The 70,462-nt window shown below is 33.7% G+C and overlaps 5 protein-coding genes and 1 pseudogene across 7 annotated transcripts; 3 read left to right on the top strand and 3 right to left on the bottom strand.

Moving 5' to 3' along the window:
* The first annotated feature begins 14,089 nt into the window (after positions 1 to 14,089).
* LOC105797227 (uncharacterized) lies at positions 14,090 to 16,736 on the top strand. Its single transcript, XM_012627175.2, has 4 exons — positions 14,090 to 14,560; positions 14,670 to 14,752; positions 14,832 to 15,031; positions 16,503 to 16,736. The coding sequence occupies exons 1-4, from the start codon at positions 14,322 to 14,324 to the stop codon at positions 16,608 to 16,610; spliced, it is 630 nt and encodes a 209-aa protein (XP_012482629.1). The 5' UTR covers positions 14,090 to 14,321; the 3' UTR covers positions 16,611 to 16,736.
* A 24,431-nt stretch (positions 16,737 to 41,167) lies between these two features.
* LOC105797225 (serine/threonine-protein kinase SAPK2) lies at positions 41,168 to 43,738 on the top strand. 3 transcript variants are annotated; one of them, XM_052628128.1, is made up of 10 exons: positions 41,170 to 41,502; positions 41,666 to 41,852; positions 42,008 to 42,082; positions 42,237 to 42,338; positions 42,457 to 42,510; positions 42,593 to 42,685; positions 42,781 to 42,873; positions 42,982 to 43,086; positions 43,220 to 43,318; positions 43,410 to 43,738. In XM_052628128.1, exons 2-10 carry the CDS (start codon positions 41,733 to 41,735, stop codon positions 43,680 to 43,682), a joined length of 1,014 nt encoding a protein of 337 aa, XP_052484088.1. In that variant the 5' UTR covers positions 41,170 to 41,502; positions 41,666 to 41,732; the 3' UTR covers positions 43,683 to 43,738. The 3 variants fall into 3 exon arrangements, with proteins under 3 accessions (XP_012482626.1, XP_052484088.1, XP_052484086.1); XM_012627172.2 differs by having other exon boundaries at positions 41,168 to 41,852; positions 42,475 to 42,510; XM_052628126.1 differs by having other exon boundaries at positions 41,171 to 41,852.
* A 3-nt stretch (positions 43,739 to 43,741) lies between these two features.
* On the bottom strand, positions 43,742 to 44,712 carry LOC105797226 (protein PHOSPHATE-INDUCED 1). The gene has a single exon (XM_012627174.2). The coding sequence runs from the start codon at positions 44,643 to 44,645 to the stop codon at positions 43,857 to 43,859; it is 789 nt and encodes a 262-aa protein (XP_012482628.1). The 5' UTR covers positions 44,646 to 44,712; the 3' UTR covers positions 43,742 to 43,856.
* Positions 44,713 to 50,034: 5,322 nt separating this feature from the next.
* Positions 50,035 to 51,246, bottom strand: LOC105795698 (uncharacterized). Its single transcript, XM_012625367.2, has one exon. The coding sequence runs from the start codon at positions 51,244 to 51,246 to the stop codon at positions 50,035 to 50,037; it is 1,212 nt and encodes a 403-aa protein (XP_012480821.2).
* A 4,066-nt stretch (positions 51,247 to 55,312) lies between these two features.
* Positions 55,313 to 56,303, top strand: LOC128040012 (protein PHOSPHATE-INDUCED 1-like; annotated as a pseudogene).
* Positions 56,304 to 66,158: 9,855 nt separating this feature from the next.
* Positions 66,159 to 67,260, bottom strand: LOC105797224 (protein PHOSPHATE-INDUCED 1). Its single transcript, XM_012627169.2, has one exon. It carries the CDS (start codon positions 67,198 to 67,200, stop codon positions 66,247 to 66,249), a length of 954 nt encoding a protein of 317 aa, XP_012482623.1. The 5' UTR covers positions 67,201 to 67,260; the 3' UTR covers positions 66,159 to 66,246.
* Positions 67,261 to 70,462: the final 3,202 nt, after the last annotated feature.

Below are 70,462 nucleotides of genomic sequence, written 5' to 3'. Positions count from 1 at the left end.
TTTCGGTTGGTTTAGATTTGGTTTCTTCTGATTTGTTTTTATAAGAGGGCTGAAAATAAAAAAAAATTCAAATCTGCCAAAATTAGTGGCGTTTTTCTAAAAGCGCCGCTAAAAACCATGAGCTTTAGCGGCGTTTTTCACGGTAAGCGCTGCTAAAGGTCATTGTCTTTCGCAGCATTTATTGGGTAAGCGTCGCTAAAGACCATGGCCTATAGCGGCGTTTGTTGGGTAAGGCCGCGAAAGACCATGGTCTATAGCGGCGTTTATTATAAAAAGCGCCGCTAAAGTTACCGACGCAGTCATTAGCGGCATTCTTTGCGGCGCTTCTCTAAGCGCCGCTATAGCCCTAAAAAAGCGCCGCTAAAGGCCTGTTTTGGTGTAGTAACTAATTTACCATTAAATGTTAAAAAAATAAAATTTTACGGAATTAGATTGATTGAATGAAAAATGACGGGAATGGGTCAATTTTTTAAAAACGCTTCCAACTGAAAGCTTTTTTAGGTGATATGTAGAAAAGTGTTTCTAGTTGGAAACTCTTTTCCGCCATTTTTCAGCAAAAGCGCTTCCAGTAGGAAGCTCTTTCCATCAAGTCAACAAAAGCGCTTCTAGCAAGAAGCTCTTTTCCCTTGATTTTTCTAGCACCATTTTGTAAGGGTTAAGGTTTTTTTTATTTAAATTAGGGTTTAGGGGTTTTTTTGAAATTTTTAATTAATTATTTTGTAATAATTTTTTGAGATGTTAAATAATAATTTAATTCAAAATTAAAAAACATCGTATTTTTACACTAATCATATATTTGAATCCTGGAAAATTGAATTAGATTCATAATCGAAACTCCGTCTACTCTGCAAGGATGAAATATTAATTATTAATTTTTTCGCCTTCTTAATATTAGAGTGGTGGCCGATTTTCCAAAAAATTATTTATTGATGAAAATGTGGTTCTTATCATGACGAATTACAGAACTTGCCATTGATAATTTTGAAAAAAAAATGAATACTTTGTATTCGAAAAAATATTTTAGGAAAATATTAAGATAATTTAAATAAATAAAAAATTGAGAGAACAAAAAAATTTTAGAGAATTTGAGAGGGAATTGATAATATGAGAGAGAGAGTTGAGATTGAATTGGAAAAAAATGAAATAGGGGATTTATAGGATAAATTTTTTTACCAGGGGGCAACGGATAATTAAATAGTTGTTGAAAGTAGGTGACCGTTGGGGGGAAAAAAGCTTCATACTAGAAGTGCTTTTGTTGAAAAATGGCAGAAAGAGTTTCCGGCTGGAAGCGTTTTTCAAAAATTGACACATTCCCGTCATTTTTCATTCAATCGGTCTAGTCCCGTAAATATTTTATTTTTTTGGCATTTACTAGTAAATCAGTCTAAATTAAATATAATAGATAAACCCTAAATTCTTTTTCTCAAGTAGTTTGTTTCTTATATTTTTGTTTTGTCCACTCGCCCATTAACCCTCTCTTTCTTTCTTATTCTCATTCAATCTATGTGTCTTCTCCTTTTTTTAGTTTGTAGATCTATTTTATGGGTATCATTATTGTCTTCACAAATTGTGATGGATAGATGACGATGCCTATCTTCACTTAAACACCACTGACCACCGGCAATTTCTTTTAGAAAGTGGGTGACTCTTCATTGACTTCTTAATATGTTTCTATTTTTTAGAGTATTTTAGAATAATAAATGATTTCATGAATCGGTTTGGACCCATGTTATCTTAAGTTTTATATTTTTTTTATTTTTTCATCGTTTAATAAATCTCATTTTTAGAAGTTTTTGTCTACTCTTGTAGTACACTTTTTAGTCTTGCTTTTGAAAGTGATTTTAGGGCTAGTTTTGTTGTTGTCCTTTCTAGTTTGGTGGATGTTCGGTTCTTTTTTCGATTTATGCCCATCTCTTTGGACTATCCGGGACTGATTTTCTTATTGTATTAAGTGCTTGCAATCACTCCAAATATGTTGTGTTTGGGTTGTGACAGAGTCAATTGTCAACGTGCCATAATGTTCTATTGATTCTGAGGCTGAAGTCTTTGTTGTGTTGATGGAGCTTATCATTCACCACCTACAACAAATATTTTTTTATTAATTTCCCTTTGAAAAAATTTAATCAACTTCGCTTTACAGAAGATTTCAGTTTTATAATTAGAATTCCGATTTAACAAATCAAAATTAAAGACAAAAAAAATGGATTTGTGTTAAATCTCAGTAATTGAAAAGATAGGTCAAGAGAACCCTATATGATGACATGATGGTTAAGGGTGTTCACCGCTCCAAGTATGGCCTAAGTTCGAGTCGCGCTAGTCGCATTGATTGTTTGGGCTTTACCCTATTATTATAATCCATAAATAAATAAATAAAAGACTGGTGAAGAATTTGAGGGGATGTCAAATTAGGGAAGGAATTCAATAGATTTGTCACTTTATTTATAAAAATAATATAAATGATTAAATATATTAAAAGTTTTAATTCAAATATAATCTATACTTAAAAAGAATTTGACTGGATTGTAAAATTATAAAATATTTTATTTTTGAGATTTGTGAAAATAATCATGTAACATATTTATAAAGAATTGTAATAAATATTAATTATTATCTTGGTTGAAATAGTAAAATTAAAAAATTGTATGTTTAGTATTTTGGGTTTAAATCTCATCTTTTATAAGTATGTATTTTTTTAAATTTTATATAAAATGATAAAAATACCCTTAAATAAAATTTTATTGCTTTGTTAAAATAATTTTTTAGGTAATTTAACAACTGAGTTATGACCCAGTTATAAGTAATACTAATACCATCAAAATCTTTAAAGCAACAAATATATTTTGAAGGTAATTTTTTTATATTTCTATATAAAATCTAAATACGTTGAATTATATTTGAACCCAAAATATATAATTCTTTTTATGATCTTTAACTTTACTATTTTAACTAATATTATATTTGATTTTCATAAACTTATTACATAAAATATTTCAGGTGTGTATTTAAAATAGATATCAATAATATTTCACTTTGCATTCAAATTATAATAGATGACACAGTTGAATTTCTTAATTTCTAAATATTAATATTAACATTTATATTTTTGGATGGAAAAAAGAAGATGAAAAATACATCAAAACTAGCCTAGAAGTAGCCAGAGCATTGCAGTCTTTTTCCAACGCCCATCCATGGCAAGCAAATGCATGTGTAATACAAGTAATGAGGTTGTAGCAACGAAGAAGGGCATATCATTGGACAGAATGTCTTAACCAACGGAGCCTTAAGACTGTGGTGCCGTGGAGTTAACCCTTTCCAATCTCCAGTGGCTGCCACCTCAAATATTTTCATGGTCCAAATATTATATAAAAATGAAAGTGGGCAGTAGACTAGACTTATATCTGTGGAGTCAAACCAAAGGGCACCGCTTGACTTGTTCTCGTGAATATCCAACCCTTTGCCGCTTTGCGTTTGAAAAATCAAATGATGAGTAGTGTCCTTGCTTATTGGAGCATATTATAGGTTAGTTCAAAAAATCTTAAGAGATCATGGGAAAGACATTTTTGTGTGTGTTTTTTTAAAGAGCTCGTATGGTTGTTACTAACTATATGTATAATAATATGTATGTAAGGCGGAAGTCAAAAGGCAATGACAAACCCATGAATGGGGAGTAGATTTGATTCGTTAATAATTAAGAGACCAGAAAGAGTAGTTGTCGTTTGTGTTGTATTTTGTAGGTTTGACAATGGGTTTTGTTTCCTTCTCTCTTGGTTGGCTAATGTTAGACTTGTCCTCACTTAGATCCGATATGCACTGGAAAATGCCAGATTTATATTGCAGTTGACGAGAATTATGTTTTATATGTGCTAAGCCAATCCGTGAATCTGAACACAAAATTATGTGAATGGTTTTGGGGCCCTTGGGTTATCCTATGAATTCTGTGCAATGAAAATGTAATTTTAAAATCGGATTTCGTATGTACTAGGTCAATTTGCCCGGCCCGTTTTATTAAACCAAATGAAATAATAGTCCAAAAACCATAGTGTCCAGTATTACAAAGCCCAAATGCCTAAAACAAACCCGTATGGCCCAACAATTTTACCCAACCCATATCAGCCTAAAACTAAAAAACAAAAAGAAACCCTAGACAGCAACAGCTTCCAGCGCCGTTCTCCCCACGCCTCCATGCGTCGTGCCACGCCACGTCATCGTATGACCATTCCTGCAACAAACAAAAGACTAACAACGCAGGACCAAACAAAAAAGGACAGATAGCAGTTGTAAAAAATTCAGATTTTGATTATTTGTTTTCATTTTTCAGCAATATAAGGCCAGATATCAGAAATTGTAAAGGGGACGATTATTGAATGAGCAAAAAAAATCAGAAAGCAATAAAAATCAAAGTTTGCTAAAGGTGATTCTGAGAGTTTTTTTTTTCACTTTATTTTTTTCTCGATTTATTATTCACTTTTATATATACACGAAAAAAAAAGAGGAGGAGAAAGGAGGTTCTTACCTTCGCGAAGTCGCGCCGTCGGAGCCCTGTCGATTCCGTCCAAAATGGAGTTGGATGGGGTTCGGGTTGTGCAACGGCGGAGAGAAAAGGAGATCATTTTCTGTTTGTTTTAAATGGCTTAGGGGTTAATTTTTTAGGGTTTGTGGTGACTTTTATATGGGGTTGAAACGGCACCGTTTAGTGCCCGTTCGATGGCTATAAACGGTGGCGTGTTAGCACCGACCGATGACCCGACCCGAGCACGCGGCCGGATCCGCGCGCTTTTGTCTCGGAGGGAATATTTGCGCCATTAATCCTCCTGATTTGTTTCATTGTTTTAATCCAGTTTTCCTTTATTTTCTAAATTTGCCCCGCCTTTTTGATGTTGTCTCAGTTTGGCCCATACTGTTGCGATGCGTTTTGAGGGATAGGGAATATTTCCCATTTAGTCCCCTGTGTAATGCACGTGCTTCATTTGGCCCTTCAACTTTATTTTATTTTCGTTTTTTTTAAATTCAATTTAATCCCTACTTACCCAATCAAATTTTTTAAGCTTTATTCATTAATTTGTTCAGCTATTTGTTATCCTGTAATTTTATTGAATTCTAAATTTTAAATACTGTTTTTCATTTTTTATATATATAATTTAGTTTAAGCCATTTATTTTATATGTTATTTTAAAATTAGTTTATTTTTATTTATTTTATTTAAAATTTCTCTTATATATATATATATTATTGAACTTGTATATGATTATTTTACTTGCTTTATAGATTATTTACATTAAGTTGCTTTGTATATTATTTTATTCTAAGATATTTTATATATTACTTATTTTAAAATTAACTTGCTTTAAATTGATCTATATTAACTATTTAAAACATGTTTACATATATTGTTTACTTAGTTTTATCACTTATTTTAATTGTTCTGCATATCTATTTTTTAAACTTTATTTTATTATATACTTAGTTTATTTCAACTCTTTATATATATATATATATATATGTATGTATGTATTATCATCTTTATTATTATTAATTTTTTTCTCTCATGTATTGCTTATTTAAATTAATATATGTATATGATTTTATGCATTTTGATAAAATATTTATTTTTAAATTTATTGGGATACTATTATTTTATGAAGTATTTGTTTTTAACTATATTTTCATTTATTTCAAACTTTCATGTGTATATATATATTATTTTAAACTTATTTTAATATATAATTTCCTTCTTTCATGTTGCTTAATTTTTGTTATTTAAAAACTTGTTACATTTTATTTAATTAAGCTTGTTACTTTTTAAGATTAAATTTTAATTCATTTTGCTTGCTAATATGGATGTTAGTATTTGCATAATGTAGGATATAAAATTGTTGCTCTTATGTATATGATATTGTTTATTCGTATATATTAAATCTTTGTTACTTATTAGTTTATGCTTTAGTTTACGAATTATCATTTCGCGTTGTACATTATTATTCAATCGTTTTTTTATTCATTCAAAAGATTACAAATGTCAAAGTTATTACATACAAAAGTTTTCAAGATAAACTCGGGATTTGGAATCTTCGAGAAGATTGAACCCTAACGTATTGGGTTCCAATTTTCTTCGTTGAGTTTAAATAATCGAGAATATTCGCTAATCAAAACGTATAAATAAAAAGCTTCCTCCCGGGAATTTGACACGTTGTGCCCTAATGTATTGGACGTGACACGTTGACTTCTCGAGATGAGAATTTTCCAAAAAAATAATAAGGGCAATATTCAATGCTCGGAAATTTGAGAAATTGTGCCCTAACGTATTGGGTTTCGATTTTTCATCTGACTTGAAGCAATTGAATATCCTTTTTTAGACTTCACCGCACGAGTTTTGAAAGTCAAAAGACAAGCTTATTCTCGAGGACTAAAAATGTCGTGTCCTAACGTATTGGGTGTGACATTTTATTACTCTGAGACAAGAAGGTCTTTAGCATCTGCTTCGATTTATCCAAGCCTCTTTTATAAAATTAACATTAGTAAAAAAGGGAGGATCGTATTTTTTAATTCTTCACGGATTTTCGATATTCGGCATTAAGACCTTAATTAATCAATTCGGTACCAATTTTGGGCGTTACGAGGGTGCTAACTCTTCCTCGTGCGTAACCGACTCCCGAACCTATTCTCTTAAAATTTTGCAGACCAAAATCGTTTTTAAGGTGAGCCGATCACACCCCAATAAAGGATCGGTGGCGACTCCAATTTTCGTTTTTAAAGTCGACGACTGTTTTTTGTTTTCAAAAAAAATGGTTTCGACATCGTAAATTAAAATATAGAAATACTTTAATTAATTATGAAACTATAGTAGTGATTTGTCGAGCTATTAAATCGAGAAAATTATTAACAAGTAGTATATAGAGGATGTTAGATGAGAGATTAAACTAGGACTTATAACAGTTTGATGATAGTGAGAATCTATACTATTATTAATATAAGAAAATAGATCAAGAATCGGCTAAGGTAGCGGTGATCTAATTCACTAAGATAAGAGTAGGGTTTTCTTTTATTTTTGTTAAATTATTAGCCTAGTATAGTAGCTTATTATACTCCATCCATTAGAAATTGAAATGATTAAGTTTCATTAATGTAACCATTGATGAAGGTTAGTAACTTAGAGAAAGAAATTATGACAACTATGTTTAAAATAAGTTAAGATTTTGTTATAACCATGGTAGGAGTTGTCGATACATGATTAACTATGTGATATTAATGACTAAATTGTAAAGAATGAAATTTATTGAATATAAATGTTATGGATTGATAATTTGAGGTCCCTAGAGAATAAATACAAGTAAGATCTTATTCGATCAAGTAAATATCAAAATACGCGCATTTTGGATATTAAGATTAAAAAGGACTCAAGCGTAAAGAATGCAATTATATTTGATTGTTGATCATATCATTTTGTAAATAAATTATCGTACGTAACTGATACGAGATTAGAATATTGAGGATCAAAATGAAATCGAGCGTAAGATAGCGAAATCGATTTATACTAGCATAATTAGTTTTCTTTACATATAATTACCAAATAGCTAAAACATAAGAAGGGTAGCTATGCTTTGACGGGATTAAATATGAAAAATTAAATAATAAGGGTTAAATGGTAATAGATCAAATGAAAATATATTATGCTAATTCAATGTGATGGAAATGTATATATAGATAATAAATTGAAACTAAGCATTAAGTAGAACAATAAATTAGATTGATATCATAATTGAAATGGATTGTATATTAGTTCTCCTTTAATACGATTAATTATACAAGTTTATTTGTGTTTCAATTATAAAAATTGCTTATGCTTGAATTTGTTAATTGAAAATTACCTTAATTTATGTTTAATATAATCGAATAATATTATTATCAAACATGATTCGAGGTATATATTTTTAATTATTGATACAATTGCGTACTTGTGGTAATGATGGATATTAAAATACTATCTATGTTATATTGTGCTTGAATGGTAATTGGTAAAGTAAATTTCTCTATTAACGGTGTTGGATAGAATTGCAGGTATAGTTGACATGTCATAGGGTTTGTTTTGATAGGTGAGAGATTTAACACTGGCCAAGTATCATATTATGATAGTTCTTTAATTCTCTGGGAGTCGAGAACATATCACCAACTAAAAGTCCCTGAGGGTACAAGCGTATTCTGGTGTGGTTGGTAAGATCATTGCATTTATGCCCAATTAGCACTTTAGTCCATATAATGGTGTGTTGGTGGATTGATCCGCATATCCATCCTTGAGTCTAAATCAATTAATAGGGGTTGTAATAATGATTAAGAAAATGTGAATTATAAATGGTAAGTTATTATATGATATAAGCATGATACTAAGATTAAATTGAGTTATATGAAACGAGACGCTAATATTCTAAGGGTGCGTTGATATTTTGACAACTAAAAGTGTAAAACGAAAACCTGAGGGTGTTTTAATAATTAGATATTATGAAATCTTATGATATTAATGTGAAGCTTGTGATATAATGATTTTCATCTATGCTATTTAATTTAGTTTCACAATGTATATATTGATTTGAGTATGTTAACATTATTAAGTATTCAATACTCAAATACGATTATATTTGTTTTTGTGCACAAGTTTGAACAGGTTTTTATTAGATCAAAGTCATAAAGCATACAAAGTAACTCAAATAAAATTAATGCCCTTATACATATATGTATATAGTTAATGGCATGTACTTAAGTTGTGTCTTATGGTTTAGTGTTTATTTTGATCGCTTTTGGTATGTTTGATAGTTTAGACTTATTTAGTCTTATTTGACAAATTTCCAATGCTTGAATAGTGGATTAATATGCATGTTTATAAGTGTTAGTTATGTAAATAACATTTAATTATTTTATTTTAATTAGTAATAATATATTTTTTGTTATTTATCTCTTAATTAATTTAAATTAATTAAAGAAATATAATTATGACACAATATGCGATGTCATCATTTTTACTAATAGTAAATTTAGCTTCATTACGATAATTTTGACTTAACATGTGGCACTTTATAGTTGGTCCAAAATTTTCTTTGTTTACAATAACATGCCTCTTTTTATACACATTACACTTACCACTTAACTTCAATAAATTAAAATAACATGCCTCTTTTTATACATACCATTAATTTGTGCATCGCATGAATATACAAATTAGTAAAATTATATAGAAAAATGCTATAAATATTTTAATATTTGACATTTTTATAATAAAAAAATATTTTAAGAAGATGAAATATCCAAAAACTACAACATATTAAAAGTGAAATTATTATTTTTTGCTCATTATAAAATTTATTTTCAAACATATAATCTGTAACACCCCAAACTCGGCTTAGACATTATAGCCAAATTTGGAGGAGTTACATCAACCTGTGGAAGAACTGATATCAATAGGTGTTTAGAAAATACGAGTATGACAACAGTCTTAAAACTATTTGTTCGTTGATAGAAAACACTTGAGAAATTACTTAATTTGTAGCGAAAAATCTTTTCAGAGTTTTAATTTTGAAAATCGAAATTCATTCTGTGATTTAGCAGTTGCACTTTTTAAAATACCAGTTACAGGCAATTTAACAAAAACCCAAAACAAGTCCACAACAAATTACAAATTAAAGACCCAATAGTTCAATAATTACAGAAATCGTCATATTTACATTAAGACGAAACCAATCCGAGCTCCCACACGCCGTCTAGTCCTAAGTCAGAAGGTTACTTGAACAGTCAAAGATAAGATAAAAGGGGTGAGCTAAAAAGCTCAGTGTATAACCAAAATCAAACAGAGATCATACAAAACACAATATACAAATAAGGGTAACGCAGAGAATTTCATAACAATTACACAACCGGAACTGAGCAAATCAGAGTATCACAGAGGATTTCATAACGATCACATAAATAGAACGGAGAATGCATGTTTATGCCAATGCGGTATTTTTCACAAAACCATAATGTAGATTTTTAAGAAACTTCTACCCAACTCTGCTACACACCAAAATAGAATTCCCTAGAACTCGTCCACCAAATCACACCAACAGATAATTGTGGACATTGCCACTAGAATTGCAATTAAAATTGTCAGATCATATATTTGTAGTCAAGCCACTATTATTGCAGACAAGCTGCCAGACAGAATTGTGGATAAACCACTAGATAATGCAGATCATTAAACTGACAGAACTTCCTTTTTTCACATTATCCCGAACCCCATACAATGTGTCATGGCATGCATATTCAAAATCAGAACGTTAAGCATATAGGACATGCTGTAGTACAATAATAGAAACAGAAGTCATGGGAGTCCACGCTTCGCAGGACCGATTTTTCAAACCTCAAAGGACCATATTAGTATTGCCATGAAGTCACATGCATGTTTATAAAACAAAATCAATATTAAACAAATCAACATATTCGGATAACACATGTTCTCATCCAATGTAGTAATATAGAAACATACCATCAAAATTACAGAACACAGGTCATACTTGAATAAATCACATACCTTAACACATCCCACACCAAAACACATTATACGCTAACAGATCATACTTACTTAGCTTATATCATATCAACAATATGTACATATAATAGTTTATACACTAACAGGTCATCAAATATTGAGTTTTATAGCTTAATCCAAATCATAAGGACCCTACGAAAGGCCTACATTCGATCCAAACAACGTTTATGGCCCTAGGGAAAATATTGAAATTTTGGCCCACACAACCGTGTGGCTTCACATAGCCTACATGTCTGGCTCGTGTGGGTCATACGGCCTGGCACACGACCATGTGACTCAAGTCACAAAGTTACATAGTCTGGCACACGGCTTGGCACACAGTCAAATTCCAATCACCAAAGCTGCCAATTTTCAAGCTTGGAAAATCAGCAGACTTGCAACGACTTTTTGGATGGGATCCTGGAATTTCTGTGTTGAGATGTCATCATGGCGTTTGAATATCTATCTCTTAGCTTCAAAATGCATTTTGAATCACTCGATTTTGAGTTCAGGAGCTCAAGTTATGACTCTTTTAGTGAAGACTGCGCAAGCAGAATTTCTGAATGGGATTATGACGGGAATTACGAATTTCAGGCTTTTAATTCGAGTTTAAATCATACAAGTTCTGGTTTTAAGCTTAATTTTTATTATATATGAGTCCAACATTGTATTTATCAGCTCTTATTATTTTATTATTATTTTATTCTGAATTTTTTATAATTATTAAGTATTTTAAGTTATTCAGGAGTTTTATGTTAACAAGAAAGTTTAGTTTAAAACTTTTTCTTGTTTAGATTAAATTAGAGTTCTAGTATACTTAAGAGTTTTATTTAGATTTATTTAGCTAGCCTATATATAAGCTTTTGCGTTGTACACAATGGAGTCAATTCATTATTATTCTATTTCTCTTTTGAGTTAATAAATTCTCTCTACATTTTTCTTTTCAAGAATTTCTCTTGAATTTCTTTTAGAAGAGTTTTAATAATCTTTTTAGATTGTGGGGATCATCTTCAAACTTTTTCTTGCCAAGGTTTCTATTTTGGAGAGGAATTTAGAGTCACTTGCAGGGGGTTGTGGATTCTTCGTGTTTCCAAGGCTTCTTAGGACTTCTACATGCCACATTCTATCTTTCCATTTATTTTTCTTTATTCGTTTCCTTATTATTCTAATCTTTGATTTATTATTTTATTTTAGTTATTTATTTTAATTATTTTATCTCACTTGGATTCGATTTCGTTTCAGGTTGTGTCAAAATCCAAGTTTCTTTCCGAACGTCTAGAGCCCTAAGTCAAATCTGCGACTTTGACAAACTTTACGATCCGCTTTCGTGTTCATCCTTTTCATCCTTTATCATAGCCCCAATTTTGGCTTCTATCATTCGTTGATTTCTCGAGTTTTCGTTACACACCTGGTACAATTTCGACGTAGAAGTAGCATTGACGATTTCAGAGCCTAAAAATAACATAAACGCGTGCAATTAAATGATTATACAGAAACCAAATCCACTTTCCTAACACAAACGTTCATATTCGACTTCCAAAATGACAAACACTTACACAACAAAAATCGTTAGCAAACTAATGTTTAAGAGGCTGGAAAAGCGTCAATTGTTGTCCGATCCTTTCTTAGAATCACATCAAACAATCAAACCAATTACCCAAAATAGAGTTTAACCCTTATGACTCAAATTCGGTATCCAACAGAAAAAAAGGTTATTAACTAACGATAGAAGACATTAAACCCTTACCCAACGGAAATAAAGTGTTCCATAAGGATAACGAATAACAAATTCGCCACACCCGCATCAAGATTTGAATCCAGAAAGCAAAAAAAATGAAATAAAAAGGATAGAAAACGTAGAGAAGCAGAGAACCGAAACAGTTTTGTGGGGAAGGAAGAGAAGAACGCGAGAAAACCAAGAATTTAATTAAAAGCTTTAAAAAAATAAAATTGAGTTATTTTCAAGAAAAAGAAAGAAAATGTAAAATATTTCCTTATTACTTTCACAAAGATTCAAACACAAGACAAATAGGTAAATTAATAAATACCTTACCACCAAACTAACAGGCTCATTCTTGACATTAGTTGATTGGAAATAGAGGTCAAGACAAAAACAATAAAAATTCCACAAAAGGGATTTGAATACAAAACCTTAAACACACATCCAGAGCTCTTAACCATTAAACCAAACTAAATCACTTTACAAAATTTCCAAAATCTTAATTCAAAATGAAGAGGTGACCACTCTTTTCACTAACTTAATTCATTCCGACCCAATTTTTGGGATTATACATAATCAAAATCCTTACAAAATGTATATTGCTAATTGAATAAATTTATAGTATTAGATTATTAATAGTATTGAATTAATTGATAATTTATTATATTAATTGCAATAGTAATTGAATAAATTAATAATGTTAACCATATATGTTATGCCAATCAACTTCAATTTTTCAAATAAGACATATTTTTAAAATTGTCTTCAAAAAAAGTTATTTCATCTTAATGGTAATTTTATTTTAATAAATTTAGAATTTGTAAATTTATTATAAAGGAATAATGTTTTGTATTTAAAATATAAATTTATACATAAAAATTAATAATATAAATATATAATTATGATTCGATGGTCGAATTAATAAGATGATTATTTTTAATTCAATAAGCTATTTAATAGTACCCAAATAATAAATAAATAAATCTTTTATATAATTCAAATCCAAATGATAATTAAAAAACATAATTAATGTAATTCAATTATGTTTGAACAATTAGATTCTTGACTTTAACATATCTCCATTTTGTTAAAAAAAGTAAAATCCAATTATAATTTACAAGATGTAAATCAAAGAAGACATTATATCAGAATATCAGCTAAAGGTGGACAAAAGAATGCTTTACACTACATCAAACAACAAACATTATTTTTTTTTTAAAAATCAAAATAAAAAACAACTTTATTGGGTTTGAACCATTTTAATCTTTAATGGGTTTGAGCAGTTGGGCCAAATTTTTAAAAAAATCCAAAACATGGATCAAACTGGTTGAAGCTTCTTTTGGTTTTTTTATTGGTCAAAACAACATTATTGATTGAATTGATACGAGAATTTTGTTAAAGTAGGCCTAAATCGGAAAACCCATCTATTGAAACTAGTTGGGCTTAGAATATAAAAATGGTGTCAATTTGGTGGGAAATGACTAATTTATAATTATCTCGGGAGTTTTTCACAAGCGGATTGAAGATACAACGAGTGTGTAGTGAAAAAAATTAAATATATAAATAAATGTAAAAAAAAATTGATAGTATAAAAAATCATGTAAAATTGTAAAATCATTTTAGTTCTACACTCGTATCTGAATTTTATTTGTGAATATTGTTTTTAAGAAAAATAAAAAATTCATCCCCGACCGGATCTACAATACAAGTTGATAGGTTGATGATAACTTGTAGTGCATTTAGATATGATATTTGACAAATTCCAATAAATTAAAAGACGTTATTCCTTGAAGAAAATCAAACAAACGAACTAGAAATAGCAATTAGGAGGAAACTTGTAAGGAAATTCAACATATGGCCTTAACCAGGACTAGGGTTCATTGACTTTAATCAAATTTATAATATTTTACCTTTCTTCCTAACCCACCTAAAGCATACTTTTGATCGTTTCTAGCTGCCATTCCTACGCGCGATAATTTATTCAACAAAACCCTCTCTGAATTTTTCTCATTTTCACATACCTTTACTTCATTTCATTCCCAGACATTTATGGCGACTACTTCAGCATCCATCTTTCCATGCAAACTTCAAATGCCATATTCCTGCAAACTCCAGCCTCCCATTATACGTTTTAGCCATTCAATACACAAGGCCAAAAATCATCAGATTCTACGGAACCACAATCTGCAACCGCCGGGCATCGGTCTTAGGTTGCTAAATACAGACAGGGTCAACAACCTGGTCGTGTGTTGCAGTATTGGATCAGGACCTTCAAATCCCGGTTCCTGGTTAGTCTTATCTACCATTATTTTGCCCTTTTTTTTTCTTTTTTCTTTTTTTTTTTTTACAAATAAACAAGGAAAGAAATGATGTATTTGAGAGTGAGTTTTTGAGCAGGAAACTATGGGTTGTGGGACTTGTGATGAGTATAATCCTACCCTTTTGGAGGAGCAAATGGGGGCCATTGTTAAAACTGAAAGGTATGGATCATAAGTTATTCAAAGTGCATTTCCATATCTCATCAACATATTTTTGAGGTTAAGTAGTATATATGTACAGACGAAGTTGAAACAATAATAGATAAAGCAGAAGAGGTGACGGATATTGTGGAAAAAGTGGCGGGACAAGTGGAGGAAGTGGCGGATGATATCGGAAATCATCTGCCGGAAGGCAGACTTAAAAATGCCCTTCAATTTGTTGAAGATATGGCTCAAAATACAGCTGACGGTGCACGCTTAGCTGGGGATCTCATTGACAAGGTATTTTGTTTTCATTGCTATTTACCTAATCCCTTTTTCTTTTCAGCATTTTTAATTAATTATTAACAATTGGATTAAGTTAGTTAATATTTTATCACTAGCATAAATTCTAGATAATACCTCCAAAAAGAAAAAAAAATTTATCACTAGAGATACCTTTTATTTTAGGCACTTAAAAAAAATATTTACCAAATGGATACTCACCTTATGAAATTTGTTTATTTTATTAAAATTACAAACATGGCATTGGTTATTTTGCATTAATAAAACGGATATTAATATCCAAGGTGGAAAAAAATTAGTTATTTTAACCAAAGTGATCAAAATAAATAAATTTTGTAAAGTGAGTGCCCATTTTGATTTTTTTTTCTTTTGAATGTCTAAAATGAAAATTTTTAAAAGTTAGGTGACTATCTATGTAGTTTACCGTTAAAATAATATTTATAGGAGGCGATTGAATTTTAGTTCAGTTTTCAACTCGAGGATTGTGAGGTTTATGGATAGTTTAAGAATTGGTAAGTATTATATTATTAGTTTCAATGACTTGAGGAAAACCCTAGTAACAAAGGAAAAAAGGTGAATGTATCTAGAAATCTCTTAATTATAGAGACCTAATCAAATTAGTCTCTCTATTATTAAATGAATTAATTTAATTCATACCATTAAAAAGAACTAAATAAGGTCAAATTGGAATAAAATTAATATTTAATGTTTAAAAAAGTTAGTAATTTCAAAGTTTTATAGTTCTATAAATTAAATCTTTTGTTTGGGATTGAATTGCAATTGAAGGAAAAATTCAAGACATTTTTATACAATAAATGTTAATTTTGTTACAATTTGGACTTATTTGATTCTTTGTGATAGTATAGGGACTAAATTGATCCACTTAATAATAGAAGGACTAATTTGATTCAATCTCTATAATACAGGACCTCCAAGTACTTCAATAAAAAAATATAAACATAATGAAAATTTTAGCCCCTAGTTGCCCATTTTGTCACTTTGATCATATTCCTTTTTGACCACTTTAACTCTCTACCTTCAAAATTCAATCAAATTACTTATTTTTAGACGAAAAATTGACTAAACTATTAAAATTTTAACAACGTTGATGTTGTAACTCATGTGTACTTCATTATTTACACACATAACTTTCTAAAAGTTTATATATAGTGGCTGTTTGAATCACTTTTCATCCCACAAAATTAAATTTATTAAAATCTAAATGCTTAAAGTCAAAACAATCCAAAAATAAAAATAAAATCAAAGTGAAAAAGAAGTAAATTTATTGTAATTTCAAATATGTAGGTGGACCTTCATGTTCTTTATCTACTAAATGGCAGAAACTGCACATATCTTATTTTTTGGTATTAATCTATTAAATGTGTTGATTATGTTGAAACGAATGATGCGATAGCTTCGTATCTATACCATTAATATTTCTGTGTAATCTTAAAACTTAAAAATGCAGGTAGAGGAAGTGGAAGGAAAAGTGGAATCTTGGATGGGAGAGAATAGCATTGATGAAGAAGCAAAGAGAACAAAGGAAGAAGAAGCAGCAGCCAAGGATCAGGCCTAGCTTAGCCTAACATGCATCTCTTTTTAATTGCAAAAAAGGGTGGTTGATAAAACTTTTATTAGACGAATTTAAATCGTGTAATTCAGTTCTTGTCTTCTAATTTATTAGACATCTTTCTCCTGGCAACCAATTTTCACAATCCTTTTCGTCTTTCTCACCCCCAAAGTGTAATCCATCGAATTAAAAAAATAAATGGCGATTTACAAAAGAAATTTTAATATGTGCACTAAATAAATTAATGAGGTGGGATGTCGGTAAGGGTTAAATGGCTTTTGTGAATAAATCATATTTTCAATGCTTCAATTTTGAGATGTATTATAAATACTTCTTTTGGGGCACCAACTTAGACTTTTATACAAACATCACCCCTAAAACCTTTTTTTTTCTTTTTTATGGTTTATGTTGAGGTTGATGGTCGCCCTTTTCAATAATGTCGTCTTCATGATTCAAACTTACATCTTCTCTTGAAAATACAGTGTACCCTGCTATTACACCCAACAATTGTTAGTTAAAATATGTGTTCTTTTTAATATTAAATGATTTTGATATTGTCACACATACGCATGCAACGAGGTTAGGTTAAACATTTTATCGGACAACAAACCTCATAATTCTCTATTTCCCTCTTCTAGATATATTCTCTTCACTTCAATCTTTCCAAACCAAATCTACTAAGAAAACAAAGTCATTATGAGTTCACCTATTTCATGTATAACATTGTTTTTAATGATAATTTGAGTACTAATGCATTTAGGTATGTATAACATTGCCCCTAAGGATAATTAACCTACAAAGCATCCTTTAGGATTCAACAAGCACTTTTCTATGACAATTAGGGGTGTAACTGAGTCAAGTTAAACCTAAATATTGTCAAGCTTGAGCTCAAGCTCGACTCTAGATATAATCGAGCTGCTTGAGCTTGAGCTCAATTAAGCTCATTTACAAATGTTTGTACTCAAATTTGAACTCGAGCTCAACCTCGGCTCGATAATTAAGCTTAGGGTTGATAATATATATTAAGGGCAATGATTGTAACCTCCCCAACCTGATCTAGACGTTAAGACTGAATTCAGAAGATTACATTGGCACCGAAATAGCCCAGTAAAACTATCAGAGTTTATAAAATAATATTTTTAAATCATTTGTTTATTTTAGTAGAAAAACTTAGTGCGTTTTCAAAAGGTACAGTATCTTTTCAAAAACCGGTTGAGTTTAATGATTGTTTTGCACAAGTTGAATTCTAGTTTTATATATATATTTCAAACCTCATTTACATAGTCATGTAGCATAAAAGTGATATTTAACATAGTTTTAATGAAAATCAGATTTCATGCAAAATTAAATCAGGTTCCATATTTCAGCAGTCCTAAAATCAAAGTACATGTCAAGCATGCCAAATAAATCCAAAACCTAAGTCTCATGCCATAGTTCAAATAAACCATACAATCTCTAAATAACAGAAATTTCAAATAATAAATCTAAATATTTTTTAATAAAAATATTAATCCGAGCCAAGACACTCGGAATATCGAGTCTATGTCCTAACCTTGTTGGTTTATCTGTAAATATGGAAATAAAAATGGGGTGAGCTTAAGAAGCTCAGTGTGAGTCTATACACAAGAAAATCAATGCAAACAGTAGATGAAACATACAAAATAAAAATTTTCAAAACAATCACACTCATATAGCGATTCCGAGTATCAATTCTTTAGATCAACACATCAATATAATATTTTAGAATTCACATTTATGCATGCACATGCTTATGAATGGCGATGCAATTTCAATTTATCAGAGAAAATCCTACCCAACTTCGCTACACACCACAGTAAGAGTTCCCCATAACTCATCCATCCCTACACACTGTGTTGTGGATAAACCATTAGTAATTGCAGATGAACTGCCAGTAATAAAAATTGTGGATGAACCACTAGAATTTTCAAATAAAAAGTTTACAAACAAGCTGCCAATACGTTATGGATAAACCATTAGTCGTTGCAGATGAACTGCCAGTAATAAAAATTATGGATGAACCACCAAAATTTTTAGATAAAAAAAGAAGTTTGCAGACAAGCTGCTAGTACGTTGTGGATGAACCACTAGTCGTTACAGATGAACTGTTAATTCTTCCTCCATTCATATCGTCCTACCCCATGCAATGCAATATGACATGCTTATAACAAATTTATTCATTAACAATAGACATGCTTAACATGTATTCGGTTCATCAGTGATAGTAGGCATGCTAAACATGCAATCAGTAATACAGTGGCAGAATTAACGACACAGTTTATCAGAAATATAGTGACGGTAGATATGAATCATTCACATATCATGCATATAACAATAATAATTCAGTCACTCAGATCATAGATTCCAAAATATACATATTATTAGGGATTTAATTGAGAGAAATAAAACTCTAAAAATAATTCAAGAACTATACAGAGACTAAATTACACAATTCAAAAAATTCTGGGCAAAACTATAAAACTAGGGTCACATGGCCGTGTGGCCAAACCGTGTGAGAGGCTAAAGGTCATATGGAAGGGGTATACAACCGTGTAACAGGTTGTGGCCGTGTGAAAAATGCTAAAGTAACCCTATAGAAGGGACACGACCATGTGGTAGGCCGTGTTGAAGGTTCTTGGTCGTGTGAAGGATGAAGGTGCCCTCACGTAACAATAGCACATGGTTGTATGGTGGTCGTGTGGTCCACATTCTCGTGTAGGAGACTGTGTGGCCGTAAACCAACACACGGCTTGCCCCAATTCACTTGGTGAAGAACACACACCTTTCACTACGGGTTCGATTGGTGTTCCGATTTTTGGAATGTGACAATGACATAATTTAATAATATAAAAATATGAAAAGTTTGATAAGGCTTGCAAGCCATTCAAGTCAACTATTACTAAGTTCAGATTCGACTCGACTGGTAGCTCGAGCTCGAGCTTGACTCGATAATTACATTATCGAATTTGAATTTTTTTGAGTCAAACTTAAGTAGCTTGCGTGTAATTAATGCCCCGAAAATTCAGTTTCATATTTTGCGTTGAATTGATATAAGTTTGATAATTTTTTAAACATAATAAATTATTTTGTAAAATTTGAAAGAAATGTCAAATTTTGTATTTTTAGTAATTTTATGGGTCATGATCTTTTTTGAATTTTTAGTTTAATTTTGAGATTAATTTTAATTTTAATTTGGTTTGCCTTTTCAACTTTTAAAAGGGCTAATTTTGTATTCAACTTGTTTTCAAATTAGTATGATTAAGGGCATGTGTGTGACGTGTATTATTATAATTATTATTATCATTAAGAAACTATTAGGCTTTTGAGATATATATTAGGAAAAGGGTAGAATTCTAATTAAGTTAGAATTCAAGTTTGACTAAAGTCAAAACTCATAATCAAATTCCAGTTACCAAGACTCATAACCAATTAAAACTCTTCTATTTTCACTTTTTCCCCACTTATCTTCACCTAGGGGTGAGTAAATTTCAATTCGACTAAAAAAATTGAAAAAAGTTTGAATTTCGAATTATTCGAATCAAGTTAATCAAATCAACTTGAATTTTTTTTTCGAATTTCGTGTTGGAGTCGAGTTGAGTTTTCAAATTCGAATAACTTGAATAATTCAAATAAACTGAATACCAAACTATATTATTTTAAATTTTAAATTTATATTATTATTTAGTTTTACTCAAACTATGTCGTTTCAACTTATCGTATTATTTTACATTTTGTCCCTCTTAAACCCTTTTACTTTACCGTCTATTTGCTCCACCATTTTCCCCCAAATCAAAATCCCTAAATCAATTATCAAACCTCCCAAATAGAGGTGCTCATGGGCCGGGCCGGGCCGGGTTCGGGCCGGGCCCAGAAAAAAATTTTGGCCCGGGTCCTAGGCCCGGCCCGGCCCGAAATATGGGCTTAGAATTTTGCCCAGGCCCGGCCCGAGAAAAAAATCATAAGCCCGGGCCCGGCCCGTTTTTTAAATAAATACCAAAAATTTATTTTAAAAATTAAAATAAAAATTAAAAAAATTATTTTAAAAATATTTTAAAATTAAAAAAAATTAAAGAAGTATTTTAAAAAAAATTTAAAATTTAAAAAATTTAATAAAAGTATTTTAAAAGTATTTTAAAATTAAAAAAATAAAAAATAATAAAAATATTTATTATATTCGGGCCGGGCCGGGCCAAAAAAGTTGTGCCCGAGGCCCGGCCCATTTTTAAATCGGGCCTCGTTTTTTTGCCCAAGCCCATATTTCGAGCCTATATTTTTACCCAAACCCTCCCATATTTCAGGCGGGCCGTCGGGCCGGGCCGGGCCACCCGGCCCATGAGCACCTCTACCCCCAAATAGGCAAATACTGATAGAATAAACTTCATTGTCCCTTCTTCACCGGGCTTTCTAAGGAATGGGAAGCATTGCAAAAGAATGGATCTGTTTTTGTGGCGACTTAAGCAAATCCTCTTGTTTTATACTTTCATTCACCTCAGCCGTCAACTCCCTTCATCAGGTCTCTCCTGCATGATTTCTTCTCCATCGAGAACCCTCGATTTATTGTCTCCTATCCATTCATAGCTATTGTTCGTCTGTTCCCCCATTTAACATTTTTATTCTCCATTGAACTTTGACTGACCACCCACACAGCGTTATCTCTACCAACTGCCTCTATATTTGTCTTTGGTCTATTCTCCTCTACTGTAAGTATTCAAGACCTAAAACTTATTCATGTCTCAGTTAGATATTAACATTATTAAAATATTTTTTTTAATATTTTTCTGATTAATGTTTATCAAATCAAAATACAAAAATGAATTTGTATTAGGAAGAATTGTGTTTATGTTTCTAGCCTTGAATTTGTATTAATTTAAAGCTGCTTTTATTTTGGACATATTATTCTATCTGTGCATAATCGTTCGGTGCAGCCATCTTCTTAGAAGAGTTGTCGTGAACTTTTTGAAGTTCTAAGGCGTTCTAACAGATAAATTCAATGTGAGAAAACCTGTAATCATAAACCTTATTTTCTTACCATCCATGAAAGTTTGCTTACCCTTCACTTACCCTATAGTTATTCCTAGTTTTAAAACTAAACTAGTATGCTACTAGACTCCTTAGCATTTGGCACAATTGTAGCAATCAAGGCTTCATATAGTGTCTAGATTTGATTGTAAGCTTCAATGATGAACCTTATATATATAACAGTTCCATAGAGAGAATGTTAGGACATTGGATCACGCTAGTGGTTCATCATACAAGTAGGAGATTGGATCTCAATGTTCACTATTAGATTCGACTTAAAAACTTCAAATTTTTTTGTAATTGTTAATCTTGAGTTCAAGCTGTCAAACGAACCTAATTTAAATATTCTAATTACTCAAATAGTTCTCAAACCTAATAAGCTCATTTATTGTACTTTCATATTTATAATTAATATTGATAAATCTCAATTCAAAATTGAACTTAAGATCAAGCATAAAAAGTTGATCTTCTATTGCTTCTTTTTTATTTGCAGTTTGGGGGAAAAACTTAAACAGAATCTCAAGTTCTTTTTTACTTTCTTAGAAAATTTATCTTTAATATAATTTTATTTGTATGGCAAGGTTTTCTCTCCTTTTGAGGTGAAAACGAAAATTCTCTCTTCTTATAAAAACTGATAGAATTGTTATTCCTGAAAAATATATGTAATAGTAGAGAATAGATTCTCTCTATTTTTTCGCAAAATAACAATCTCTTAAAAATTGTGTTAATAGCTCTACCGATGCCATCTATTTATAGAAAGAGAATGTAGAACCCTTGTTGAGTTGCAGTGGTTTATTTCAAATAAAAAAATAACATTCTACTTAGCATAGGACTAGGGTGGACGGCATGCCCTAATGTTCCTACTAGGGTTGTCACCCTCTTTATGTTCATGAGGAGTTTGTGGGTCTGTTTCACATCAGGTCTAATTATAAGTACTTCCTAGGCCTTTTTGACCCAGTACTCTGTAAAGTGATCCAACCCAATTCAATTTTTCTATTTCCCAAAATAAACTTTAATATTTATATATGAAACAATTTTATTATCCCTATTTTACCACAATAAAATTTTGATAATTTTATCCCTAATAACATTTTGACATTTTACCATTGGTAAAATCTCGAAAAAATATGTTCAATATTTCACAGCTCAACATTTCACTATGACTGAATGGTTTATTTTTATTTTTCAGCTTCAAAATAATCCATTAATATAAACTCATTTTTCCTATCATTTTTAAGTAATCCATATAGAATTATAAATGGATCATTTCTATTTTGAAACCTACATTCATTTCCAAATGATTTCATTTTTCCATTTTGAAGAAAACCATAACCATTCTTGAATGTTTCTCATTTCTCTTTTCCAATTCATTTCGGTCATTTATATTCTAACACACAATTCATTTTTGGTTTCAATAAGCTAGTGGAGTGACTGATTGGACATATGTAATTAGGGTTCAAATGATTTATAATTAAGTTTTGGCTTTTCGCCTATTAATTATAAACTCATTTAGTCACGAAATCATTCCATTATAGAGTATCGTGACTAAGCTCTCCCTAATGACATACCATTACGAAAGCAACTACTTAGTGCTTGTCCAATGACATTGTCATAAGTGTGTTACCCTCATAGGAGACAAAGACACCTTTGAGGTGGCAACTCACTCGATGAATAACGATACTTTACTTTCATTGTATCTTTCTTTTAATAAAATTTCTTTCCTCCAAAACTTGTACTTTCAATCAATGTATTTGCTTATATTTTCCTTATGTCCATTTTCCTAGTCGTTTGCTTTTACTCTCGTTTCTGTGCGCCAATTTAGGCAATCATATATGCACTTAGCATATAATAACTTAATAAAATAAAGACTCGAGGGATTTAGTCAAATCGAACGTCATGTAATAAGGGGTACTCTCTCCAATTATTTGGTCCAAAGGATCGACTAAATCGTGCTTTGGTACCACTAAATTTGTAACACCCCTTACTCGACCCATTCGTCGAGTTCTGGTATAGGGCATCATAACTTAATCGAGTTCGTAAAAGTTTTGACCTCCTTATTTTAAAATTAGACTGTATTACTTATTTATTTAAAAATCTTTATAATCGAGATATTAAGTTTAAAATAAATATTCAATATCTCAACTCCGAACTCTAAGGAAACTACATAGATACAATATTTTCACCCCTATGGCGAAGTTTCTAAAGGTACCCCCTTCCTATGTGCATGACATTTCTTTAACGGAGCTCTTTAATCCAACACGGTCTAGTTTGATTCCTCTTGAGTTCATTATCCTACGAATCCTGCAAAACACAGGCCAACACTTTGGTAAGTTCAATGAACTTAGTGAGTCATTTACTACATTACACTAAAATATACCCCATCTTGCAGGGGTTTCAAATAGAAAAGAACCAATGCAATATTCCCTATTTCGTTTTGACGACCTCAGTTTGCCTAGGGTGTCAAACTTCAGTTCAACCTCTATCTGTCTTTTCTCAATTTACCTTTTGTATCATTTCTCCTCTCAACTCTTTCCATGCTTAACCGTTCTGATTTCATCTTAGATTATGAACACACCATAGCTCTGGTGTATACACTGATATTCTGCCCATGAGATCTATCTACTCATAAGGCCTACTAGAAAGGTCCACGAACATTGGTGTTTTTATCTAGGTTCATCTTTACTGTTTCCACCCCACCCTCAGGTTGCAATATTGTTTAGATTACTTCATTGTATTCTGTCCTAATTACGGTATCTTATTTTTTAGGGGAAACATATTTGTTTGCTATAGACTGTTTTGACTTACATTACTCAGCAAACCATCATCTGGGTGACCACTTGAGTTCATGATTCCTTTCACATCTTGGTTTCTTACAAAACTAGCCATTTGGATGATACTTTTACGCTAGTTTTCCTTTAAAGAGAATTAGTCTTCACAGACATATCTGTTACTCAATGTTTTCCTTTTTGGTAATTCTCTCTATTATTGGGTTCTGACTAACCCCTCATTTTTTTTTATGAACTAACCTACGTACTTTCGATCAGCCATTAGCATACAAGGTTTCTTGAACACCCTTTAGAGATTCTTGATGGCGGATTCTTATCTACGATCCTCGGTTAAACCTTATTTAGGTTGCATGTACACCAAATACCACATGTGCGTCACATCTCGTGACTGTTTTTTGTTGGTTTATCACCTATATGCCTTACTGGCTTTCACAACTATTGTTCTAGTAGTATTTTCCCACTTCAATTACATTTCCCATTCATTAGCGGATTCTTTCAACCCGCTGACTATCTATTGCGTGTCCATACTTTCATTTTTATTCTAATCCATTTTTCTTGGTTTGTGAAATTTCTCGTGATTATTGTCCTGATTGTTCAATCGTATTTATTGTCCTGGTGGACTACCCCATGTCTAATGTCCTAGCGAACTCTACAAGCTTCCATAACTGAGCTTTGGTCTTACCCATCAGGTCTCATGTTTAATGTATTGGCAGACTCCATTGGTTGTCATAGCCGAGCTATAGTCTTACACCTCGTAATTCTCATGTTTATTGTCTCGGCGGACTCTATTGGTTTCCATAGCCAAACTGTAGTCTTACACCCTAAACCTCTTTTAAGAGTCATCCCGAAAGACCATACCGTTGCAGTGTCACCCTATATAGCCTGCTGACCGCTGTCGCGGTGTTACTTTATAGAACCTTATAACTGTCAACATTGGTTTATCTCATATCTACCTTGATACTCAAACACCAAAGTGTCTCTCCCACAAGGCCCGGAGCTTCGCACATGACGGTTTCTTCCCAATAATCTCAGATGGTGAAATCAAAATGGAATTTCAATTTCCCTATACCTCTGCCCATTCCTCCATTACGTCATTCCTAACACTTGTGCTCGAACACCGTAGTGTCCCCTCTGCAAGGCCCAGAGCTTCACTCGTCATGGTTTGCACACTGCAAAATCATAAGGCGGTATCTAACAGAAATTTTCATTCCCAATTTCTATCTTTATCTATCCCATCAATTTTTTTTTATGATTATGGAATGCATGCATTTCACTTATAAATTAACATGGAGTACATTATTCCTTTAAATATGGATTTTTAACTATTTCATGTATACAGAACTACGTGGTGGATTCTATACATATCAAACAATCCTATATGTGATTAGCATTCAAAGTAAGCAGAATTTGTGCATCATTACAAGATCATGCCAGCCATACAAAATTCTAGAAATGGAGTGTAGAAACTCATCTGATGCTTCTTCACCTTATCAACTTAGCTCTTTCGAGTGTCATAGCTTTCATCCTTCTAGCAGCTAAGCATAACAACCAAAATCATGAGTTAAGCTTAGAATCTTCAGCTTAAAAACTTAATTTTCCAGAAACATGCAGAACCCCTCAAAGGTCCTCTAATTTCTTAACTTTACTTCTTAAAATTACAAGCACGAATGGACTTAAAGTCTTACCAGTTCACTGGATTTCCTACTTTTTCAACTTAAACCCTCGTGATCATCGCTCCATGCAGAGCTTCCATAGTTATCTCTTCTTCAGAACAACTAAGGAAGATGAAGAAGATGAGAGAAGTAAACAAATTGAGAGGAATCCACCTATGTATTTACTTCACAGCTATTTATAACCCCTCACGCACGATTTTCAACCTTTTAGAGACCATCGGGTTTTTTACCAAAATAATACCCAAAAATTAAAAAAACCTAAATAGTATAATTTTTTTATTTACCAAAATGGTATACAAAATATAACAGTTAAAAAAAGGCTGAAGGGTGAGGTGACAGGACCCTAGTGGAGGGCACGCCACAGTGACACCACCACTTATCTTGGTTCCCCCATTCTACCAAGGAAGAAAGAAAAAAATAAAGAAAAGGAAAGGAGAAGAAGAAGAGGAAGGAAGGAGGCGCAGGAAAAAGAGAAAGAGAAGGAGAATAAGAAGAGGGAGGGAAGGAAAAAGAAAGAAAGAAAGAAAGAAAAAAGATAATTTTTTTGTATTATTTTAATTTTTTGTATAATTTGTGTAAAAAACTCATGTTATGTACATTATATGTTTTATTATTTTAATTAGCATAAATTTTTATGAAATTTATTTAGCATGTAAAAACTCATGTTATGTACATTCTATTTTGATTAGATATATTTTTATGAAATTTATTTAGCATGTTGTAATGAGTTTTTTACAAAAATAGCATTAAAAATAAAATACTGAAAAATATATTTATGAAAAAATAAAATATGAAAAGAAATAAAATATGAAAATAGTATATTTTTGAAAGTAAAAAATCCGGAAAAAAGAAAAATACGAAGGGCCAAAATAAGGGTTTTTACTAAATTTATTTAAAAAACACACTAAATGTATACATTTCAAACATAATGTAGTAAAATAATATAAAATAATAAAATAAAAAATAGAAAATTTTTGAAAGTAATAAAATTGGAAAAAGAAAAATACGAAAAAAAAGCCAAAATAAGGGTTTTTTACTAAATTTATTTAAAAACACACTAAATGTATACATTTCAAACATAATGTAGTAAAATAATATAAAATAATAAAACACAAAAATAGTATATTTTTGAAAGTAATAAAATTCGGAAAAAGAAAAATACGAACAAAGGGCGAAATAAAGGTTTTTTATTAAATTTATTTAAAAACACACTATATGTATACATTTCAAACATAATTTAGTAAAATAATATAAAATAATAAAATACAAAAATAGTATATTTTTGAAAGTAATAAAATTCGGAAAAAGAAAAATACGAACAAAGGGCGAAATAAGGGTTTTTACTAAATTTATTTAAAAAACACACTATATGTATACATTTCAAACATAATGTAATAAAATAATATAAAATAATAAAATACAAAAATAGTTTATTTTTGAAAGTAATAAAATTAGGAAAAAGAAAAATACGAACAAAGGGTTGAAATAAGGGTTTTTACTAAATTTATTTAAAAACACACTATATGTATACATTTCAAACATAATGTAGTAAAATAATATAAATTAATAAAATATGAAAATAATATATTTTTAAAGTAATAAAATTCAGAAAAAAAGAAAATACGAACAAAGGGCCAAAATAAGGGTTTTTACTAAATTTATTTAAAAACACACTAAATGTATACATTTCAAACATAATGTAGTAAAATAATATAAAATATGAAAATATGAAAATAGTATTTTTTAAGTAATAAAATCCGGAAAAAGAAAAATACGAACAAATGGCGAAATAAGAGTTTTTACTAAATTTATTTAAAACACACTAAATGTATACATTTCAAACATAATGTAAAAATAATATAAAATAATAAAATATGAAAATAGTATATTTTTGGAAAGTAATAAAATTCGAGAAAAAAGAAAAATACAAACAAATGGCCAAAATAAGGGTTTTTTACTAAATTTCTTTTGAAGTTGCAGGCATCGCAATGGCTCAATTGATTAACGACGATCTTCAAATATCTGATGCGACTAATAATATGGTAATATATTATTATTTTTTAATCACGGGTTCTATTAAAAAAGGATATACCTAATATATAGAAATAAATCATGTTATCCTAATATTTATTTTCTGTAATTAACACTATCAGGCCTCGTACTGCGTATTAAGGGGTCGGGTGAATGCTATAGGATATCCCCCGGATGAACGATTGATGCCCTACTTGGAGCAAGCTGGATTCGGGTCAGCAGCATTGATCCGGACGTTCGACTTGCGGTACGATTTAATATCTGCACTAGTGGAGCGGTGGTGCCCGGAGACCCACACTATTCATTTTCCGTGTGGGGAGTGCACAATGACATTAGAGGATGTTGCACTGCAGCTTGGGCTCCCAATCGACGGGAGTCCCGTAACGGGAGTAAGTGCATTGCTGAGCTGGCTGCATTATGTTATAGCCTACTAGGAGACTCGCCAATCGATGATGAGTCAAATTTTACGGGCTTGAAATTTACATGGCTGAAAGGCAAATTTGGACACTTATCAGCTAATGTCACTGAAAGAGAGTTGATGTGCGCTGCTCGAGTGTACATCATGCATATTATAGGGGGAGTACTGATGTCCGATTCAAACAACAACAAGGTTCATATCATAGACTTACCTCTATTAGCTGATTTGACCAATGTTCGCTCATATAGTTGGGGCTCCGCAGTTCTGGCAGTGTTGTATCAGGAGCTTTGTCGGACCACAAAGCCTGCTGTCGTACACATGGGCGAATGCCTTACATTGTTGCAGTCCTGGGCACTTTATCGGATGCCATTTTTGGCATCGATTACTCACCAACCATATGTTTATCCACTAGTTAACAGGTGATAAAATATAACTTGTCATTAATTTTGATTGATACTATATTGACTGATGTTACCAACCATACTATATTTGTTTTTGTAGATGGAGTATTTATCCAGGTATCGGGAAGTCGTACACTGTCCCGATATACCGACTGATGATCGAACAACATGCCAGGGAAGGGGTAAGCTATTCTAATATTCGTGACATGTTACTTTCTATATCTTACTCACATCGTGTTAAATTATAACCATGTTATTAATCATGCAGTTTATATGGATGTCATATCGTGGACCGAAAATTGCAACTATGATACCCTCGTCTGCCTACGTTCATTCACATATGTGTTGCATTAACGCACCAATTATAAATTTCAATGTAGTCGATTGGTACCATGGGGATCGAGTGCTACGACAGTTTGGTTGCGTCCAATATATCCCGGATCTGCCATGCAATCTGGGGGTGGTTCATGGCATCAACAAGAGAGGAAAATCGCAATTGAATTTGGGGGTTAAGCACCGGAGATTTGTTGCGCTGCGGAACAATCCGATAGCTTGAATACCTCAGATGGTTATGGCTTTTGATTTGCAATCATCATTCGAGTACATACAATGATACTCTAGTTGTGAAAAGCTATATCTACATGGAGGGCAGTTGACTGTGGTTCCCCCGCACATGAAGCGACCTGGGGCATACGAGCCAGTGGCTGATATGAAGGCGGAGCCTGCAGCAGATCCTGATTCGAAGCCTGATCCCAAATCGGAGCTTGAGCCGAAGCCCGAGCCAGATCCCGAGCAATCACATTCACATGGGGATTCACATTGTTATGCGAATACCATTACGAGTTTGATATATTTGGATTGTACCCACCGCAGTACAGCACTCCCGCCCGTATCCACGGCATTATGGCACTCATTCCGATTCAAGTTTGTCGATGTCGATTGAGCCACATGATTTTTCTTCAATGTTTAGCACACCCCCACCTGTGCCTAATGAGGATGTTGGTCGTCGCGATCACCCACAACGTGAACGTTGACCTCCGCATAGGTATACCCCTATGACCACACCATCGAACTATCAATTTTAGGGGTTTTTTGCACTTTTTTGTATATTATAAAGTTTGTACTTTTTTTATAAATTTAATTTTTCTAATTTTATGTATGCTTACAACTCTTCTTTACTTCCCATTTTTGCATTATATTAAAGTTGAATTTAAGGTTAAATGGATCCATTTTGGATATAATTTTAATTATTCCAAATGAATTATACTTTTTATAACTTAATTTGGAAACCTATAAATAATTGTTATACTTTTTTGCATTATATTAAAGCTGAATTTAAGCATAAGCATAAGCATGAGCTGAATTTAAGTTAAGGGGTCTTACAACAACATTGCAATATTACAACATTACACATAACAATTTTACAGCATAAGCTCAATTCCGACCCGATCCTGACGATTGTCCAATATGATAGTTTCACTGAGGGCATTTATTCCGATTATGACCATTTAACCGACATAATCTACAACGCTTACTGTCAGATTTCTCCCTAATGTTCATTTCATTATGGATTCTAGATGACTGCAGATGACCTTTTGGATTCCTGCGTAGCCCTCTGTCTAGGACAAGCTCGAAAGTCGTCGGAAGCACCTCCTACGTAGACAGGTCAGGCAAGACGGGGAACTCATTTTCCCAAACACGCAATATGCGCTCGAGCGTGTACACATCATCGACAAATTGTTCAACATTAAGGTTCACTTTAGTACAAGTTGCCACAACATGCGCATATGGATAATGAAGTGTTTCGAACCTCCTGCAGTCGCACCGTCTTTTTCGGAGATCAACACCATAGGACCTAGGTGGTATACCGGGTCGACGATCGATGGTCTCAGTAACTCGAAACATTTCCAGACATCGTGAATATATTTCTACATTCATCGACCTCGCCATCCGACGGTTTGCAACCATTGCATCCTTGACATTTTCGACAAACACGTGTCCTGCCTCCATTTGGTCGACTTGTTGTTGACCCATTTTTGACATCAAGGTAGCCAACCTGTAGAATGTAGCCGAGAAGACAGATGCAATCGGAAGATATCGTGTTTTTAACAACACAACGTTGACCCCCTCTACTAAGTTTGTGGTCATTTGACCATAACGAAAGCCCTCGTCAAAACTTTGAGCCTATTACCACGGCTCCATCGTACCCAACCATTGTCAGAAAGATGTGTTTGTTTGACCTTCCATGTCACTCTCAAGTCGAATCATTCTTTGGAGGAAAATATGTGGCTCTAACTCGTACGCTGTATACGTATTAAGAAAAGATAAGTTACAGTAACTCGATAACATAAAACATTACAACTTATATTGAAAAGATAAGGTTATCACTTACCCATTGCCACTACTTGTCTCTTCCAGTCTGCATTCTTATAATCTCGATGGAAGTTAGTCGCACTGTGACGGATGCAGTAAACGGATCTCCATGGCACACCGGAACGCCTAATTGCTGCAATTAAACCTTTCCCTCTATTGGAGATGATACAAATATTATCGTTGCTAATAACATACCTCCACAGGTTGGTAAGAAAGAATTCCCAAAATTCCAAGTTCTCATTATCTACAATGGCAAATGCTATCAGGAGCACGTCTTTATTATCGTCTTGAGCAACCGCAAGAAGTAGGATCTGTGTATATTTTCCATATAGTCAAGTCCCATCCACATGCAGAAATGGCTTGCAGTAGGGAAATGCCCACACACATGGATCAAACGTCCAGAACCTCCGATGAAAAATTCTTTTTCCCGACTGTAATTGGTCGTCCGGGCCATAAAAAGGTCTTGTCTGTAACTCAATCACAGTCCCCGGTACGTACTCTCACATAGCAGCTATCCATCATTGTAGCTCGTTATACGATGAATTATAATCCCCATACAATTGCTCTATTGCCATCTGTTTAGCTATCCATACCTTTCGATATGATACTCGATACTGGAATCGTGCTTGTATTTCGGTAATCAGTACCAAAACTTTAATGGTCGGCATGTCCTTCACCATTGGCATGATACATACAGATAGTTTTCGAATCAAGTTTTCGATGATCTTCTGTCATACGTGTTGATATGCATGTATGAGGCCCAATAATTTTTCGTATCTCCCACATCTGTGAATTTTGAATGAATGCAGCTCGTACCCGCCAATTGCAGCCTTCTGCTGTCGGTTTAGACACCGCGACTTTATAATCCACTGATATGTTCATGCTATACCGTTTAATAGCAAGTACGCACACTTCTTTACTTTCGAATCCCTGGCCTACGAATAACTCCTCATGATCAGAATTTACGGCTAGTCGGTGAGCAAGAACTATTTTAGAGTACTCCAGGAACTCGCTACATGCGTTGCGTCGAGGTCTATGAGCGACATGTGTGGCCCAGGATTATTGTGTATCAAAATACTTCGCATTTGGTTCCCGACCGAAGAAGCGTTAATGTTTCCATCGTTATTCATATCTTCATCGTCAATATCAGCAGGTACATCGTCCACATCAGGATCACTATCACTATCGACCTCTTCATCACAATGATCGCTACCATCGTATCCATTATCACCAACCACATCAATATCGGGTGTAATATTCAGATCGATACCGATCCCACCTATAGTCGATTCACTATCAACGTACGATATTGGAGCCACCATACACGGTTCTTGAGCTCCGTGTTCTTCACCATATTGCATTGACATCTTCATTTTGCTCCATACTGGCTAACTCAACAAATAAGTGAATCAGTGTATTTTTGTCACTCTCATTCCCACAGTAAAGAGCGACCATTGTCTCCACGTCTTCGTCGTCTACAAGTTCCATTTCGGTGAATTTGATCAGATTTGTTGAAACTGGAGACTTGTAGAAAATTTTTGATATTCTTCTCCCACAACGTCTAACAATTGTTGCATTAATTCTTCCCTTCATATCATCCAACGAGACATTTCTATTAAATCTCATTGCTATTTGTTGCCGACATTCAAATATACATCCAACAGTTGTTGTCAAGATGATTCCATCGAAATAAATGCATATAAAAAACTTATCATCCATCTTCAATATTCAATCTGTCAAAAAATAAACAAAATTTCAAAAAACAATCTCGAACAAGAAATAAATTACTTAAATAAAAAATTAAAGTTTCAATATGCAATTTTTCATTCTTAAGCTCAAACTATTTCAGTTATCATTTTGTACATGAACAACGTTTAACCACTAATCCTAATAACCAACACAATAATAATAATAATAGTTTTTTACTAAAATATTACTAACTAACAATAATAATTAGGGTTTTACTAAAATAATAACTAACAATAATATAATGTAAAACTAACAATCATACTAACTAAAATAATAATTAGGGTTTTACTAATCCTAATAACTAACCATAATAATAATATTAGTTTTTACTAACAATAATACTAAGTAACAATAATTATTAACTAACAATAATAACTAAACTTATACAAAAATAACTAACAATAATTATACTAACTAAAATAATTATACAAAAAAGTTATACTATTTTGGTATTTTTTTTATTTTTTTGGTATTGTTTTGGTAAAAAACTCGAGACCATCAATTGACAATCATTTTGTCTCCCACTAACAAAACTAGACTTGGATTTTAACCATGCTCATTTTTGTTTCTAAATTTTCCTGATTTTTCAGTACAGATTGTCAACTTACAGTCTTATTCAATTTAATCCCCAAATTGCTTCCAATTTTTGGGTTTATAAAGAACCGGGTGTGACACTATCAGTGGTTGGGAAGTCCATTAGGACTATCTAATTTAGGAAATGTCCATTCGAACTATTAGATAGGGGGAAAGTCTAATGGGATAATCTTACAAGTATGATTTCACGAGAAAAGAGTGGAGCTTAAACCATCCGCCAAAACTTATATTTTGAAGGCCACATATGAGGATATAAGTAAACGAGATTCCCTCTAGAAGGGTATATGCACAAACGAGTTATAAAATGGTAAACATCAGGATAATACAGTAAGTCAGTGTTGAGTTCAATGTGGAATAAAGGGATTAGCGTAAGAATCTGTGGTTGTGGCGAGATATCTACAAGTCTACCAAAGGTAGTTGCCAATCGGAATATTTGATTACTTGGTTATCTTTTGATGAATCAAACCAGAAAGGTAAAAGAAAAGTCTGAGATAAAGCTAGACAAAATCAATTCTCAGAAACGAGTGTTAAAAAAGGTACAATTACGTCTATATCAGCCCGATATGTCCTCCAATGGTTCGTACAAGAAGAATGTATGGACATCACCTGCGCCAATCAATTGCAGAATCCCTTATGAAACTCAAGAAGTTTAATTTATGTGCATTAGTCTTTTATCACTCAAGACTTCAAAAGTAACTTAGGAATACTATTGTATAGATTCTCACTAAGTTCATCCGAACTTATGAGTATTTACCTTTATTGTAGGGTTAAGGAATGACTCGAGGATTGTGTGAAAGGGACCAAACCAGACACCGCCAAGTCCACGCGAATGGCGTTGTAGCTATATCATACATATAGAACGGCACCCTTAGAGGCTACGCCTCGGGGGTTGAATAAACGTATTTATAACGAATTTAAGTTTCAAGTCATGATAATTGTATAGAGATACATGCTCAGTAAAGCAAAATGTTTGTAAGAACCTTAGTAATTGTAGAAAGTTTATTTGTAATAATATTCTGAAACATGTTGATAACTAAAGATATTAGAGTAAAGTTATGTGGTAATTTTGGACTAATTTTGGCTTTATTAAGTTGTAAATAAATCAAGTTAGAATTGTTGTTAAGTAACTCAGGTTAATTGTGACATTTGGTACCCAGACCCGACGATCGAGTCGAGTATAGGGTGTTATATATACTGATTTGATCGGTCGTCCAAAAGCCCGTTCTTGGGTCAAAAAAGCATGTTATCATTATATTATTATTTTCTTAACTTTTTTCGTCCAAACTGACAAATCTCTTACTTTTTTAGGCTGAAACCGATTTTTTTCTAACTATATCAACATGTATTCTACTTTGGCTACTATGGCGAAAGTTATACTTTGAAAATTTTTAATTATTTAATATTAATAGGGATAAAAAATAGCCCATCCCTCTTAATTCCTGCCATTAAATTTCATGTTATCTATCAAATGTCGTCCACATATTAGCTATTTTATCTCATCATAAAACTAACACTATTAGTGTTTTGAGATAATTTGTATAACATTTGACAATTTTAGATATCAAATTGGATCAAAATAAAGTTTAGGTACCAAATTAAGAAAAGTTTCAAATTCATGTACTAAATTAGAAAGAACTTAAATACTAAATAAGAAGAAATTTTAAATTTAAGTATCAACTGAATAAAAAAAACTTAGATACTAAATTTTAAAAATGTAAATTTCATATATCATATGGTATAATAAAGATAACTTTTTAAATACGTTGAATTAGAAAAATAGTTTGTACTAAATAAGAAGTAATCGAAATCAAATCCAACTTGAATTACAAATATATATAAAAATTTGGACCGGATAAATAACCACTTTTGACCGGGTGTGATACATAACAATTGTCAAACATAAATGAAAATAGCAAATACTTTGCTGACGTGTGAATAAAAAGACTGTCCAATAATTCTATAGAAGTCATTAGAAAACTTTTAATCTTGGAATATTACGTGGCAAAACTATATGGAGTCTACGTAAGATTTTATTTGATATAATTGTCAAAAAAAGATTTTGTTTGGTACAATTTGCTCTTAGTCCCTGTAACTTATAATCCCATGATATTAACCTCTTTATTCTTTTGATTTAATAATTGAAGTTCAACTGATAACAACGTCAAAAAAACTTCTCCTAAATTGATTTATGTGTTATGTTTTAAATACAAATATCGGCTCATGTGGCCAACGTTACATGTGTGGATTAGCAAAAAGAAAATTTCAAATAAGAGGTTGTAAGGTTTACGTATTTAAATTTCGGTTTGTAAGATTCTTCAATATTGTTTTAGAGAAACAGAATGAAGTGTTCCTTTTTTCTTTTTTTGTATTTGGCTTCCACACAAATTTAGATTAATCATGTGAGAAATCTTTTCAAATGCCACATCATCCAATTTAACCTTTTGAGCTTCAATTGTTAGATAAATTTTTAGAAATAAAAATAGAAAGACTAATTTTCAAAAAGGGTAAGGATACAGGGACTGAAAGAAGAATTAGACCCTTTTATTTTCCCAACTTAATACGGCCCAAAATTTCCCACTGTTTTGATCACGCCCACTTCTTTTCGTCTCAAGACTATATCTTCATTTTCTACGCCCGCCATCACATTAAAGCATCGTTTTTTACACAAAAGATCACGACCGTGGATTCTACAATCAAGTGGAACCCATCCAACTTTCACTCAATCAGATCCGTTCATCCAACTTTTCCAACACTTTATAACACATCACAAAATTGAAAAAGAAAAACAGTCAAAAAGCGAGAAATTGAAAAGGAAAATACACCAAGGCCAGAAGGAAACCTCCCATGAAGTCTCTTGGAAATGCACCCCACAAAGCTTTTAAATATCCTTCTTACAGCCCTCAAAGGCGCAACCAACCAAAAATGCTACGAAGCAAAGCTCTAATGGCGAACTTGAGAATGTCATCAAAGAAAGATGTTGTTGTTGTTGCAGGTGGAAGATCTAAGCTAAATGATAAAGCCTGCAAAAAACACCCAAAGCACAGGCAATCCCCAGGCGTTTGTTCACTTTGTTTACGAGAGAAACTATTGCAGTTATCAGCTAGTTCGAGCTCGGGTTCTACCACCACAATTACCACGATTGCCTCTTCTTGTTCTTCTTCCTTGTCATCTTATTCTTCTTCTTCTTCAGCTTCTTCTTACTCCTCTCCCATGCATCGTTACCCTTTTCCTACGGAAGGAAAGGATAGTTTTTCCTTCTTGTTTTTCAGTGGGAAAAATATACTAACAAAGAGCAGATCAGTGGCTTTTTCATCCAGATTGAGAAGCAACAGAACTGGGTTTTTCTCAAAGTTGCTCCTTCCAAGAAATACAAAGAGGAAGGAGGAGAGCTTTTAAAAACTAGGGTTCATTAATGGCGGTGTTTGTTATGCTCCATTTTGACGTAGATTAGAAACCGATTAGTTTTTGATTGATCTAATTTGTAAAACTACAGAAGAGAAAGTTGCAGATATGTACTTGTACTTGGAGAAGCTTTGTATTGTACGAAATTATTTTATTCTTTGAATGGACATGTCATGTGGGTTGATCGTGTTTTTTATATTGTAATAAAAAGGACAAAAGTTCCAGATATACAGCAAAAACCTTAAAACTGATGAATCTGTGGGATGATGTCTGGTCCCATATCCAGGAAGTTTCTTGGTTTAACCAAAATTCAATGCTTCCTTGTATATATACGTTGTTTGATTTATGATTCATAAGGAAGGAGGCATTACTTTTTCAAAATCAAAACAAGGAAAGCCTAATTTGACAGCTACTAACGTACGACATGTTTGGAGTCTTAACTCCCCCAAGTTCTTAGCAACTTCCTATATGAATTGCTACCATTTCAAGGCTTTAAATCCGCCTAAAATTTTTCTCATATATTCCACAGGTTGCAATTTCCATGACCATGACTTCAAACTTCAAATTCGCTTATGCTCACATTCTTCAACTTAACAAATTTGATAGTATTTTAAAATACTTTGCTTCCTGCTCTCCACCACCAATTTACTCTAATTTTTTTTTTTTTGGCACAGAAGTCGTCCCTCTAGGATGATTTTCATTGCAAAACACCGAATAATTCTGATTGCAACTTTAATATATATATATATATGTGGGGGTAAGCTACAAGTTTCAGAATATCAGTTCTGAGATACTATTCGTAGTTTGGACCAAGTATTGGTATGATATCGTTCATTCTATATCATCTTTTGTTTAGGTTTTTCTTTCTAAATATTTTATAAATAAAATGTAATATTAAATAGGAAAAGAGTGGTTAAAGTTTTGTTTTAATTAATTATCAAATAATCTTTTCCATAACCCATATTAAAAAAAAAAAGCAGGAATTGAAGTCATGGAATGAAGTCCTTTGCATGTTTTTAATGTTACTTTTACTTATATGCAATCTTTAAATTAAAAAAAAAACATTTTTGAACAATAATTTCATTATGAGTTCTTATCATATCTTCTTTTTTGATACAATGTCTAGAATTAGATATATTCCTCCCCAACTTTTAAATAGACACTCGAACTCACATACTCTTGCACCGACAACAACACTATAATATCAATTAAACTAAGAATCAATCTAAAAAATAAAAAGAAATATTTAATTATGCTTAAACACATATTCTTTTTTCTTTACTATAATTATGTGGAACTAAAACTTAATTTGCACCTAACAATAAACCAAGATGATAATCTAAATTTTGGGTAGAAAGAGGGACGCCATTTGAGCTGGATGTATTTTAGCAATTTCATTGCAAACGCAAATAGTAATTTGAAAAAAAGAAATTTGACTTGTTCTTGTAAAAGTCGGGTTTTAATTTGTTAATTCAAACAAATATTTATGCATAAACTGCATGACTAACATCAAATATATCTGTCCAACACTCTATTATTTTATTTTATTTTGCAACTTTATAAATAAATTTATTTTAATTTTATTTAATTTTTCGTTTTATTCCTTAAATTAGTATTTTTTATCAAATCACTCTTAAAATGAATGAAAAGTTAAAACACATTTTAACCTTCTTAACATTGCATACACGAATTACACAACAGTTAATTAATTTTTTAAATATCCTTCAACGATGTTTTATTTTCTTTTCCAGACTATCTAGTTTAATTTCAGCTTAAATCAGTTTAGGGTTCAATTTACAATTCAAAAAATATTAAATAAACAAAAATATTTTATATTGATTTACCTGGTTTAACATTTTTTTAATGTGATACTTTTTTAAAATTATACATTTTAGTATCTAAATATAACAGTGTTAATTTTTAGTGTTGAATTCGTGTTTTAAAGTTAGTTTGATGAAACTTCATAATTAGCTAATAATATTAGCAATTAACCTTCATTTAATCAACCCTAAGAATTAATTTATATTATATTTATCGGAATGTATTTGACAAAATGAATACAAAATTAAACAAATTCATGTCTATTAACAAAATCATGACAGATTTAAGCATAATAATAATCAACCCTAAAACATGATTAAACACTAAAAGTTAACATCATTAACTTTGGGATACCAAAATATGTAACTTTTGTCACATTCAAGTACCACATTAGATAAAAATAATAATATAAATACCATATTAAAAGAAATATCGAACTCAAATATTAAATTATATATTAAGTCTTGATTTAAATAAAAAAATTATTAGATTAATTATGAATTTGGATTGGACCTGAACCCAACACATAAAACTTTGCCAGTGCAAACTGGACCTACCTTGGAACAAGCCAACCGTGGTTGTCCACTTGATGGTTGCACTCCCACCGCCAATATTTTTACTAAGTTACAAATAATAAAGGGTAAATTACAAGTTTAGTAACTGAACTTTAACGAACGTGATTAAAATATAACAAATCAAATATCATAATTTTTAAAAATTTTAATTTTTCATTAAAGTTTACACAATAATTAATTAACTAGATGATTCCATTTAACTAACTAATTAACTTGTATATAAATTTTATATGATAAAAAGTATACGCTCAAAATTTACTAATAAGTGATTTGATGCAATGATAAGACACATTACACTCTCAAAGGGAGAACGCAAATTAAAATCTTGGAGACAACATTATTAAAAATGATAGACACAAACCCCAAACATGAATCTTAAAACAAGCATAAAAAATACTAAAGAAAAGAAAAACCTTAAAATCTCTTTTGCTCATAATTCGACAACTCCATTGATGGAGGGGCAACTTTTTGGGATGGAAGAATATCAAAAGAATGGATGCCTCCCTTTTGCTTTCCTTTGATTACTATAAAGAAGGACCCATAAATATAGTATGGAACTTTTGAAAGCTCTCCAGAATTTCTTTCTCTTTCTTCCCATTACTTGTCACGTGGTATTCTTTTTTTCATTTTTATTTATTTTAAATAGAAATTATATATAAAATGCATATATCAAATTCATTATTAGTACTCCACCTACATTCATTATTGAATAAATTTTAAAACAACATATTTTAACATAAACTTTTCACCCACACCGCAAGTGTGACAAAATCCAATATACTCTAAAGCCTTGTCTACATGATCATTGTAAGAAAGCGGTTAAATTGTTATCTTGATCCTTCTACTATGCTCACATTTGGGATTTCTTTAATCTAAAAAAGAATGTCATGGGCATTCCTTATGACATGTGTACCAACCTTTTGTTTTTTAGATTATATAATATTGGTCAAATTTTAGTTTTGGTCCCTATAGTACACTCAAATCTGAGATCTTATTTTTAACATAATTTGACACCTCAAGTTTTACAATATCATTGGTTAATTTAACTACTTTATTCTGATTAAAATTGTAATGTGAGTTTTAATTATTAACACCGTTAAATTTCTTTGTTACATTTAGGTCTTTTACAAATGATTTTTTATTAATTTCAAAATGTTACATTAACAATTTTAATAAAAAAAGTACTAGTGTTAACAACTATACTTGATTGTCTTTTTTTTAATCTAAAGAGTAGAGAGATTCCATTTTAAGAATAAATAAGGACTAAATTTTAAATATACAAAGAGGACATGGACTTGAAGTATATTTTAACCTTCACATATTTACTATATAATTTGACTTAAAACTAATTAACCCAAGGCAACGTGTGTGTCGAGATTGATACTAATATTTTTTTAATATTATAACTAGAGTCACCTATAATTCTTCTCTAATCCTTAAATAAAAAAATTAACAATAATGAAAAAAAAAAACTCTGTTTCGGTCTTAAAGAATTTTAACCCTCAATATGGTATTCTTAGTTTGGTGATAAGGGATGTCAAATCTGATGGCAATTTCAACTCCATCCTACAATCATTGAGCAAATAAACAAATTTGAGGCTATATTTTCCATTGGATTCCCCTTCAATCATATGAAATAAAATAGTAGTATACTACTTTTTTTTTCTATAATTTCAAAATACCTTACAAGATAAACCCAAAGAAAATAAGAACATGACTGATTATTCATTCATCCGATGTCATGAAATACCCACTCCTTCAATGAATGTATCTTCCTTGATTTGACCTAATACTTGTGCTGAAAAACCACCAAAAGCGATTTTCAGCCCACACCCACACCACCTTCCTTGGTCTTTATTGTCCTTATTTATCAGAACTGTAAATTCCATACCTCATTTTAGTTCTAAAGCTATGTGATTCCCTAGTGCACTTTGTCTTTTTTCTTTGAACATTTATGTTCCAATGAATGGAAGCTCCATCATTCTGTACACGTGTTCCCTTTGCAGTGAAAGAAAGGAGGCTTCCAGGTTTTAAACTTGTAAGACTATTTTTTGTCTGGTAATGGTGAGAATTTGATAAATATGATGATGACGATGATGGTTGTCACTTCTCTGCCGCAACTACCTTTGAAATAAAAAGCACACCTAAGTGCTGGACTTCTTGTGCTTCTTTTTTTTCCTTTTACACTGTTGTTTTTCCAGAGACATAATAAAGAGAAGAAGACATCAAAGACTTGCAGTGGGAATACTTTTGACAAAAAGAAAAACTATGGAACGTTACGAGATTGTGAAAGATATAGGATCTGGGAATTTTGGTGTGGCCAAGCTTGTTAGAGATAGATGGACAAAAGAACTCTTTGCTGTTAAGTTCATTGAGAGAGGCCACAAGGTCTTGTCTTATCTATACCCCATTTCTTACATCTTATTAAATCCTTTTTTCCAACTTTTCTTTTCTTGATTTCTAATCCGATTTTCTCTCATTATCCTATTTTTTATATGGGTTTGTTGCTTAAAGGGTTTTTTTTTTTTTCTTTTTGGTTGCAGATTGATGAACATGTGCAAAGGGAAATCATGAATCATAGATCATTAAAACATCCCAATATTGTTAGATTCAAAGAGGTTGGTACTCTTTTATAACCTATGATCCTTTCTTGTCTTGTTCTTGTATGGCTTAGCTTTGCTCCATTATGTTTAATGAAGACAGGTTAGGGCTCTGTGTTTTATCCTGACTTATTTTGGGGTTAACTTTCCTTTTGATGTATTGCTCTTGCAGGTTCTTATTACACCTACACATCTAGCCATAGTCATGGAGTATGCTGCAGGTGGAGAGCTCTTTGAGCGCATATGCAGTGCTGGTAGATTTAGTGAAGACGAGGTAAATATTCTAAAATACCCATAGTCCAAAAAAGCATAGTGAAAAAGTGTATTTTACTCTATTCTATTGCATAATACAGTTTTCTCATATCTAAATCTTCCATGGGAGATGTTAACAGGCAAGGTTTTTCTTTCAGCAATTGATATCAGGAGTCAGTTACTGTCATTCCATGGTATGAAACTTTGGCATTCTAGCCTTTTCTAGTTCTTCAAATGTTGCAGTGCTGATTTTGTTTGTGGGAATTTCTGTTTTAGGAAATATGTCACAGAGATCTTAAGCTTGAAAACACTCTCCTCGATGGCAGCACCGCACCGCGTGTCAAAATATGTGATTTCGGGTACTCAAAGGTGATACGATTGAACTCATCTAATCCACATTTTTGCAGACAAAGTTGAGCTTTTGACAGTTCGATTACTTAACTTTTCCCCCCCTAATTTTGTAGTCATCTGTGTTGCATTCTCAACCAAAATCTACTGTAGGAACACCGGCTTATATAGCCCCCGAGGTTCTCTCCAAGAAAGAATATGATGGCAAGGTAGTATAAATATATACATGTACATACATATACATATACATATACATATACATATACATATACATATACATATTCTTTCTCCAAATAACATCCCACAGTTATCTATAGATTGCAGATGTTTGGTCCTGTGGAGTCACCTTGTTTGTTATGTTAGTTGGGGCATATCCCTTTGAAGATCCTAATGATCCCAAAAACTTCAAAAATACAATTGGGGTCAGTGTTTTATACAAGTTTTCAGCTCCATTTTCTCTTTGAAAATAGACATCATCTGAAATCAATGCGATTATTTGGAGCTTTCCCAAACTCGCAGCGGAGGTTCTAACTAAGTTAATATTGTTTACGACAGCGAATACTCAGTGCTCACTACTCGATTCCGGATTATGTCAGAGTTTCCATGGAGTGCAAACATCTTTTATCTCGGATATTTGTGGCTAATCCTGAAATGGTAATGCATAAGAAAGCTAATTGCTGGCTAATTTGGCCTATCATCCATATTTGTTTTCTTGAATAGTTTATGCTCGTACTTGTTGGTGCAGAGAATAACTATACCAGAAATTAGAAGCCACCCTTGGTTCTTAAAGAACTTGCCAATTGAACTGATGGAAGGTGGAAGTTGGCAAAGCCAAGATGTAAATAACCCTTCACAAACCATTGAAGAGGTACAGTTTATAATACAGGAGGCCATGAAAACGACTGAGGTCCCCAAGGTTGGGGAATTTTCCATGGGAGGAAGCATGGATCTTGATGATTTGGATGCTGATACAGATCTTGATGTAGATACAAGTGGTGATTTTGTGTGCCCACTATGAACTAAAACTAAACAAATGTGATCTCTCATTGTTATACTAAAGAAGTTTCTGTGAAATCCTTTGTCAATGAATAATTGAATCTCTATTCAATCGTAACGTAAAAAGAATAAATTGAATGGTACAATAAAAGAATTTTTACTAGGGACTGGCATGTTGGGATGAATAATATTTGTTTTAAGCTAGAGTGGCACAAGTTGAGGTTGAAGGGTCGAACAGAGCTGGAAGAAGGTACTTTCTTCCATTGACACCATGTGCATTGTAGCTAGCTCCGGTTGTAGCGTCGACTGGAAGGTCCCCAGCATAGCCTGGATAAGCCCCTTTCCCATAAATCCCAGGGCAAGCGGAAGCAGCCTCCATTGGTGCTTCTTTTGGACCTTGATAGTAGCCATTTCCAAATGGGTTGGTGACAGTCCCAGCCAACTTGGAACCAGAATCTGAACCATGGGTTCCACACCTGCTGGAGCAGAACCCTTCAACAGCAACATCAGCTGATGTCAAGACAACATTGATGGGGTTTCTCTGAGAACCCTTTGATGCTAATTGCAGGATTTGTTCATTTGTTAGTGATTTCCCCAAAGAGTAGCTCTCATCGAGGATTTGTGAACCCAAGGAAATGACAAGGGAAGAAGATTTGTTGGTGAGGTGATAGTATTTATCCATGGCTTTCCACCATGTAGCAACCGAGGGTTGAGGTGAAACAAGCTTGGAAGAGGCGAGGGAATTGATGAAATCGGACACAATGGCACGTTGAGAAGGCTTGAAATTTCCATACCAAATGAGATTAACAGAGATGTTGCCAGTTAGAAGAGGGCCATTGTGGTATTGGAACAGCAATGGCTGCTGGGTTTGATCCGACTCAGGGACAGACCCACCAAGCCTCCTCGCTTCTGCATTGAAATGAATCCAAGAGACTAACACAACAAAATACAGAACAACAACATTGGAAGTAGCAAAAGAAGCCATGGATGAATTTGATTAAGTGGTGAGAAAACTCTAAAAGAGAATGTGTTTTTGTGGGATTTGGGATGAAGGGACGTACCTATATAGCAGGGTTTTTTCTTGGGGGTTGAAAGTAGAAAGTGGTAGGAAAGAGGCTTTCTTATAAAACTAACCTACAAATTTTAATTAATTATATAAATGATTTATTTTTTTAATTAAACACATAAATGACCTAAAATTTACAGTGAAAGTTGATAGAGCGAATGAGTTTGGCGCCATATCAACAACCAGGATAAAAAAATCAATTTTGTAGTGGAATCGTGTAAAATGGCGACACCTATATAAATACTAGTAAAATACTATAATTTTAAAAAAAAATAGAGACTTTAAAAGAAGTTTCCATTTTCTAATGGAGTCAAATAAATTGACGCCACCCGTTTTCAAAGTTACCCACCCCTTTTTCCTTTTAAAATTTTAAATGTCTTTACCTAAAATATATATTAAAATTTTAAATTGGTTAATACTTAAAATTTTTAATAGGTTCAAAATTTTAATATATTTTAATATATTAAGTATATTAAAATTTTAAATTTGGTTATACTCAACATTTTCTTTAACATATTTAAAATTTTTACATTAAAAATATTTTTCTCTTTACCTATTAAAAATATATTAAATATATTAAATTTTAAAATATATTTTAAAAACTATATTGAATATATTAAAATTTTAAAATATATTTTAAAAACTATATTGAATATATTAAAATTTTAAAATTGATTATACTTAACAATTTTTAATATATTTAATTTTTAAAATATATCAAATATATTAAAATTTTAAAATTGGTTATATTTAACATTTTTAATATATTAAAATTTTAATATATTTAAGTTTTTAAGTTTTTAAAATTTTAAATATATTAAGAAAATATTTTTGTTTTTACCTATTAAAATATATATTAAGTATATTAAAATTTTAAAATTAATTATACTTAATATTTTTAATATATTTAAAATTTTAGAAAACTTTAAAAAAAATCACATTGAAAACGTGGCTCCACCAGAAAATGGAAAATATTTTTTAAAGTCTCTCTATTTTTTTAGAAATTATAGTATTTCTTTGATACTTATACAAGTGGCGCCATTTTATATAGCTCCACAAAAAAATAATTTTTTTATCTTGATTGCTGACGTGGCATGTTGGTGACTCCAAACTCTATGACTCCACTAACTTTCACTATTGATTTTAGGTCATTTACGTGTTTAATAAAAAAATAGGTCATTTATATAATTAATTAAAATTTTTAAGTTAATTTAGGAAAGAGGCAAAGAATAAAGAGGAAGGTAAAGAAGTGGAGGAGTGAGATTGGATTGGATGCCAGCCAAAATGACGCGTTTCTTGCTCTCAACTTCAACTTCAACCCAACTAATGTAAGGCCAGCTAAGGGTGGTGTAAAGCAAGAGAATTGACTCTCAATTAATTAGGTATAAAAATTGATAAATCAACTTTCAATCCACCTCAAACTCCAATTTAGCTTAGATTTAAAAATCAATATTTGAGTTGTAAATTTCGAAACATATTAAATTCAAATGTTTTAACATTTTTACTATTTTTCCTATCGGTTTGTTGGTTAAATTTGAGGTATTGGGTTTTTATTATTTAAATTCGAGTTATATAAGGTAAAATTGCATTGACAATGGTGTTTTTAGTTTTTATTTCTTATGCTTTATATTGCTCCAACATATATTTACATCTATTGTATTTTTCTTATCCATTTGTTGGTTAATAGCTTATATCTTTATAATTTTAAAAAATTAAATCATTTTTTTTATTTTTGGGCCCGAAATACAATTTTACCATACACTAATTTAAAATTTTATAAATTATAAACAGACTAAAATTGAAAATTTTCAATTTAGGGGTCAAGCCCTGCCAAACCCTTTAGCTCATACTGTTGATATTAGAATTAATTTTGCTAAATAGTTATTATTTTAAATAATGTTACTTTGCATTAATCATTGAATATATTATTCTTTTACTTATGATATGAAAACTTTTCTATTATAATATTTGAATAGAAAATTAATATATTTTAATTATATTCAATAATTCAAATAAGAAGTATTATTTTACATTAAATACTGCAATAAAAATTCAGTATTTAAAAATTGATTAAATATTAACGCATAAAATCATATGCAACACATGTAACATTTCTAGCTAGTAAAATATATAAAACAGAGTTTGAAAAAAACCTTTTATACCAATGAAAATATTATTTATTTTTATCATATTATTAAATTCACTTTTAAAAATAATTATAATATTTAATTTAAAATTATTAATTTAAAATTTTAATGTAAAATGTAATTTTTATAATGACACATTTAAAAATAACTATAATTTAATTAATGTAAAATATAATTTTTTATAATGACACATTTAAAAATAACTATAATTTAATTTACATATATTACTCAAAAAGTATAGTTAAACTAATTATAATTGAAGTAAAAGTTGACGTTTTTACAATTGTTGACATATTGTTTTAGATTTTGGGCCATCTGGGCCTAAGGTTTTTTTGCTATTTGGGATATAATTGTTTGGTTTACTTTTTTGTAATTGGACTGTTGGGCCTAGGTAGATTTTGGGCTTTACAGCTGCCCCTCTTTGCTCATTGTCATGCAACGGGAATGAAGCAAAGACTTTTAAGAAAGGCCAAAATTGCCCGGTCTCATCGAGTCTTGACCTCTTGGTATTGCTCCAATCCACTGCGCCTTGTTGCTTCGATCTACTCTACTGCAACTCCATGGGGATGAGATTGATATTTGTCTACTCCACTACTGCTTAGGGAGATAAGACTGGATGCGATCTATTCTACTGCAACTTTAGAGATATAAGATCTGTGGTTTTAATCCGCTCCATTGCAACTTCAGGGAGATAGGATTGGTTTCTTTCGTCTGTTCCCCTGTAACTTAGGGAGATAAGACTTGATGCGATCTGCTCTACTGCAACTTCAGAGAGATAAGATCTGTGGTTTTAACCCGCTCCACTCCACTCCACCTTCAGGGAGATAGGATTGGTTTCTTTCGTCTGTTCCCTTGTAACTTAGAGAGATAAGACTTGATGCGATCTGCTCTACTGCAACTTCAGAAAGATAAGATCTGTGGTTTTAACCCGCTCCACTGCAACTTCAGGGAGATAGGATTGGTTTCTTTCGTCTGTTCCCCTGCAACTTCAGGGAGATAAGACTGGATACGATCTGCTCTACTACAACTTCAGAGAGATAAGATCTGTGATTTTAATCCGTTCCACTGCAACTTCAAGGAGATAGGATTGGTTTCTTCTGTCTGCTCCACTGCAAATTCAGGGAGATAAGACTGGATGTGATCTGCTCTACTGTAACTTCAGAGAGATAAGATCTGTGGTTTTAATCCGCTCCACTGTAACTTCAGGGAGATAGGATTTGTATCTTCTTTTGTCTGTTCCACTACAACTTCAGGGAGATAAGACTGGATGCGATCTGCTCTACTGCAACTTTAGAGAGATAAGATCTGTGGTTTTAATCCACTCCACTGCAACTTCAGGGAGATAGGATTAGTAGCTTTTGTCTGCTCCACTGGGGAACATGACCTGCAAAATCCATTTCATGGACCTATTTATGCCTAGTGATTAAGATGTCATGATCAAAATGAATCAAATGCTCCTAACTAGAATGCGTATGAATGATATTTGCATGAATGCAGAATGTCACGAGAATGATCCATTTTAATATTTGGACTGTCATTCCTCGTTGCTCATAAATGTTCTACCACTAATATCTTCTGATTCAACTGGTACCTTTATTAAGAAAACCAAAGAAATAGTCGCAATTTAGACTATTATTTTTCAAATGCTTCTGAACCCTAAGTTTGGTTAGTTCTAAATAACGGCCATGTTTCAAGTCCTCGTACCATTTAGAAGCTTTCAGAGTAATATGCAGAACTCCCTCTACTTGCATATTGTCAGTCCATTAATCGTTATTTCAATAAAAAAATGCTTGAAAAAGATTATCATAATAGACAAGATAATATTTTGTCGAGAAATAAGCTCGAAATGAATAAATTAATCAAGATAGCAAATTTTACTGAGATAAGATGAAAAATACTATCACAATGGATAAGAGGAAATTTTATTGAGAGCAAAGCTCGACATGAATGAATCAATCAAGATAGCAAATTTGCTAAGATACAAAATGAATAAGATAAAAACAGGTGCCCCAAATATTGTAGCATGAGCTCCTCTATACCGAACTTTTGAGGACCTTTTGAACTTGATATGTACTTAGAAGTCCTAGAAGACTTTGTTGATGTCCCACCTGCCTCACCTTTGATCAAAATTTGAATTGCCCTTTTTCCGAGTTTTCAATTCAAAACCTTTTTGGTCTTAAAGCGCCCTTCATGGGTTTTCGCTTTAGTCTCTCTTTTTTTAGGAGAAATATTTTTTCACTGAATCCGAATTCACAGGATTAGGTAGGCTTTTCCCGTCCATATCAGTCAAAATTAACGCTCCTCCAGAAAAGACCTTCTTTACCACATAAGGTCCTTCCCAATTAGGCATTCACTTTCCTCTAAAGTCTTTTTATGTAGGAAGTATCTTCTTCAGTACCAAATCCCCTTCATGGAATTCCCTAGGGCGAACTTTCTTATTGCAAGCTCGCATTATTTGCTTTTGGTACATTTGACCATGGCAGATAGCTCTCAGCCTTTTTTTTTCGATTAAGTTTAGCTGATCATATCGGGATTGGATTTATTCTGCTTCATCCAACTTTAATTCTGACAGAACCCGAAGGGAAGGAATTTCAACTTCGATAGGTAAAATTGTCTCCATCCCATAGACTAAAGAGAAAAGGGTTGCCCCAGTAGAAGTTCTGACAGATGTTCTCGAAGCATAAAGGGCAAATGGTAATTTTTCATGCCAATCTGTATAAGTCACAGTCATCTTTCCCACAATCTTCTTGATGTTCTTATTCGCTGCTTCCACCGCGCCATTCATTTTTAGGCGGTATGGCGATGAGTTGTGGTGCTTAATATTGAATTGGTTACAGACCTCCGTTATTGTACTGTTGTTCAAATTCAGCGCATTATCAGATATTATCCTCTCTGGCATTCCATACCGACATATGATTTCCTTCTTTAGAAACTTGCTAACGGCTGCCTTTGTGAAATTGGAGTAAGAAGTAGCTTTTAGCCATTTAGTAAAATAGCCAATGACTACGAAGATGAATCGATACCCATTTGAAGCTTTTGGCGATATTGGTGCAATGACGTCCATGCCCCACATGGAAAAAGGCCATGGAGAAGTCATGACGTGAAGAGGTGAGGGAGGCACATAAATTTTGTCTCCATAAATCTGGAACTTATGACACTTCTTAGCATACTTGATGCAGTCTCCTTCCATGGTAGACCAATAATATCCGAATCTCATGATCTGTCTTGCCATTGGCATGCATTCCACAGACACCATCATGGACTTCCTCCAAGATTTGTCTGGCTTCAACAGCATCTACGCATCTTAGTAGCACCTGATCCTTTCCTCTTTTATACAGGATCTCTCCATCTAAGACATAGTCACTAGTCAGCCTCCTCAATATTCTCTTATCATTCTCCGTTGCTTGGTCTAGGTATTCACGATTCCTCACATATCGCAATATGTCTTGATACCAAGGGTGATCGTTTTTTTCTTCATCCTCATTAATGTTGCAACAATGGGCTGGAGCCTCATAAATGCTTATTTGGATAGGCTTCACATCCTCTTGTGTATTTATTTTAATCATGGAAGCCAATGTAGCCAAAGCGTCGGCCATCTGATTCTCATCTCGCGGTAGATAACAGACAGTGATGTCATCAAATTCCTCAATCAATTCGAGAACCAGCTTTTGATAATTTATCAACTTGGGGTCTCTTGTCTCCCACTCGCCCTTGAGTTGGTAGATTACAAGTGTAGAATCTCCGTACAACTCTAGTACTTTGATTTTACGTTCAATAGCTGCACGGATACCCATAATACGCGCTTCGTACTTCGCCATGTTATTTGTGCAATCAAAATCTAACTTGCTAGTGGATGGATAATAATCTCCGTTTGGGGATACCAAAACCGCTTCGATCCTGTTACCCACAGCATTTGAGGCTCCGTCAAAGTTTAATTTCCAAGCATCGCTTTCTTGTGTTTCTGCTTTAGCAGTTGCCACAAACATTAGATCCTCATTTGGGAAATCGAAGTTCAAAGGTCCATAATCTTCCAGGGCTTTACTAGCTAGAAAATCTGCTATTGCGCTCCCTTTTACGTCCTTTTGATTTACATAGGCTATGTCAAATTTAGATAGTAGAATTTGCCATTGGGTCATCCTTCCGTTTAAAGCGGTTGACTCCATCATGTATTTCAGAGAGTCCAACTTCGAGATTAACCAAGTCGTATGGTATAACATGTATTGTCTCAATCTCCGAGTGGTCCATACCAAGGCGCAACACAAATTTTCAATTGGCGAATATCTCATTTTGCATTCCGTGAACTTCTTGCTGAGATAGTATATCGCACTTTCTTTTCTTCCTGACTCATTATATTGGCCGAGCACGCACCCCATGGAATTCTCTAATACTACCAAGTATAGTATTAATGGTTTATCTGGACACGGTGGCATTAATACCGGGGCATTGGACAAATAACACTTGATCTTGTCAAAAGTTTTCTAACATTCCTCATCCCATATACCCGGATTGTGTTTCTTAAGAAGGCAAAAAATAGGATCACATTTCTCGATTAACTGTGAAATGAACCGAGCAATGTAACTTAATCTTCCTAGAAAACCTCGAACTTCTTTTTGGGTACGTGGCGGAAGTAGTTCTTGTATAGCTTTGACTTTGTCCGGATCAATCTCAATCCCATTTTTACTGACTATGAATCCTAGCAGCTTTCCTGACCTAGCCCCAAAAATGCATTTTGCTGGGTTAAGCTTTAGCTGGAACTTTCTTAACCTTAGGAATAATTTTCTCAAAACTTGCACATGCTCTTTTTTAGTTCTAGACTTCGCAATCATGTCGTCAACGTAGACTTCTATCTCTATGTACATCATGTCATGGAATAGGGTCACCATGGCTCTTTGATATATTTCCCCTACATTTTTCAATCCAAATGGCAGCACCTTATAACAAAACGTTCCCCATATAGTTACAAACGTAGTTTTCTCCATATCTTCAGGATGCATCTTTATCTGGTTGTATCCTAAGAAGCCGTCCATTAAGGAGAAAAGTGAGTATCCAGCTGTGTTGTCTACCAAAGTATCGATATGAGTTAGTGGGAAATTTTCTTTTGGACTAGCTTTGTTCAAATCTCTGTAGTCCACACATATTTTTACCTTCCCGTCTTTCTTTGGCATAGGGACTATATTGGCTACCCACTCTGAGTACTTGACCACCTGTAAGAAACTAGCATCGAACTGCTTCTTGACTTCTTCTTTTGTTTTTAGCAAAACATCAGGCCTCATCCTTCGAAGTTTTTGTTGAATCGGTTTACATTATTCCTTTATTGGTAGTCGATGTACCACGATATCTTGGTAGGACCATGCGAAGATATCTTTGCATTCTTTAAGTAAATCGATGATGTCTTGTTTTGTCTCTGTTGCTATACAAGTACCGATTTTTACCTCTTTTCCCTCCACTAAGCTTACAACTTCTACCGACTCTTTATAGGGCAAAATCTACCTTTCTTCTTGCTCTACCATTCTTAACAAATCGGGAGAGAAGTTACAACTTTGATCATCTTCAAAATCCTGAGAATATTCTATATCCATGTCTTGCTCGAAAGGGAACTCTGAGTTAGTAGCAGAATCATTCACATCATTAATATCTGGACACTTGTTTATTGTGAAGAAGGAAAATTCAAAGAGAGAATCTAAGAATAATTATATGTATAATATGATTATGAATGGAATGAAAAGAATAAAAGAATATTTTCTCAAAGTGAGACTGAACGATGCATCTTTATTGAAATAAAATTTAGGACATATGTCTTTTACAAAAGATTCTTATTGCCCGTAGACTTAATGCAACAAGTGTGTTCTGAGCATTACTCTGAATTGGCTCTAAAAGTTACAGGGATCTCTTCTTCAGTCCAGTTGTTCAGAACACTTCCAGGTTCATAAGGGTAGATGCCCGATAGATTTCCTTCCACATTTTCCTCTTTAGATATGGCATTGATGTCCAAGCTTCTTGTCCTTTCTTTGGTAAATTCATTTCTCCCTTCGGGGTAGACGATTTCCCCTGAAACGAATGTCTTAGATATGTGAGGAAAGGTCATCGGCTCCAATTTGGCTTCTACCCCACTCAGACGCGCTCTTCTTTTCTCGCTTTTTCTCTAATTCTTTCCTCTTTTCCTTTGCATCGGGCTTATACCCCAAACCACAACGATCCTGTTTGTTAACCAAGATCGGTACTTCAACTCGTCCTTGGAGGTTTTTTTCAAGTCCTCTTCCAGGCGATGCTTCATTTCCCATTGTCAGCTGCAAACTCATTGTTGTAGCTTTGGATATTTTAGGCGCTGGAATTTTACTCCCCTCAATGACAAATGTTGCATTAATGAATTCCAATAATCGGAATGAACATTCTATCGCTTCACTATCGGCCTCTACATATGGTGTGTCATTGGTAACTGACGCAATGATGTCTTCTTCTGCACTTATAGTTACCAATCGGCCCTCTGTTACCAATTTTAACTTTTGGTGAAGTGACGATCGTACAGCCATTGCAGAATGGATCCAAGGCCTCCCCAATAGGCAATTGTAAGATGGTTTGATGTCCATTACCAAAAAATCCACCTTGTATGTATTTGGACCAATCAAGAGAGGTATATCGATTCTTCCCATCACTTTCCTCTCGGTGCCATCAAATGCTCTCACTATATTTTGGCATGATTTCATGTGAGAACTGTCCACAGACAGCCTGTTTAACGTGGACAGGGGTAAAACATTCAGTGTCGATCAATTGTCAATGAGTACTCCTGGTAATGTGTACCCCTTGCAACGAGTAGTGATGTGCAGGGCTTTGGTGGATCCCATGCCACCTGGCGAGATCTCATCATCGTTGAAAAAGATGAAATTGTCAACACTAATGTTGCTGACCAAGCGATCTAATTTGTTCACTGAAATGTTATCAATGATGTAGGTCTCGGTTAACACCTTCATAAGTGCATTACGATGTGTTTCTGAACTTAAGAGTAGCTCCAGTATTGATATATGAGCCAGCTGTTTGTGCAGCTATTCCACGACACTGTACTCACTGTGTTTGAGGAGCTTCAAAAATTCCTTGGCTTCCTTCTCCGTTACTGGCTCATTAACCGGTAATTCTCGCTTCTCCTTTCTTTGCTCGACCGCTAAAGGATCATTTCTTGAGTTTGGGGTATCATAACGCTTTCCACTACGTGTATAGAATCCCATATCTTTATTTCCCTCTAATGTACATACCGGGCCTTCTTCTCTTGGGAATGTCACATTGCAGTCATAATTCTAAGGTACCCTTTTGTTATCTTGATAAGGAAAAGCAACAGTTTTTGGATTATGACCTTTGGTGGGCTTGTGTCCCGATTTCATAAGCTTTTGGTCATGAAATAATTACTATCGGGCGATTAGCCCGTAGACCTTTCCTGATAACCCTTCTTCCGAGGTGCAAACATCGTTTCCTTCAGCGTACTCGAAGAACTTTAATTCTTTACTGTCCATTAAACCTTGTACAAAGGCCTTGAATTCGTCGCATTCTTGAATTACGTGCCATTCTTTGTTATGAAATGCACAGTGGTTCATTACTTCCTGGGACCTGTTCTCCAAATCTGTCGTGATTAATCCATTTTCCACCATCTTTTTCCTAACATCTTTCAACAGGGTTTTCACTTCAGCGATATTCCCCTTAATTCTCTTCCCCTCATTCTCAGCTATTGCTTTTACCCATTTATCAACATGATTAGGCAACAGATTTTTTTGTTCTAGACGAATCGTCAAATTTGACAACACCCATATCGATAAGCCTCTCAACCAACTTTTTAAAAGCGGTGTAGTTTGTTCACTGAAATGTTATCAATGATGTAGGTCTCGGTTAACACCTTCATAAGTGCATTACGATGTGTTTCTGAACTTAAGAGTAGCTCCAGTATTGATATATGAGCCAGCTGTTTGTGCAGCTATTCCACGACACTGTACTCACTGTGTTTGAGGAGCTTCAAAAATTCCTTGGCTTCCTTCTCCGTTAGGCGTCACCATTCTACTCAACAGTAGAGTGGCTCTATCTAACCACCAGCTGTAACTCGGCTCAGGCTAGCTTGATCCAGCTAAGCCTAACTAATACTACTACTTCACGAGCCCTTTGTGCCTCCTTTAAGAGCCATAGCGCGTATTCTCACGTGCCTATATCCCACTCTCGAATTCCATTTGGATCACTTCCACTGTCTTGTTTACCCTTTTGTTAATACAAATTACTTCATTTGTCTGCATTTCTCTGAAGGTTCCTTAATTCACCTATTCCAAATCCCTTTTCTTAACAAATTAAATAACCTCAATAAATGAACACTTTGTTTTCTTTGGTCTTTATATATACCCTTTTCCACCCTTCTATTCCCACAACTCAAAGCTCCAACCTTTCTCGACTTAACAACAACAACGAAAAATGGCTTCTTTCATCACTCCAACCATCTTAAAAATATTCCTTATCATCTCTTTGTTTCAAATCTGTTTGGGTGTCGAAAGTGAGTGAAGTGGTTGAGGAGCGACCTCGGCTCTTGAAATACCACAACGGTCCTCTCCTTTCGGGCCCAATCACCGTCAATCTCATTTGGTACAGTAAGTTCAAGCCTTCCGAGAGGGCTATTATCTCGATTTTGTCACCTCCTCTCTTCTAACCCTTCTTCACCCTCTCTAAAAGCCCAACCCACGGTGGCTCGGTGGTGGCGGACCACCGAGAAATACTACCATCTCGCCTCTAAGAAATCGTCTCTTTCCTTGTCTTTGGGAAGCGGATCCTTGATGAACACTATTCGCTTGGCAAGTCTCTCAAGAAGAAACAAATTGTTGAGTTGGCCTCAAAGGGTGACCAAAAGTATGCTATTAATGTTGTTTTAACAACATCGATGTTGTTTGTCGAAGGGTTTTGTATGAGCCGATGTGGGACTCATGGGTCCCTTGAGCTCCACCAAGGGTAAAAGGTCTTCCAAATTTGCTTACATTTGGGTTGGGAATGCCCAAACCCAGTGCCTCAGTCAATGTGCTGGCCATTCCACCAACCTATCTATGGACCACAGTCCCCACCTTTGATTGCACCAAACAACAATGTGGGTGTTGATGGCATGGTCATCAACTTGGCTAGCCTCTTTCATGGGACTGTTACCAACCCTTTTGAAATGGTTACTACGGGGCCCGGTGAGGCGCCATTGGAAGCTTCATCAAGATGTCCTGGAATATATGGCAAAGGGCTTATCCAGCTATCTTTGGAAACCTACTTGTAGACCCTTCAACGGTGCTAGCTACAATGCTCATGGTGAGAATGGAAGGAAATACTTGCTTCCCGCTTTGTATGATCCTGCTACATCATCTTGCTCAACCTTGGTGCGAGAGTGGCCACAACAACCTTAACCATTCTTTTATTTGTTAATTTATTAATAACATCAACAAACTCTTTGATTTGCTTTTTGCTTTAATATCCATTTCTTATTTGCTTTTTATTGAATTATCTCTTACAAACATACTTTATAATAAATGATGAATATGGAAGTGAAAATTGCTGAGAAGACATGTAACGAGAACCATAGGATGTCGAGACATTCATTAGTGTTCTTTATTTTTAAAACAACAATTCAAATTTAATTATTAGATGAACATTATATGAATTAATTCAATTTTAAATATTTAATATAAATTTTACTTTTCAAAGATAAATATTAACTTTTATTCATTTAACAATGAGTCTTTTACTAAAATTAGAATCTTTATTTATATGTCTCATAAAACTTATCAAATAAATTTATTTACTCAAATATTTTATCTTATAAATAACATTAATAAAAATTTAAAATGACAAATAAAAGGTATAATAGTCCGTTCAATAGACTTTCTAAACTCGTGTTTTATATATACTTTCTAATATCACATGTGTTGCATGTGGCATTTGATATTATACGTTTTATTTTAATTAATTTTTCAATAATGTATTTTAATTATTGTAATAATTTTTATTTCGTTAATTGAATTGTTAAATAAAATTAAAATATATTAATTTATTTAATATCTCAAATATAATAAAACAAATTTTTAAATAACATATTAAAAGATTGATATTTTGTCCATCAATAATTTTTAATAATATTAAGAAAAATTTCCAATCATAGTTAAAACATTTGTACTATTTTTCAACATACAAAATAATTTTACTTCAAGTAATTTTTATTTAAAACAAGAACTAGTAAACGTTATTAAAATATATTAATTATTATAATTAAAATATAGTACTAATAAAGAATTCCTATTAGCAAAGCATTTGTACAAACAATGAAAAATTGATATATTGTAAAATAAGCTCTTCACTATTCAATTTTTGTTTCTATTTTTTTTCTTAATACTTAATAAATTGACTATAATAATTTGTAAATAATATATAATTATTATGTATTAAAAAATAATATCAAGTAAAAATAAAAAAATCTTTTTTAAATGATTTTAATTGTTGTAAAGCCCAAAATCTGCCCAAGCCCAATAGTCCAATTACAAAAAAGTAAACCCAAACAATTATAGCCCAAATAGCAAAAAAACCCTAGGCCCAGATGGCCCAAAATCTAAAACAATACTTCAACAGCTTGGCGACTCCGCTGGGGAATTAAAGAGAGTCAAGCCGTAAATTGATTAATTTATGTCTTTTTGCCGAAAATTGAAATTGAGTTTAAATATACGATCCTTTTGCTGCATTGCATTCGTCCTCATTTTGGTCTTTATCATTGTGGTTTGAAATTGTTGTGTTGATTGTAGTATATTATTGCATTGCATTGCATGATCGGTTGATCTTACACCTTTAAGTGGGAGTGAGAAGCTATTCCTTCGTGAGGTTTTCACCTCCGTATAGGATAGTGAATTGCTTCCAGGGTACATCAGTACCTATGTCTTCGTGAGATTTTCATCTCCTTATAGCCATAGGGAAATGTATTCCCCTGAACTGAACTCGGTCTATATGAGCCTATAATGGGCGAGGACCGAGGAATCTGCTTGTTCAGGTACCCTTTATTTTAGACCTAAAACCGCATGTAATGAACCCTAAGAGCTTACCCTAAGTAGAGCCACGCCAAGCCCCTAGTGGTTACCCGAATAGGCGTTTTACTTATTATTATTACTTTTTCCTTTGCATGCTTTAAATTCTAGTTTTTTGTGCCTGATACTAACTTACTGTGCTTTACCTTGAATTTGATTGCATGGCATTTTTATCATAAAAGAGGTGTCGGTTCACGTTCGATATAAATAGAGAGCTTAACATGGAAAAGGAGTTTATTGGTAAAGTGGAGAATAATGCGGCCGTCCGAGTTTGGTCCGAAAAAGTTCAGCAAGAAAAGGGTGATAGCCTCGTGGAGGGATACGTGTCAGAGTTAAGGGACTTCACTCGAATCAGTGTGACCCAAAATGACCTGCAAGATTTGAAAGAGATTTGGGATCAGTGAAACGATGAGATGAAACACCTCTTCTACAGCAATTATGGTAATCTGCCCTATCTGCTCGACATTAAGGTGGACAAGCACTTGTTTCGAGCTCTCACTCAGTATTGAAATCCGTCATACAATTGCTTCACTTTTGGGAATGTTGATTTAGTGCCCACTGTAGAATAATACACGACCTTGCTCCGATGCCTAAGGGTTCAAGTTGACAAGGCATATTCAAGAGCTGCCAACATCCCGACTTTCTTAAAGAAGCTGATGAATATCACGGGAATGAGTGAGCAGTGGGTCGCGGCCCGAATTAAGCAAAAAGGGGACAGTAAATGCATACCTTGGAAGAATCTGCGGGATTTGATTTTGGCACATCTAGATGTAAGAAAAAAGGTTGATGTTTTCGCCTTCAGCATTTACGGTTTAGTCGTTTTCCCCAAGGCATTGGGGCATGTTGATGAAGTGGTCTCAGACTTATTCGATAGGCTTGATAAGAGAGTCACACCTATCCTAGTCATCTTAGCAGAAACATTCAGATCTTTGAGTGCGTGTCGAAGAGCGGGCGAGGGAAGGTTCATCGGGTGTGCTCAGCTTTTGCTAACTTGATTTCATAGCCACTTCTGGAAGGTAGAAAAGGTCTCCTACCGATTTTTCTCTGAAAATCATTCCCCACTAAAGGAATTAGTGGCCACACCAAGACGGGATGATATTTCGCAAGAGAAGTGGGTAATGATCTTTCAGAATCTCCAAGAGGAAGACGTTGGGTGGAGAGCTCATTGGATGATCCCTAATGAAATTCTGTATCGATGTGGGAACTTTGACTGGGTGCCTTTGCTCGAGATTTGGGAAGCCGTTGGATATGCACATCTGCTAGTGTTGAGTCAATATAGATCGAGGCAGTTCATTCCGGCAACACAAGGATTGACTCAATGCGAGTTTTCATACAAGAGAGATAACTATAATAAGAAGGTTCGTGAAATATCGAATGCTTGAAACCAAACCCGCAGAATGAAAATACTTACCGTAAGTCCAATGATAACTCCAGAATATCATGGATAGTGGAGTAAGAGGGTTAACGACAACATCCCCGGGTTGAGAGAAGATGGCGTTCAATCTATAGAGGAGCATCTACAAGTAGTCCCGTCAGAATTAGAAATTATCAAACACGACTTTGAAAAGAGAAGTTCCAAGTTGGGAAAGAGGATAGAGTAGCTAGAAGATGAAAAGATGCGTTTGTGACTAGACGTCAATATCCAGAAGCTAGAAGTCGAGAAATTAAGGAAGGGAAAGAACAAGGCTGAAGAAGATTTGGATAGTCTAAAAACGGATTACAAGAAGTTGCGATTGTCGATAAGAACTGTCGGTTTGGGTAAAACATTGGAGCAGTGGTGACAAGAGATCAATGAGGAAAAGACTAGGGCCGATCAGTGGGAAAAGAAATTTCAGGACGCTCGAGCTCGAGAGAACGCTTTGGAAAGAAGTTTGTTAGAGTGCCGAAATGAGAAAGCAGAATTAAAGGCTATTCCAGTATTGATATATGAGCCAGCTGTTTGTGCAGCTATTCCACGACACTGTACTCACTGTGTTTGAGGAGCTTCAAAAATTCCTTGGCTTCCTTCTCCGTTACTGGCTCATTAACCGGTAATTCTCGCTTCTCCTTTCTTTGCTCGACCGCTAAAGGATCATTTCTTGAGTTTGGGGTATCATAACGCTTTCCACTACGTGTATAGAATCCCATATCTTTATTTCCCTCTAATGTACATACCGGGCCTTCTTCTCTTGGGAATGTCACATTGCAGTCATAATTCTAAGGTACCCTTTTGTTATCTTGATAAGGAAAAGCAACAGGTTTTTGGATTATGACCTTTGGTGGGGCTTGTGTCCCGATTTCGCAAGCTTTTGGTCATGAAATAATTACTATCGGGCGATTAGCCCCGTAGACCTTTCCTGATAACCCTTCTTCCGAGGTGCAAACATCGTTTCCTTCAGCGTACTCGAAGAACTTTAATTCTTTACTGTCCATTAAACCTTGTACAAAGGCCTTGAATTCGTCGCATTCTTGAATTACGTGCCATTCTTTGTTATGAAATGCACAGTGGTTCATTACTTCCTGGGACCTGTTCTCCAAATCTGTCGTGATTAATCCATTTTCCACCATCTTTTTCCTAACATCTTTCAACAGGGTTTTCACTTCAGCGATATTCCCCTTAATTCTCTTCCCCTCATTCTCAGCTATTGCTTTTACCCATTTATCAACATGATTAGGCAACAGATTTTTTTGTTCTAGACGAATCGTCAAATTTGACAACACCCATATCGATAAGCCTCTCAACCAACTTTTTAAAAGCGGTGTAGTTTTCTATTGAATGCCCCACAATTTCTGCATGGTATTCACATTTAGCGTTTGCGTCATACCATTTTGGGTACGGGGGTTGTAACGATTTCAGGTAGTAAGGGGAGACAACGTGCGCATCAAATAATCTCTGGTATAACTCTCTGTACGTCATTAGAATAGGTGTAAACCGGGGCTTCTCCATTCTTGGCCTAACATTGGACTCTTGTCTTGGTGGACCCTAGTGACTAGTGGCTACCGTTCTTAGAGGGCCAACAGTGATCGGTTTCGAATAACTCTTGCTATATGTACTTATATTACTCAACTCTCTTTCCTTTTTTCTTAGAGCTGGTCTTTTGGAGCTTTCCCCCGTATCTATTTTACCGCTTCTTATTTCATTTTCAATCATTTTACCAGACATTACCATATCCGAGAAGCTCTTGATGGCACACCCCAATATGTGGTTGATGAATGGGGCCTTCAAAGTATTGATAAAAAGCATGGTGACCTCTTTTTCCAAAAGAGGTGGCTGGACTTGTGTTGCCACCTCCCTCCATCGTTAGGCGTACTGCCTGTAACGTAATTCTATCGGGTGTCATATCTGTTACATGACTGTATTGCTTCATAAAAACTTGCGCCAAGTCTCTCCATGAACTAACTTTAGCACGACTCACTGGTTGTACCACTTGGCTGTAGACCCGATCAAACTGTCCTAGAAGCAGTGGATTAACAGTTGATCATTATTGATGTATCCTATCATCCTTCGACAGAACATAGTGATATGAGCTTCAGGACAACTAGTCCCGTTGTATTTTTCGAACTCCGGCATCTTGAACTTAGGCGGGAGCACTAAATCAGGGACCAAGCTCAGATCCTTCGCGTCAACTCCACAATGATAGTCGGTGTTCTCTATGGCTCTAAATTTTTCCTCTAGCCATCTACATCGGTCCTCAAATTGTTTTGGCAGGTCTATTCCTGCCTTTTCTATTTCTTCCACGTCATCGAGATCAGGGACCACTGGATTGGTGGGGTTATCCCCGGGATTATAACCTAAGCCAATTTGGAAATGCACTGGTACCAAGGCACCCGCCTGATATTGAGGTCTAATGGTAACAGGTACCCTCTGTGGGTACACCTCTGGTTGCGCTTGGATGTTAGTTGGGGTGAAACCTGGAGGATAAGCAGGGTCATCGTGATCATCCCCAGCATCAACTACAGGGCTTTTTCCTTTATCATTCCCTCCAGCCAATAACTGCTTCAATTGGTTCATCATAGTGTTCTGGGATTCTACCATGTCTTGCTGGATTTTATCTAGTCGTTCCTGTATTTGATCTTGCATCTCCCTTTGTAATTGCTCCAATCTTTCTAACCTTTGATCCATTGCTTTTGTTTGGCGACGAGTACCGTAGTGATATTTGATTGGTGGATTTTTATTAGTTTCCAGGGTAACTGTCATAATTTTAATTTATTAGGGTCATTTTATGAAACTTAATGCATATGATGTAATGCAAACGTATGAGATGAATGCAAAAAGAGGCATTGATTCTAATTCAATTTCATTAGAAAAACTTAACTAGAAAACAAATTTATTTACATAAGGTGGATTACATATACAGCTTCGCCTTTATACCCAAAGCATTAACCTTCCTAAGAAGCCAAGCTAAATCTCGACCTCGGCTTGATTCTGACTTAAATTTTAAACTTAATACATCAGCCTGAGCTGCTAGGGTTTGTAGATGATCCGCTACTTCCCGTACATGAGTCACGGCTTCGCCCATAATGTAATCTCTATCCCTAATCTAACTTTGAGAATGATGGAATCGCTCTTGCCATTGCTCATTACTCCTCTCAAGAAGCTCCACTCGCAATACAGAATTGTGCAATGTGTCATCGAGCTTCCCTATCTTTCTTTTCAGTTCTTCGATCTTATTTAAGCTCGCTCTTAATTCGATCGTGGAGTTGCGACTGCGGTACAAGTGAAGTAACTTTTCTAGCTCTGCCACCCTAGCCTTTAATTCTGCTTTCTCATTTCGGCACTCTAACAAACTTCTTTCCAAAGCGTTCTCTCGAGCTCGAGCGTCCTGAAATTTCTTTTCCCACTGATCGGCCCTAGTCTTTTCCTCATTGATCTCTTGTCACCACTGCTCCAATGTTTTACCCAAACCGACAGTTCTTATCGACAATCGCAACTTCTTGTAATCCGTTTTTAGACTATCCAAATCTTCTTCAGCCTTGTTCTTTCCCTTCCTTAATTTCTCGACTTCTAGCTTCTGGATATTGACGTCTAGTCACAAACGCATCTTTTCATCTTCTAGCTACTCTATCCTCTTTCCCAACTTGGAACTTCTCTTTTCAAAGTCGTGTTTGATAATTTCTAATTCTGACGGGACTACTTGTAGATGCTCCTCTATAGATTGAACGCCATCTTCTCTCAACCCGGATGTTGTCGTTAACCCTCTTACTCCACTATCCATGATATTCGAGTTATCATTGGACTTACTGGTAAGTATTTTCATTCTGGGGTTTGGTTTCAAGCATTCGATATTTCACGAACCTTCTTATTATAGTTATCTCTCTGTATGAAAACTCGCATTGAGTCAATCCTTGTGTTGCTTAATGAACGCCTCGATCTATATTGACTCAACACTAGCAGATGTGCATATCCAACGGCTTCCCAAATCTCGAGCAAAGGCACCCATCAAAGTTCCCACATCGATCTGAAATTTCATTAGGGATCATCCAATGAGCTCTCCACCCAACGTCTTCCTCTTGGAGATTCGAAGATCATTACCCACTTCTCTTGCGAAATATCATCCCGTCTTGGTGTGGCCACTAATTCCTTTAGTGGGAATGATTTTCGAGAGAAAATCGGTAGGAGACCTTTTCTACCTTCCAGAAGTGGCTATGAAATCAAGTTAGCAAAAGCTGAGCACACCCGATGAACCTTCCCTCGCCCGCTCTTCGACACGCACTCAAAGATCTGAATGTTTCTGCTAAGATGACTAGGATAGGTGTGACTCTCTTATCAAGCCTATCGAATAAGTCTGAGACCACTTCATCAACATGCCCCAATGCCTTGGGGAAAACGACTAAACCGTAAATGCTGAAGGCGAAAACATCAACCTTTTTTCTTACATCTAGATGTGCCAAAATCAAATCCATGATTCTTCCAAGGTATGCATTTACTGTCCCCTTTTTGCTTAATTCGGTCACGACCCACTTGCTCACTCATTCCCGTGATATTCATCAGCTTCTTTAAGAAAGTCGGGATGTTGGCAGCTCTTGAATATGCCTTGTCAACTTGAACCCTTAGGCATCGGAGCAAGGTCGTGTATTATTCTACAGTGGGCACTAAATCAACATTCCCAAAAGTGAAGCAATTGTATGACGGATTTCAATACTGAGTGAGAGCTCGAAACAAGTGCTTGTCCACCTTAATGTCGAGCAGATAGGGCAGATTACCATAATTGCTGTAGAAGAGGTGTTTCATCTCATCGTTTCACTGATCCCAAATCTCTTTCAAATCTTGCAGGTCATTTTGGGTCACACTGATTCGAGTGAAGTCCCTTAACTCTGACACGTATCCCTCCACGAGGCTATCACCCTTTTCTTGCTGAACTTTTTCGGACCAAACTCGGACGGCGCATTATTCTCCACTTTACCAATAAACTCCTTTTCCATGTTAAGCTCTCTATTTATATCGAACGTGAACCGACACCTCTTTTATGATAAAAATGCCATGCAATCAAATTCAAGGTAAAGCACAGTAAGTTAGTATCAGGCACAAAAAACTAGAATTTAAAGCATGCAAAGGAAAAAGTAATAATAATAAGTAAAACGCCTATTCGGGTAACCACTAGGGGCTTGGCGTGGCTCTACTTAGGGTAAGCTCTTAGGGTTCATTACATGCGGTTTTAGGTCTAAAATAAAGGGTACCTGAACAAGCAGATTCCTCGGTCCTCGCCCATTATAGGCTCATATAGACCGAGTTCGATTCGAGGAATACATTTCCTATGGCTATAAGGAGATGAAAATCTCACGAAGACATAGGTATCGATGTACCACGAAGCAATTCACTATCCTATACGGAGGTGAAAACCTCACGAAGGAATAGCTTCTCACTCCCACTTAAAGGTGTAAGATCAACCGATCATGCAATGCAATGCAATAATATACTACAATCAACACAACAATTTCAAACCACAATGATAAAGACCAAAATGAGGACGAATGCAATGCAGCAAAAGGATCGTATATTTAAACTCAATTTCAATTTTCGCCAAAAAGACATAAATTAATCAATTTACGGCTTGACTCTCTTTAATTCCCCAGCGGAGTCGCCAAGCTGTTGAAGTATTGTTTTAGATTTTGGGCCATCTGGGCCTAGGGTTTTTTTGCTATTTGGGCTATAATTGTTTGGGTTTACTTTTTTGTAATTGGACTATTGGGCTTGGGCAGATTTTGGGCTTTACAACAATTAAAATCATTTAAAAAAGATTTTTTTATTTTTACTTGATATTATTTTTTAATACATAATAATTATATATTATTTACAAATTATTATAGTCAATTTATTAAGTATTAAGAAAAAAAATAGAAACAAAAATTGAATAGTGAAGAGCTTATTTTACAATATATCAATTTTTCATTGTTTGTACAAATGCTTTGCTAATAGGAATTCTTTATTAGTACTATATTTTAATTATAATAATTAATATATTTTAATAACGTTTACTAGTTCTTGTTTTAAATAAAAATTACTTGAAGTAAAATTATTTTGTATGTTGAAAAATAGTACAAATGTTTTAACTATGATTGGAAATTTTTCTTAATATTATTAAAAAATTATTGATGGACAAAATATCAATCTTTTAATATGTTATTTAAAAATTTGTTTTATTATATTTGAGATATTAAATAAATTAATATATTTTAATTTTATTTAACAATTCAATTAACGAAATAAAAATTATTACAATAATTAAAATACATTATTGAAAAATTAATTAAAAATAAAACGTATAATATCAAATGCCACATGCAACACATGTGATATTAGAAAGTATATATAAAAACACGAGTTTAGAAAGTCTATTGAACGGACTATTATACCTTTTATTTGTCATTTTAAATTTTTATTAATGTTATTTATAAGATAAAATATTTGAGTAAATAAATTTATTTGATAAGTTTTATGAGACATATAAATAAAGATTCTAATTTTAGTAAAAGACTCATTGTTAAATGAATAAAAGTTAATATTTATCTTTGAAAAGTAAAATTTATATTAAATATTTAAAATTGAATTAATTCATATAATGTTCATCTAATAATTAAATTTGAATTGTTGTTTTAAAAAATAAAGAACACTAATGAATGTCTCTGACATCCTATGGTTCTGGTTACATGTCTTCTCAGCAATTTTCACTTCCATATTCATCATTTATTATAAAGTATGTTTGTAAGAGATAATTCAATAAAAAGCAAATAAGAAATGGATATTAAAAGCAAAAAAGCAAATCAAAGAGTTTGCTGATGTTATTAATAAATTAACAAATAAAAGAATGGTTAAGGTTGTTGTGGCCACTCTCAGACCAAGGTTGAGCAAGATGATGTAGCAGGATCATACAAAGCAGGAAGCAAGTATTTCCTTCCATTCTCACCATGAGCATTGTAGCTAGCACCAGTTGAAGGGTCTACAAGTAGGTTTCCAGCATAGCCTGGATAAGCCCCTTTGCCATATATTCCAGGACATGCTGATGAAGCTTCCAATGGCGCCTCAGCTGGGCCCTGGTAGTAACCATTTCCAAAAGGGTTGGTAACAGTCCCCGCAAAGAGGCTAGCCAAGTTGATGACCATGCCATCAACACCCACATTGTTGTTTGGTGCAATCAAAGGTGGGGACTGTGGTCCATAGATAGGTTGGTGGAATGGCCAGGCACATTGACCAGGGCACTGGGTTTGGGCATTCCCAACCCAAATGTAAGCAAATTTGGAAGACCTTTTACCCTTGGTGGAGCTCAAGGCAGACCCATGAGTCCCACATCGGCTCATACAAAACCCTTCGACAGCAACATCAGATGCTGTTAAAACAACATTAATAGCATACTTTTGGTCACCCTTTGAGGCCAACTCAACAATTTGTTTCTTCTTGAGAGACTTGCCAAGCGAATAGTGTTCATCAAGGATCTGCTTCCCCAAAGACAAGGAAAGAGACGATTTCTTAGAGGCGAGATGGTAGTATTTCTCGGTGGTCCGCCACCACTGAGCCACCGTGGGTTGGGCTTTTAGAGAGGGTGAAGAAGGGTTAGAAGAGAGGGAGGTGACAAAATCAGAGATAATAGCCCTCTCGGAAGGCTTGAACTTACCGTACCAAATGAGATTGACGGTGATTGGGCCTGAAAGGAGAGGACCGTTGTGGTATTTCAAGAGCTGAGGCTGCTCCTCAACCACTTCACTCAGCTTTCGTACACCCAAACAGATTTGAAACAAAGAGATGATAAGGAATATTTTTAAGATGGTTGGAGTGATGAAAGAAGCCATTTTTCTGTTGTTGTTGTTAAGCTGAGAAAGGTTGGAGCTTTGAGTTGTGGGAATAGAAGGGTGGAAAAGGGTATATATAAAGACCAGCAAAACAGTGTTCATTTATTGAGGTTATTTAATTTGTTAAGAAAAAGGGATTTGGAATAGGTGAATTAAGGAACCTTCAGAGAAACAGACAAATGAAGTAATTTGTATTAACAAAAGGGGTAAACAAGACAGGCTGGAAGTGATCCAGCTGGAATTCCGAGAGTGGGATATAGGCACGTGAGAATACGCGCTTGCGGCTCTTAAAGGGAGGCACAAAGGGCTCGTGAAGTAGTAGTATTAGTTAGGCTTAGCTGGATCAAGCTAGCCTGAGCCGAGTTACAGCTGGTGGTTAGATAGAGCCAGCCAACCCAAGACTTTCTCCACTATTTTCCAGAACTCTGTTTATGTAAACCCAATTTGCAGGTGAACGTTGCCTTTGGTTTTTAATTACAAAAAAGATTGATTATTACTTATTTTGCTTAATGGTTCATTCAGTTTATTTCAAAAAAAATCTAAATATACGAGCTTTAATTAAACATTTATCCAAAATAATAATAATCACGAGGCAGGCATCTTTCAAATTTGTTAAAGCAAATTCCTTTGATCACGTGATTTTACTATCCTACTCCCGAAACACTCAATTACTGTCTGATGGGGATTTTGCTAATTAATACAAATTTTAAAATGGTAGAATCCTTGAGAATCCATAATCCAATATAACAAACCATGTTGTTGATCATCAAACTACATGAAATCTTTGACTACATTTTCATGTCCGCTTGTTGATCACTTTGTCTGGTGTTTTGTTTTCTTTTATGTTTAAAAGTTTGAACAAATTCAACATTCAACAGATATGTTACAGCTGTAATAAATGATCCTGCTGTTTACATAGAAGTATGCCCAAGATTACCCTATGGATGACAGAAAAATATTAATGCCAAATGCTCCTCAACTACTTTCACGTGTTTTTTAGCTCACTTTAGCGGCACAAGACTTTGGAAATCCAGCATCTTGGGGGAGGTGGCTTTCAGATTTATCTTTTTAATGTAATTGATGGCATTGGACATGATTGTGTGTTATGATTGTATGGTGAGCCACTCGCTAAGTCACAAAGGATGGGATCCATGATGTGGACAATACATTGCACTTTTAGCTGTCCACCAGCCACTTCAAGCAAGCTGTATGGGGACATAAAGATTCCTTTTTCAAACCAAGCTTATCAACAGTGGTTTTTAACTTTTAATTACTCATCCATCACCTTGAGTTGACAACCAAGTGAAACAGGATTTGATTGGCTTAATTGCTTTCCAATTCTTTTATCTTTCGTACCCTTTTAACCACTGCACTTAATACTTATTAATATTCTTGCACTTATTATTTAAGTTGGTGATGGAGCACAAAAGCTAACCTCTCTATGCAAGCCACCAACACAAAGATGCATTGCTGAATTCTGGTTTCCTGCCATCTCTCAATCCACAAATGGAGCACTAATTGGGCTCCTTTCCCGCAAAATCTTTAGTCTCCCATTGGTAGAACACTGTCCAAACGTACATGGAAAAGAGCTGTTCCAAGCCATGCCTGTATTGTTTTAGCAAACCAAGACACTGATAGGGACTGTTCCATTGGCAAAACTCCTAAAAAGTCCCAACTTTCCAGGCTGGTTAAACGAGTCCAAGCTAAACTCGGCGGGGTAGACGTCGTTGTCCATGGCTTTTGCATAGATCAAAACGGCGAAGGAAAATGGGTCTTGATTTGGGTTGGAAACGCAGTGAGTACCCAGGCCAATGCCTGACAAATCCATACGGACATTGGCTATTTCCGGGGCTCACACCAAGGCAGCATCGGCTCCCAAAGTAATGTATGCACCAGGTGTGGAGGGTAGTAAGTACTTGATAGCAGCCCTGTTGGACTTTGTTCCACCCTTGTGTGAAGGGGATTTCAGTTTGGTTAAAATATACCTTAAGTACTGTGCTCTTTACAAATTTCTTTAATTTAGGAATTTAGTTTTTTTTATTCAATTATTAACACTATTTTTTAAAAATTTATTGGTATGATATTTTAAAATAGTAGTAAAATTGAATTTAACATTGTAATAAATTTAAATTTAATAAAATAATTTTAATAATTGAACTTGAATTTTAAAATTTAATAAATAGAAAGATTAAATTTTAAAAATAAAAAAAAAAGTATGGGAGATTTTAATCTTTCAGTTTCTATTGTTTATTAATCTATTGTTATATGATATCTGAAAATGAATTTTAATATTGTTATTGTGATTTCTTTTCTTCATTATTTAAGGAGAAAAAAGAAACAAAAAAAAAAGTTGATTAATTTCGAGGTGGGAAAGAAAAAAAATCATATTTCAATGCCAATGTTTCTCTTTTCGGGATGGATTAAAATTTCTAAATATTTTAAAAAGTCGTATGGATCAGGTCACATTGGTGATGTTCCTCGCCTTTCATTTCTGGGCTTGAAAACGAAAACAAGTCCCAAGCGAATTGGGAATCAAATACACTTTGTTAAAAAAATCTAATTACATCATCATTATATTCATTTTTAATATTTAGTGAAGTAATTAAATTAACTTTGTTAATACAGATACTCGTCTAACTTATAGCAGACACATCCTCATCCTTTGGTTTACTATTTGGATCAAGAGAGGCTTATTGCTTTTGCATTGCTTATGATAGTTCTTATAACCCTTTTTCTCAGTCCATATTATCAATACCATTCGATGCCAACTCAAAGGAACATCATTCGGGATGTATCAAGGCAGATGGTAATTTTGCTAATAGAAAAAAGATGCATGTTTTCACGTTTGAAGCCATCTAGTTCCATGCGTACTCAAACTGTGCCAGCTGTTTACAAAGGCAATTAACCTTAAAACATAACTCACTAACTTGCCTAAACCAAAGACTCCACTTGTGATCTTCCTACGTGTCAAGCAGAGATCTCACTTGGGGATTTTTTATTTATTTATATATAGGTATAGATAGGATATGATTTATGTATTACTTTTTTTTTTCCTTCTTCTGTCCTCCAAATTACTGTTGATAAGTTGTAAGGAGCGATGAACAAAATAAAGGTTTATCGAACAAATAGATCGATTTCATTGGTTTATTGAATAAATATATTGGAATCGATTAACCATGGGTTTAGCTTGTATGTCTTTTGATTTTGTTCATAAGGTAGTTTGGTTTTAGTTTAAACGTACAACAAATCATATAGTAAATTA

This window comes from Gossypium raimondii, chromosome 3 (genome assembly GCF_025698545.1).
Source record: "Gossypium raimondii isolate GPD5lz chromosome 3, ASM2569854v1, whole genome shotgun sequence".
In the NCBI taxonomy this organism is placed as follows: Eukaryota; Viridiplantae; Streptophyta; class Magnoliopsida; order Malvales; family Malvaceae; genus Gossypium; species Gossypium raimondii.
The sequence above is the reverse complement of the archived record's forward strand: the minus strand, read 5'-3'. Positions and strand labels throughout refer to the sequence as shown.

Coding starts and splice junctions, on each gene's coding strand:
- LOC105797227 (XM_012627175.2), top strand. CDS start 14,322: ATGGCGACTACTTCAGCATCCATCTTTCCATGCAAACTTCAAATGCCA. Junction 14,753..14,831: donor GCCATTGTTAAAACTGAAAG/GTATGGATCATA, acceptor ATATATGTACAG/ACGAAGTTGAAACAATAATA. Junction 15,032..16,502: donor CTGGGGATCTCATTGACAAG/GTATTTTGTTTT, acceptor TTAAAAATGCAG/GTAGAGGAAGTGGAAGGAAA.
- LOC105797225 (XM_052628128.1), top strand. CDS start 41,733: ATGGAACGTTACGAGATTGTGAAAGATATAGGATCTGGGAATTTTGGT. Junction 41,853..42,007: donor TCATTGAGAGAGGCCACAAG/GTCTTGTCTTAT, acceptor TTTTGGTTGCAG/ATTGATGAACATGTGCAAAG. Junction 43,087..43,219: donor ACTTCAAAAATACAATTGGG/GTCAGTGTTTTA, acceptor TGTTTACGACAG/CGAATACTCAGTGCTCACTA.
- LOC105797226 (XM_012627174.2), bottom strand. CDS start 44,645: ATGGCTTCTTTTGCTACTTCCAATGTTGTTGTTCTGTATTTTGTTGTG.
- LOC105795698 (XM_012625367.2), bottom strand. CDS start 51,246: ATGGGGTGCGTGCTCGGCCAATATAATGAGTCAGGAAGAAAAGAAAGT.
- LOC105797224 (XM_012627169.2), bottom strand. CDS start 67,200: ATGGCTTCTTTCATCACTCCAACCATCTTAAAAATATTCCTTATCATC.